At 47.4% G+C, this 72089-nt stretch overlaps 1 protein-coding gene across 1 annotated transcript; it reads left to right on the forward strand.

Annotated features, from left to right (window-relative positions):
* The first annotated feature begins 2572 nt into the window (after window positions 1-2572).
* On the forward strand, window positions 2573-40369 carry LOC125642520 (BTB/POZ domain-containing protein KCTD8). Its single transcript, XM_075132377.1, has 5 exons — window positions 2573-2629; window positions 3472-3528; window positions 18275-18400; window positions 35194-35295; window positions 39211-40369. The coding sequence occupies exons 3-5, from the start codon at window positions 18292-18294 to the stop codon at window positions 39726-39728; spliced, it is 729 nt and encodes a 242-aa protein (XP_074988478.1). The 5' UTR covers window positions 2573-2629; window positions 3472-3528; window positions 18275-18291; the 3' UTR covers window positions 39729-40369.
* Window positions 40370-72089: the final 31720 nt, after the last annotated feature.

Here is a 72089-nt window from a genome sequence, read left to right on the forward strand (position 1 = left end):
TTTGTGGCACCGATACTAGTTCACTAGACAAGGTGCGGGAAACACGCTGCAGACTCGGTGCGGTCTCATTTGGGTGGAGGGACACACCTGTAATTGGTCAATTCAGTCTGGAATTCAGGAGTGCTCCTAAATTCGTTGTTGATGCTGAGTGCTCTCATAGCCTTACACACAGAGGTGGCTATCTACCGTCTCTGGTTGGCTAGGAGAGTCTCCTCCTTGTGAATGATGGTCTAGCCTTGGTTACACACATCTCTTGAGTGGATTACAGCAATGTGCTCTACCTGGGCATGAAGCCACCATTTATGGACCTTCATCTAGTTGAGAATGCTGCAGCACACCTCAGCCACACTGGCTACTGCAGGCCCATCAGCCCTGTCCTCTGTGCTCTACGCTGGCTTCCCAGAGAATGCTGAGTCAAGGCCTCGATCCTTATCTTTAAGGCACTTTGTGGCCTGGGCCTAGGGTACCTAGAAGATTGCTTGCAGCTCTGGGATGGGGATTGCGGTCGATGGCTCCCCACCTCAGGTGCAATAAAACTCTACCACAAGGGTAAATTCACCTGTGCCGAAGACGGAGCTTTCCCAAGGCTTGTCTGACACCTTGGAATGAACTCCTCCAGGAACTAAGAGCCACCACCTTCAGTTCCAAGGGCAAGGTATAAGTCTTTGACCTGCCTTGGCTAACAAACACAGAGCAAAGTGCATATTTAAAACACAAATCAAGAAAAACACCTTTCAAAACAAACCACTCCACTGCACACACAATTCTTCCCCCTGGGGCAAGGATGTGAGAGAGTGAACCATTCATGAGTGGGGTTAGCAACATCACTTAATGCTTGACCAGAAGGCACTGAGATACAGCAGTGATGGTGGCAGGATAAGAACTTCTATAGAATAGAAATGTTCTGAGTCCCCACAGCCTTTTCTGTGAGCCACCATATGGCAGGGGCACTGGAAAAATTTGTATAGTGGGGGTGCTGCGAGCCATTGAACCAAACTGTTAATCCTGTATAGAATGGAAACCACTGGAGCACCCCTAGTTCCAGCCCCTATGTCAGATGGTGACTTCAGACACCACCAACCCAAGCCAGATCTAAACAGGTGAAAGGCCCCTACTTTCCTCACCAGTCTCCGAAGGTATCTAGTCCCCCTGTTCACCAAGGGCACTTTGTGGATGAATTCTCCTGGTGATACGTGGTGCTACTGCTGGCAAAGTTACTCTTCAACTGTCATTATATCATGACAGATATAATTGGTTGGAGATTTTTCAGTGAGTCCCCCACCCATCATAGATTGGAGTCACCTGTCAGGTCTCATTGCCACTTGTGAGTGTTGAGCTTGGAATGAGAGAGAACTGGGGTCTGCAGGGGAGGTTAGAGATCATTCTGGTTCTGTCTGGTTTCTGAGTGAGATGAGCCCAAGCAAAACCCCACAGACAAACATTCGAAGCTGGACTCAAACAGTGTGGTCTAGTTCTGTCTCCACAGCTAAACAAATTCCACCCCCTCCTGGACCATACCAAAGCATCTCAGCTATGAAGTTACAGACATGACATCATGGGAACAAACTCTAATTGGCTGATCATACAGCCAACTGTATTTGTTATAAACAATTCCGCCAGCTCTGACTCACAGATAACATGTTTACAGTAACAGCAGGTACCTGGAGCTTGGCATGTTTCTCCATCCCTAACCATGGAAAAAAATCCTCTCCTAATGTTCTTAGAACTACAGGAGATTAAGACTGCTGTTCAAAGGGCCATTCATGTGGATACACTGAAACAGTGGCACTTTCTCTGGGTTCTCCCTGTTAGAAGTGCTGCTTGTGAAGGAGGTAACTGCAGGAGGAGGTGAGTCAGAAGAAAATCGCATTGTGCCATGAGTCACGTGGTAGGCTATGTAATTTAGATACCCAAGCTACTCACAAATATGTCCTCAGTGGGCTTACTGGGCCTCAAGGTGTCCCTGAGTCTAGTTGGTCCTGGTGATGTATTTAAGCTATGGAACCATTGCTTTTGTTTTCTCTGTACTGCACCATTACATTTCTAAGACCTTTGCTTGTGTGCATGGACTGTAGCCATTTTGTCTTGGGATTGGCTGCAGACGGTTAGAGGGGAGACGCAGACAGTATGTGTGTGTGTGCTCTCTCTGTCATGGAGACTTTGCTTTTGTTCTTTCTTATTGTCCTCTTCCTTAACCTATAATGAAAGCCATTTCAGATGGGAAGTGAAGGGTTGCTCTGGGTGTATGGGAAGAACATAACAGGGTTGGTGAAGTTGTAGCACAAGGGGACAGTCAAGGGCACCCATGTGACACTACTTTCCCAGGAGAATTGAGCCTTGCAGAAGAACTTGCCTTTGGCTCGTGCATGAAGGCATTTCCCTGTAGGGCAATAACACTTTTAGTTGATACAAGCTATAACCTTCCTCGTTACTGTCCTCCTCCTCAGTTCATTTGCGTACTGTGTTCCTATTGGTTACAATTAAGTCAGCTACAAATTAAGTTAGATCTGTGGCACACAGTCAAGCAAAGCCATTATTTAAAGCCACCGAATAAAAGTCCATTAACTCAAGCCTTGAAAATCAGTGTTTGGAAGGTGTCCATGGACATCACTTTAACTACAGTGCTGAGGTGAGTCTGAGCTGCAGAATTCTGACCTGGATCCATGTTGGTCCTTGGTTTGTGCTTCCCTACTGAAATGGTATGAATACTCCTGGAAGTGAGCATATTCCAGAGAGATTATTAGAGATGTTTCAAAAGAAGGCTGTGGATAAATTGGAAGAGTCCAGCGAAGGGCAACAAAAATGATTAGGGGTCTGGAACACATGAGTTATGAGGAGAGGCTGAGGGAGCTGGGATTGTTTAGCCTGCAGAAGAGAAGAATGAGGGGGTATTTGATAGCTGCTTTCAACTACCTGAAAGGGGGTTCCAAAGAGGATGGCTCTAGACTGTTCTCAATGGTAGCAGATGACAGAACGAGGAGTAATGGTCTCAAGTTGCAGTGGGGGAGGTTTAGATTGGATATTAGGAAAAACTTTTTCACTAAGAGGGTGGTGAAACACTGGAATGCGTTACCTAGGGAGGTGGTAGAATCTCCTTCCTTAGAGGTTTTTAAGGTCAGGCTTGACAAAGCCCTGGCTGGGATGATTTAACTGGGAATTGGTCCTGCTTCGAGCAGGGGGTTGGACTAGATGACCTTCTGGGGTCCCTTCCAACCCTGATATTCTATGATTCTATGATTCTAAGGCCATGGCTCTTGAAACATAAAACATGGCTGACTCTGCTGCAAGTTCATAGGGAAATATTGTTCCTGAAAATGATTTTTAATGGGAGGGGATCATTGTGGAATTGTTGGGGTTTTACCTAATCCTGGCCAAATTTGGGAGCCTATACAAAGAGATGTTACAACCAGAGCTGTAGAGTGATGCTGGTGGCAACTCAGAGCAACACATTCTTTTTGCTTCTTACTCTAGGTTCCGGAGCCCGAGGGCAAGGCTCAAGGCAGGTTTCTGGACACTTCAGCTTCCCAGGTAAGGTGCAACATAAAGGAGTGGTATTGTTCTGGGGGGAAGCTATTGGAGGGGGGTGAAGGGTCAGTTATGGTATGGAGAGGGCTTGGGCTGTAGGTTTGGGTTTTTTGTTGTGAATTTCATGTAGATGAAAGGCCATGGCTGGAGACCAAGTTCCTCTGGGTCTCTACTTGGCAGGTACAGCGTGAGTGGCAGCAGTGTAAGCTTTCCTAGCCATATTCCTCATTGTCATACTCTGATGAGGGGGCTGGAAAAAGCGGGTCAGGTTTCAAGCAGGACCTAGTTTGGTGTGACACCTGGACCTGGAGCCCAGGAGTGCAACCTGGTGACTGGTTGCTCCTGGACAAACACAGTTCTCTGAGCATGTAACCCTGGCCTCTTAGCATGAGGAATAAAGATCTCTCTCCTGCAACTCCACCTGCGACATCCCTTATTGCTAACTAAGCAAACCTGGACTGCATTTGGCAAGACCTTCTCTGGGAGTATAAGAGGGTTTCTCTGTCTCACTCACTGAGGCTCATTCATTCCTTGGCCTCTTTGCTTAGACTGTCAACAAGACAGTAACTTGGTGGCTGTTGTGCTGATGGTGTCTGTCCAGCTGTCCTCTGTGGTGTGGGTGTGGGTGTGGGTGTAATCCTGGTTCCACTGAAGTCAAGGGGAGTCTTACCATGGGCTCCAGAGAGGCCAGAATTTCACCCAGAGAGTTTGTGAGCATGCAGGGGGGTGTGGACGTGAGGGCAGGGATTTCTGATGCTTCTGTCATCTGCTAGCCAGTCTGAGGTGTGTCCTCCAGTAGGGACAAGTGGGGTTTGTAGTTTTGAGGTGTAGAAACATAAGCCATGGGCTAGACCAGGAGTGGGTAAACTACGGCCCGTGGGCCGAATCTGGACTGCGAGCCAGTTTAAGCCGGCCTGCAAGCCTCATGATGTGGCTCGGCCCTGGTTCAGCGCTCCCGCCAGGGCTCTAGGTTGTGGGCCGCACCAGCAGCTTGGCCCTGCTCCGGCACACCAGCATGACGCGGATTGCCCCGATCCAGTGCTCCAACACTCAGCTCGGCCCTGCAACGGCCAGGGCCCGGACCAAGCAGCTCGGCCCCGCTCCAGCTGGGGTGCTGGGTCGGGGGCTGCACCAGCGGCTTGAGGCTCCGCTCCCGCGCTCCACCACTCGGCTCGGCCCCACTCCGGTGCTCCAGCCGGGGTGCAGGGTCCAGGCCGCACCACACTTGAGGTAAGCGCTGCTCAGAGCCTGTATCCCTGAGCCTCTCCCCATGCCCCTGCCACAGCCCTGATCCCCCTCCTGTTCACCAAAACCCTCGATCCCAGCCCAGAGCACCCTCCTGCACCCCAAACCTCTCATACCCTGCACCATCCCAGAGCTTGCACCCGCAGCCAGAACCTGCCCCCCTTCCCACACCCCTGCCCCAGCCCTGATTCCTCCTCCCGCCATCCGAACCTCTCGGTCCCAGCCCAGAGCACCCTCCTACACCCCAAACTCCTCATCCCCAGCCCCATCCCAGAGCTCACACCCCCTCCCACACCCCAACCCCAATTTTATGAGCATTCATGGCCCGCCATACAATTTCTATTCCCCACTGTGGCCCTCGGGTCAAAAAGTTTGCTCACCCCTGCACTAGACTGAGACATCTCACTTTTTCTACCTGTAAAACAGGCTGGGTGTGAGCTCCACTCTCCAGATGGGAAGGTTGAAAGATTTAACCAGAGATGGGCTGAGCTGCAAAACTGCCATTTGTCTCCAGCCTTTGAACCTGCCCTCACTTCCCAACTAAAGTTTGGAAGTTGGGTTTTGACTCAGCCCTGAAGCTTGTCTGAGGGGGACTGAGGATACAGGCAGGTGGCACTGGAGGGACAGGTTGACATGGTACACTGGAGACTGTTTTGATTGCTTCTTGATTAGCGTGGTTAGGAAAGGGAGGTTAGCTACTGTATGGTAGCATGCAAGATCTCTTGCCTCTCAGATGGATCCTAGTGGTGGTCAGAGTGCTGCCTTTTATGGATGGGTGGTAGATTTCCCCAGCTGGAATTTCCAACATCTCTGCTAAGGAGGGTCCCAGGTGCTCTGTGATGTCCAGGAAGGGTGGGGATCTCAGTCACATGGGGGTGCCCGGATTAGTCTAATTTCAGCACTCCCAGATGAACACAGCCAAAGGATTTTGATCGTAGTGAGTTTTACTTGCATTTGAGCCTGAAAGAGAATGCAAAGCAGATTTGTCCCGTCTGGGTTTGTGGTGAACACAGCATCCTGGAGCCATGAGGATGATGACTGTGTCATGGCACCAGGGGTCTCGGTCAGACCAGATACTGTGCTGCAGATGTCTTGAAAAAATTCCATGACTCCAAAACTTAGGTGGGGTTTGCTGGCTGCTAGCCAGGCCGGCTAGAGAATTAGAGACAGCTCAAGAGCAGCATTCTTGCTTGGTCTTTAAAAGATGAGAGGGGAACACAAAGAGCATATGCATGATTATATCTATGACTGGAAGCACTGGCTAATGGCCTGGAATCTGTTTTGAATTAGCTTGTCTCCCACTTGGCAGCATCCCAGTGCACTGGCATGACTCGCCCCCCGGGGCTGGGCTCAGACAGTGCTCGGCTCCCATTACAAAGAGCTATCTGTGTCAAGCCCTTCACAGCAAGATCTCTGCCACTTCAGGAGTGTCTAACCCCAAGTTCCCAGGCGCTCACAGCAGGTGCTGGGTTCCAAAACTGAAACAATGCAAAGAGGAGATAGAAAAAAGATACATCCATTGTCTGGAAGGGAGGTTGTCCGGCCCTGGACCTGACTTGGTCAGGCTTTACCTGGTCCAAGATCTACTGTCAATCTGCAGTCCAGGTCTCAGACTCTGAATAAGAATGGGGGAAAGACAGAGAAAATGAGAGGAAGGATGGTCTGATGGTGAAGGTTGTGCCCTGGTACGCAGGATGTCTGCATTCAGTTCTTGGCTCTGCTACAGCCATTCCATGTGACCTTGGGCAAGTGCTTTTGTCTCTCAGAACCCAGTGCCCAAATGGGATAATAATGCTTCCTTTGTCTATTTAGGTTGAGCTAGGGCCTGTCTCCTCCTCTGTACAGTGCTAGCACAGTGGGGCCCTGATCTCGATTCGGGGCCTCGAGGCACTGCTGAAATAAAAATGAAGTGTTCTATTTGTCCAGATGGACTCTTTAATGAAGAAGAGGCCAGCTGAAAACGTGGCTCATTGTAATAGAACATCTGAAGAGAGGGATGGCCTGTACTAAACAATACCCGAGCACAAGGGAGAGCTAGCTATAAAGTGTCAGCCATGGACCGTCCAGGCCCTGCAGCAGAAGGTACATTTTTCTAACCTCCCCTTTGAAAATGAGGCAAGAAGCACCAGTCAACTCAGATGGGGTGCCGAGGAGACAACTAGAGAAGCACAGTTCAGTGGATGGGGAATGAGATTACAAATAAGAAAAGCTGGGCTCTGTCCCTGACTCTGGCCTGCTGTATGATAATGGTCCCTCCTTGCCTCAGTTTCCCCTTCTGCAAAGTGGGGATCATATTACTGACCTGCCTTTGTTGAGTGCTGTAAGATATATGTAGGAAAGGGCCGTTATGAGAGCTAAGTATAATTAACTTGCTTACACTGCTTTAGTGGACTCACTCCTCATTTACACCAGTACTGGTCAGACCAGAATTGGGTTCATTGAATTTTTAAGTAAGCACGATCATTTGGTACCCAGGGACACAGCATCTGGGAATCCTACCTAAACACAAACCGATTGGGTACAGATTGCCGAGCAACACTTGTTTGTTAGCATCCTTGTTTCCCATTACAGAACCCCGGTCAAACCCAGACACTGAGCCCTGGATCTCATCAAACCCACTGGCGTTTGATGGGCCCTCCACTGAAAATGCTGTCAGGAAAGTCTAATTCCCATAGCTAGCAGCAGGAGCCACCCGGCAGCTCTTAACATCCTGAGCATAGAAGGCAAAAGGGCAGCCCATGAATTATGAAGACACTAACTAGCATTTTACGGTTCCAAGACCATCACTCCCAGTCAAGGAGTAAATTGGATTTGATCTACAGCCCACATGTAGGTTGCACACAAGGCATTGATTAAAGAGGGAAAGCTGGGCTGCAGAGCCTCTGTGAGGCTCCCTAATGGTGCTGAAATCACTGTCATTAATGCACAAAATCGCTTATGTATCTATAGCGTCTTTCATCCCAAGACACAAGCGAGCAGGGGTGGTCTTGTGGTTGAGGTCCCTTGCCTGGGACACAGGAGATGTGGCTTGAATTTCTGACTTTACCATGACTCACTCTGTGACCTTGGGCAAGCTGCAGGGGCCCAGATCCTCAAACCAATGGGAGTCAGGTGCGTGAATACCACTGAGGACCTGAGCCTGGGAGCTGGATTTTCCAGAAGATCTCCATATCCAGAAAGTCCCCTTTAGCACAATGAGTAAATCAGCACAGCTGCATTAACAGAGGTGTCCTCTGTGCACTGGTGAGTTTCGCTCCACTGTGTATGTTAGAATTGTGCTCAGGTGTAAATTACAGTGACTGCAGATTTGCACACACAGCCACAGTAACTCTGAGCAAGCTAAGGTGAAGGGAGTAGCACTGAAAGTGCAGCATATCCTGGGTGGCAAGAGAAACACGCAGAGAGCCCTGGGACTTCAGTGTAGCAAAGGGAGGGCAGTTCCAACAAAGCCAGGCAGATGGTATGCCAGTCTCCTCCATAGGCGTGAGAACTAGGGCTGTGGGGGTGCTGCAGCACTCCCAGTTTTTGTGCGGGGTCCCAGCCCCACGCCCTGGGGTCCACTACGGGCCCCACATGCGGGGTCCCGGCTCCCACCGGACCCACGCCAAAGGCTCCACTCCCGGACCTGCACTGTCAGAGTGCCTCCATTCCCTACCACTATACTATCAAGGAACCTGTGAAAGTTACAACATGGGTCACAGTTCAGCCTCTTGCATATTTTGTTTCCCCTCAGAGTTAGCAAGATATGCTTGCATTGGGGTATTGGAAATGCTTGTGGGAAGCTGTGCTATTCTGGTCAGGTAAGAAATACTATGAGAATAGTAGCTTCTCTTGGAAGGGAAATCTGAACAAACCTGGTCAGTGATCTCCCAACTATCAAACTTTCTTCTACCGCCCTGCAATGCAGGCTGGGGCATTCAGGCTGACTAATTGTATGGCACAAAGAATGTGCTGCCCTGTGCAGTGTGGTGGTAGGGAACTTGGGGGGGGGGCACTAGTGCATAGAGGTTTCCTGTTAAATTTGGAGATAGTGGAACCTACTTATGCAGGGTTTAGACGAGAGGCCTTCACTGTCCTTTCTCTATTTGTTGTGCTTTAAGAGCCTTCTTTTCAACGTATATGGAAAGTGGAAGTGTCTTACAGCTATAAACCTGCTTCCCCTAACATGCAAGTTGGCTGGTGATTTTGGAAAGAGGACTTTTCCTCTCAAAAGCTGAAGTGGCAGCTCAAGCCGGGACCTGCATGTGGGGACCTGGTTGCCACCGGAACAGCACTCAGGGCTCTGTTCCTGGCCCTGCACGTGGGGTTCCGGCTGCAAGACCCGCATCTGGGGCTCTGCTCCCGCCCTCAGCTGTGGTCTCAGCCTCAGCCCCCTTACCCATGTCCACATCCCCCCCGCTCCCGGAGCTAGCTCTGGGGAGAGAGGGCACGGGCAGGGGTTAAGGAGGGGGTGAGGTAAAAAGTTTGGGGACCACTGACTTTCAGCACCCCCACTGTAAAAATTGTTCCAGTACCACTGATCTCCTCTGAACCTGGGCCTTGCAAAGGGAGGAACATTTTCCAAAGGTGAAACCTGTATGAGGAGCCAGTTTGGAGTTGCTCATCAAGCCATTTCCTCCAGGTTGATATCTAATGGCAATTAAGCCCAACTTTCTCTCTCTCTCTCCGTTTATATGGCCCTTCGTCGTCCAAATATCTGATTACCTCCCAGCCATTAGCGACTTTACCCACACAGTCCCCTCAGGGAAGTGGACAAGCATGAGCCTCATTTTACAGATAGGAAACTAAGGCAGGGATCTATTAAGTAGAGCTGATCAAAGAAAGTTCAGCAAAGCAGTATTCTGAGGGAATTCTGACAATACTGCAATAGCTCATTAAGATTATTATATATCATGTACTACAAAATAAGACACCAACCCAAAAAGGAAATTTGGAGGGAATTTTCAGAGAATTAGGAAGTGTTTGGTTTTTGTTCCAATCTGTATCCAAATCTCAGAATCCTCTGACAATCAGAATTTCCACCGTCCACTCAGCTCTGATATGAAGAGAATTCCGTGAAGTCACACAGGGAATCTGGAGCACAGCAAGAAATTGAACTCAGATTTCCTGCCTCTCATTCCAGTGTCTTAGCTATAAGACCACCCATCTCACAGCCATGGTAGCCTCTCCCATGAATGCATTTGGTCAGAGAAGCAAGTTCAGCCAGCTGGATTTGGGAGGAGGCTCACTGCATTTCATCCTCTTCCGTGTTGGTCAAGATCCAGTATCACAATGTGACACCGGAATCACGGTGGACTTGTGCTATCGCAATGTTCCATCATTGTCACATTAGGACGGCATGTCCCCGCTTCAGTCATTTGGCAGGATCATCTAAACATCCCCTGGGATGGCTGAGATGGCAGGATGCAGTCAACTAACCTTATCGACTTAATTCTGCTGTGGCTTTCAGACAGAGCTGCCTCTCCATCCCAGTTACCTGCAGCAGGCACTGAATTATTAACCTGACATCTCTGCTGAGATGGGGTGGAGGGAGGAGAGGGAGCTGTAGGAAAGATCTCCTGTAAGGCCATGTCTCCTCCCTCTTCCCCAAAGTGTGCAAAGCCTCTATTACAGATTCATTAATAGCAAGGCCCCTGCCTAGCACTCAGTAGGTCAGTGCAGCCTTGGCAGGGACCTCTCCTTTCCTTCCGCTCCAATCCTATTAGTATTAGAGAGTGGATAGCGCTATAACAGGAAAAAAGTCCATCTTGGAGCAGCACGGCTGACGGCTTGACTTTTAAATCTTTAATAAGCATTAGCTTTAGCAGCAGCTCCGATGTGCTGGGGAATGGCATAGGAATGGAAGCCTAACCGGTGTGCCTCGCTGTTTAGCTGCTGAGAATGGGTCAGGGCCAGGTAGCTGGATGTGTGAACAGTGGACAGGAAAGCTCATTTACTCTCACAGGTGTTTAGGGGGGCTGAGCACAGTATTTCTGCATGGCCGGCCTCTACAATTCCATTTAAACCCTTCCTTTCACGTATCGGCCATGACCTGAATTCGGGGCCGCGTTTTCCTTCCAGAATGACATCACTGCAGCTGCTTTCCGCTGCGCCCCTTGCACGCCTTCTGAGGTCATTGCCATCCACCCAGGAAACATAACGACATGACCTCAGGGCAATAAAAAGAGGAACCAATTTGCAAAGCTGTTGTTTGGAGATTCATTTTCTCCACCCCCGTTCAATTCCCGTAAGAGTTACCTGGGGTGCAGTGATATTACCTAGCCCTTTAGTGTTTCATTCTGTTCTGGATTTGGGACCTCAGTTTAGTTTGCATTCTTGAAATTTATAATGACCCTTTTCATTTGAAACAGAGATTGAGGGACAGATGGTGGCTATGCAAACTTTACCAGCCTGCATGGGTGATCAGTGACGTGGGAGGCATAAGGGCCATGTTTATGGCTTAGGGAGGAGTTCCTAGATGGAGCAAATGAGATTAATTAAAATAGACTCTAGAAGCGCTGTTCTTTGCACCTGGTGTCACTGGCAGTAGGTGCTGAGCAAACTTGTACTCTGCTGCCCTCTAATGGATGGATTATTTTATTCCTGCCCATATCTATACTGGCTCTTACAGGTTGAGCTGGTTGAGGGGCACGGCTTAGTTGTCTGCACATCGTACTCATGATATCCATGCTTCTTACATCTAGAAGTCCTAATTGACTCAGCCCTTTGCTTTCTGGAGATAGAGGCATTCAGTCCCATCCCATCCTTTCCGTTCACATTTGTGTCTAGCTGGTGCAGATGGGCGTGGAGGATTCCTTGACATGTCTCCTAAGAGATTTCTGATGTTCTTGACCAAACCCATCCCTCCCTCCCCTAGAGCAGGGCTGGCTGCAGTTCAAGGCATGTTCTTAAAACGCATTTCCATAAAAGGGGGAAGATTCTAATATAGGGCCGTTTCCCGAGAACATGCAACTCCCATTGACTTCCATTAGAGAGGGTAACTCAGGACTGCGCATAGCTGCTAATTAGCTGCTATGTTACCTCACCAAGTAGAGGCCTGTTGGATTGGAACTCAAGATCATCATGAGTCCTATTCTCGATGGACCACATACAGGTGGCATTAAGTGACAGTGAAGTCTATGAGTGGATGTGGCCATAGGTCATTACAGGGTGAGGGTCAGCAGCTGGACTGAACTCTTGTGTGCCCCAGGTATTTGTACTGAAGATGAGCAGTGTGTGTGTGTGTGTGTGTGTGTGTGTGTGTGTGTGCACGCACGCTAGAGCCCTCGGCTGGCTGGAATATTTCAGGATCACTCATGTGAGCAAGAGTTCCCTCCATTGACTGAGTTAAAGGGACCACTTAATCCCTTCGAGATCTGTTTTGGAGCCAAAGATCATGACCATAGTCCTCTCACTGAGGCTGCATGTGTACGGGTCAGCTGATGACTTTGGGAATCTGTATATAGGCAGCCATGGATTGCTTACACAGCACATCTCTCTGGGGAGGAAACGGGTCAGACTGGGGAGAGTGTGGTGGTTCGGTTCCAAGCTCCGCCCACAAAATTAGCTCTGCCCAAAGTGTGTGTCACCAAAGTGAGACATCACTCACAGTAGATTGTGCAGATGTTCAAAACACGATTGTGCTGCTCCCTGAGCTCCAGTTCTTGAGCTTGGCTCCCCCCTTAGGGTTTGAATATGCCCATGGGCTTGGCTAGGCGCTTGTGGGGGGGGGGGGGGGAATAAGTGGCAGCATCCTCCAGTCATCACCAAAATGAGCCGTCACTTGCATTCATTGTGCTGATCGGTGACCTCCATCTCATGAGCAGTGAAACAGTTAACAGATCTGACATCTGCGCTGTCGTCACTGGGCACACAGGTTAACACTAGAGCGGATTGGAAATCAGAATTTTTCAACCATCTCTAATCACAGCTCAAGTGACTCCTTTAGTCCAAAGAGCAATGTAATGTTTTTGGTGCTGAATAGCCCAGGTTCCATCCCTGCTGATGCCCAGGATGTCCCTTATTCCTTACCTTTAGCCCTTGCTTGGGCAAATCTTCTGTTTAAAGCAGATCAGAGGTTTGTTGTCAAGACCTTTCATATGATGGAAAATGGCTTTTTGTTCAAAAGGAAATTTTTCTGTGGAAATTTTCATTTTGGTCAGAATTTTCTATTTTACATTTTTAAAAAATGGAAACCAAAACTGAGAAATGTTTAGTTCAAATTTTCATTTTGGTGTAAAATTTGTCATTTTTCACCCTTGATTTTCAGTACTGTGTTCCACTGTGTACTGCATTAACTTGAGTCGGAATAGAGAGGTTATTTTAGCTCTGTTTTCAGCACTTGTGACTTGTGTGTCCAGTTCTGATGTCCACAAGTCAAGGGGGATGTTGATAAATTAGAGAGGGGTCAGAAAAGAGCCACAAGTATGATTAAAGCATTAGAAAACATGTCTTACAGTGATAGACTCAAGGAGCTCCATCTATTTAGCTTAACAAAGAGAAGGTTAAGGGGGGATTTGATCATAGTCTAGACTCTATAGGTACCAATTTGGGGAGCAAATATTTAATAATGGGCTCTTCTGTCTTGCAGAGAAAGGTATAACATGATCCAAAGGCTGGAAGTTGAAGCTAGACAAATTCAGGCTGGAAATAAGGCGTACATTTTTAACAGAGAGAGTAGTTAATCATTGGACCAATTCACCAAGGGTCGTGGTGGATTCTCCATCACTGACAATTTTTACATCAAGATTGGATGTTTTTCTAAAAGCTCTGCCCTAGGAATTACTGTGGGGCAGCTCTCTGGCCTGTGTTATACAGGAGGTCAGACTAGATGATCACAATGCTCCTTCTGGCCTTAGAATCTGTGAAACATGCAGTAGGGAAATTCTAGTGTGCAGCACATTGGTACACTTTAGAATTCACACGCCTCCAATGTGCGTTGCTGCACCGTGTAAACCAGCCCTTAGTGACCTGTCCAATGTCTTCTCTGGCAAAGCCAACAACTCCGCTCTCCTGAGTTACAGTCTGACTTTTTAACCACCAGATCATTTTTCCATCTGTCTGCCCATTAACTCACTGGGCTACTGACTCTGAATGGGGAAGTGGGGAGCGCTTTGGGAGAAAGAGAGATGTTATGGAAAACTAGATCCCATTCTGTCCTATAGTGCGTACGCAGCACAAATCACTTCTCCCCATGGCAACTTACTGAGTACTGCCCTGGCTGCACAGAATGCTCTCTTCAACACCACTTCACCTCATCAGCAAACAGCCAGAGCCTGAGACTCCAGATTTCTTCAGTAATTGAGTCTTAATTTGCTGTTTAGAGAAGGGAAAGGTGGAGAACAGGACTATAGAGCGTTGCCCCCAAAATTCAGGAGAAATGTGACAGACGCAACTCATGCTCCATCAGCAGATCAGTAGCATCATGGGAGGGGAGTGGATTCCACAGGGAAGCTCAGGCAGGAAGCGGGAGGAACTCCAGCCAGGAGAGCTCAAAGGGGTGGAATGGTCCAGTGGCTCCCAAAGACCTCACATCTGCGCTCTGGAGGCAGCGGGCACCAGTGGCCTCGAGAGAGTCCCCTTCCCCCAGGGGAGTTAGTTTGTGGAGTTATAAGAAGGTGCTGCTTAACGTTATTCAGGCCACTAGTAATCTTCTGAGTGCTCCATAGCTGACAGCGGCATCAATTGTCTCTCCAGTTCTGCTAGCCCCCTTGACGACAGGCTGCCTAGAGCCTGACAGTGACATATCATCCCTGCAATGACTCTGACAACTGCAGCGGTGACCCCGGGGAATGTGTCAGCGGGGGTGCACTGGCAGTGAAGGGGGATATCCTGCTGCCCAATCCACTCCAGCATGTCTTTGTGCTCCGAGCACTTTTCCCTCAGATGTCAGCTTTATCATATTCATGTCCCCTTGTTTTTCTGGAGGGCTCTTTCCTGCTGCAGGGCAGCCCTCCCTAAAGCATCCTCGCTCATCCTCCCCAGTGCATTTTGGGTAGTCTCTCTGCCAGCTTTGAAGTTCTAGATAGCGGTATTTGGTATTTATCACTCTCTGTTAAGGTTCCCCTGACCTCCCCGTGAACCAGCCAGTCGGGGCAATGGGACATTCATGGGCTCTACTTTGATGTGGGGAAAGAAGCCTCTCTAAAATGTAACTTTTCCAGAGGAAATAATATTCTCTTCTGCTCATGGCATAGTTCTGATACGGCCAAGAATGACACCCTTTATGCTGTCTATGGGCTCTGGCTGTGGTCAGTGATTTCATAAACAGAACAATCTCTGGCTGTGCTCTAATCCAGGGGCTCTCAGCCTTATTTGATAGGGCCCCCCTTCTTTGTGTCTGTAGTTATTTATGCCCCCCCTCCCCAGTACATATACCGCCACCCAGCTCTGAAGGCAGAGCAGAGAGCAGCAGCTGCTAGCCTGGCACTCAGCTCTGAAGGCGATGCCGCCACCAGCAGCAGCACAGAAGTAAGGGTGGCAATGTGAAAAGTGATATTCATCAATATTACTTTTCACAGCAGACTTAGCACCCCATTGCCACCCTTACTTCTGCACTGCTGCTGCCTCTGTGGGGTAACTGCCAGGGCCCAACCGCCTCCAGGTGAAGGATTGGAGGTGTGGGGGGAGGAGAGCCTGAGTCTGGGCTACCTCCCAGTGAGGGAATGAGGGTGTCGGGGGAAGGAAAGCCCAGGTGGCGGGGCTCCGGCTGTCCCCTTCTTCATTCCCACCTCCTAGGTGTGCACAGCCATGCTGTTCGAGCCCCAGCCACCCTGGGCTCAGCCAGAGTTCTTAAAAATAAAAGAAAAAAACACAAAGCTTACACCTCCCTTGACACATTCCCGTGCCTCCCTTGGGAGGCCCGCCCCATCATTTGAGAACCACTGCTCTAGTTGGAAAGGCCCAGTTTGTGCCACCTTCACTCACATGGGACCAGATCCTGACCTCAGTTAAACTGGTGTAAATCAAGAGCAACTTCACTGCATTTGTTCTTGATTGTCCCCAGTGTAACTGGTCAGGATCTGGGCCATGGACTAGTACCTTATTGCTCAAGTAGTCACATTGGGCCTGATTCTCCTTTGTTTTTACACTGCCAATGATTCCAGTAGAGTTATTCATGATTTAACCCCATGTGAGAAGATAATCAGGGCTACAGATGTCAATGGGATACCTAAGGTGTGAGGCGCTGCTCATGGCAAATAAGGGTGCTGCTCGCTGGCCCCAAAGGAAAAGGCTATAGGACCCAGTTCCCCACTGCCTTGCCCTTTGCTGTGCAAAGTGAGTGCATTTGTGGGAACATTTTACACTCTCTCCTAGCACAAATGGCCTGACATTGGACGTTGGTCTCACGTGGCTGGAAAATCAAAAAGCCACATTTTAAATATATATAAAGATTAAAGTGCTTTTCTTCGCTAGATGTTAGCCAGAGAGGAAAAGAATTCTCTCTTGGCCACCAAACTTAACACCACGGCTGTTGAAAGTGAGAGACAGGAGACATTAGCAATCTTTGTTGTACAAAATTGTAAATAGTCGTGTTGGTCTGTTGTTCGGGCCCAATATTGTAAAACTTGACCCTTGGGGTCATGTGTGTAACTTGTTTAACCTGGAAATGGAGGGGGAAGGAGAAAAGGGAAAGATAAGGAGCAAAATGGTATTTGCAGTGCATTGCCTCACTTGTTTAGCACACTGAGCAATAATGTAAGAGAGCTGACAAAGAGCTCAAACCTAAAACAAGATCAAAATGGGAAATTAAAACAGCAAGTGAGTAACTGGAATAGCCCTCTTGCCTACAGTATACAAGAAACTGAGGGAAGACTAGGAGATTGTCAGGCAAGATGCAGCCAGCAAGAGGGAGGAGAATTAGGCTAGCAAAGACAGGCTAAATCGCTTAGAAAATGAGTTGCCCAAAACCAGTGCAGTCAAAAAAAATAATTGCTGAGTAATTTGCTTGTGTGTGTGTGTGTGTGTGTGTGTGAGAGAGAGAGAGAGAGAGAGAGAGAGAGAGAATATGCAGAGATGAGAATGTAGGAGAGAAAATGTGCACAAAAGTCTGTCTGTCTGTCCATCACCCCTCTTAACTGACGCCAAGCCTCACCCTCCACACCACACCCCTGCATCCATACCAGAATAGCCCAGAGGTGGAAAGCCGTAGCATGTTCTCCAGTGAGAGTGTATCAGTGTCACACCCCTGGGAGCACACGCTGCTGGGGAGCAGCCCTCAAAGGGTGAAACAATCTCACATAAAGCACAATGCGATCAATGGAAATGAAACAGCCTGGACTTGGTTCAGCCCAAAGATCCAAAGGGGGCATTTACAGTTACTGTTGGTTTAAGTATCTTGTTACAAATACCATAGTGTGGAAATGCATCCGATGAAGTGAGCTGTAGCTCACGAAAGCTTATGCTCAAATAAATTTGTTAGTCTCTAAGGCGCCACAAGTCCTCCTTTTCTTTTTATAGTGTGGAAAATGCACTGTCTGAATGGTTCTACTGGCCCTGTATGGGTAGGGGAGTGGTTATGTTATATCAATCCTATTAAAAAGGAAATATCTATTTAGCTACCTCTTTACAGTATGCAAGGTAGTTTCTAGAAGGGAGGGAAGTGGGTGGAGTGGAGAAAGACTGGTTTGCTAGTTGTATTCTATGATACACAATTGTACAGAGCTTCTCTGCTCCTGCCAGTATATTTTGGGGCCAGACCAAGTCTTAAGAGCTGGAGATAGGAAGGGAGTGAGAACAGACAAATAGGGCTGTTTGGAAAATTTTTGTCAAAAGAGTTTTCTGTCAGAAAACGTCCATTTCAACAAAACTGAAATGTTGTGTGAAACTGCATCAATTCTGATGAAATTTCATTAAAAAAATCAGAAAATAGTTTGAACATGTTGTCCCATTTTGAAATTTTCTGATGGAAAAATTTAGATTTTTCATTTTGAAATGACTTTTCATTTGGACATTTACTTTATTTGATGTGTTTTAGGGGTTTGGAATCAAAACAGTGTTTTGAATTCATTGAAATGAAATGTTTGGATTGACTCAAAGTGACTTTTTTTTTCATTACTTCATTTTCTGAAAAATTTCAAAATGTTGGCTCTTTGTCCCAAATTGGGACAAAAGGATTTTGAAATCTTGACATTTTTCACTGGATGGGAGAGTCCGTTTCCGAACCAGTTCTATGGACAAAGGAAGAGCAGGAAACAGATAGAAAGAACCAGATCTCTTTAAACTGAAAGAGTATTGTCATGCTCTCCCTGACTGTAGAGTGTATGCTGTGAAATCCTGTGGTGTGACCTTTACATACTGCCCAGGGGAAGGTACCTTCATGTGGGGATTAATAGGCTTGGAATGTATTAGAGGAGAAGCAGCATCTGATGTTGTCTGTATCCAGGAGGGCAACAAGACCCTTAGAACGGGAGAGATTTCATAAGACAGTCCCTGCACTCCTGCTACATATGGCCCTTGCCTTCTCTTCAAGTTTTCTGGTCAGGAATCTCACCTTAATCACTCTCTTTGGGTCGGGGCTTTTTAGGTAGCTCCTGCCTCAGCATGGCTGCTCCCCCTCCTGCAGAACCCGAGCAGAGCCTTAAAGAGCATCTCTCCTCTTCTTCTGAGCCCACGCTGGACCTCAAGGCAGATGAAGCTGCATTACTTCCAGGTGAGAACGTTTGCCAGTTGGGTCCCACATGCCATGGGCGGTGGGCACATGGGGCCAAATGCAGGCTCTTCGCAGAATCTCAGGGTCTTGTTGCCACAAGCAGAACAATTAATTCACTTGGCGTCACATTGGCAGCCTTGCTTAGCAGCACCTCTAACACGGACCTGGGTTTTATAAATCATCCAGTTAGCAGGTAGGAATATGATTATTCCTGTTGTGACGGGACTTAAAAGCCTTAACCAGAATCAGAGCCCTGCTGTACTAGGTGCTGTACAAACCCATAGCTCTTGCCTCTGAGCTCAAAGCCTATTGAGCTGAGGTGGAGAGAGGAAGTAGAACTCTTCCCATTTTATAGGTGAGGAACTGCAACACAGAGCGATTAAAGGCCAAGTTTTTAAAGGGATGTAAGTGCCTAAATACCCAGCCCTAAGTCACAGGGGGTCTTGAACCCAGCTGTTGTAAATTCCAGTCCAACCCCTTAACCAAGAGATCATCCTTCTGCCCCATGATGGTCTAAGTTTCCAGAGGACTCTTACTTGGCTATGAGTGTCACTTCATCGGGTCCAAATTCCAAAGTCGTTACTCAGCAAAACTCCCACGGACCTTCAAGTGAGAGCTTTATTCAAATAAAGGATGAATAAGAAGTGAGTCAGTCAGACTCTTCGGTCTTTTTCCTCTATCACCCCACAGGCGGTAACAGCGAGAAAGCCACAAAGCTCAGCCCTTCTGGCTCCAGCACTCCAATGAGAGGAAACCTTTTACCATAAGAGGTTCCCTTTCCCGCTGCCGACAGCATGGATTCATGTACAATACCCTCTGTTAAGCCTTTCACTAGTGCTGTCTGCTGCACCCTTTGAGTGATGGTGGATTTTAGCTGTGGTATATGAAGCATTTATGTTGCACTTCAGGGCTGACCAAGGTTCAGCCTGAGAGTTGTAGTTTCCCAGTCCATGTCTGACGTGTGTTGTACAGCACTCAAGTGATTAATAGAACATCTTTGAAGTCCCTTGGCTCCAGAGTTTTCCAAACAGCATAAAACATTTTTAGGGAGGCTCTGGCCATATCAACAACTGAGGAGTTGTCTACACAGGGGAGTTAGTGAGGAGTAAGCTAGGCTGTGAATTTAAAGCGCACTAGCTACTCTGCACTAACTCCCTGTGTGGACACTCCTGCTGCTCACTAAAAGCACCCTCCTGTGGTTTAGCTTAATGCACAAGTGTCCACCTGGGGAGGTAATGAAGAGTAACTAGAGCATACTAGCTACTCTGGGCTATTTCCCCATGTAGACAAACCCTGAAAGAATCCTGATCCAGATTCTCAGCTGGTGTAAATTGGCATAAAATCTGTTGACTTCAATGGAGCTACCCCAATTTATACCACTTGAAGTCCGACCCCTGTGCCCAGTAGGTCAGGTCAGTTACGTGACCTAGTTTGGTTGCCAACAGATATCATACGGTGACCACACTTACTTCCTGTTCTATGTGTAGGGGAGATATGAGGACTCTCACATGGTCATTACATATTAACTAATGCTAAATACTGATCTTGTAATGGCAACCACTGTATTTTAAAATAGATAACTGTAGATGGAGAATAACAACTGGATTCTAAGTGTGAAAGCCTGACTCCGTTGGAGTCAGTGGAAGAACTTCTGTGTACTACATATGGACCAGGATTTCACCCTAAATATCTAATTCTGTATCTAATATCTGTATGTATATAATGATTGTAATATAGCTCTGTCTAGAATATATCTAGATCTCTTTCTAGATTCTCTCTCTCTAATCTCCTTCTCTCTATCTGAAATATAGCTATATCTATTCTTAGATATTTAAAATATATCAATACCTATCTATATGTTTAAATTTAATCATACTATTCCTGATTTAAAATGGCAAATCTGAAACCAAACTTAGATTTTTGTAGAAACCAAGCATTTAAAAACTCTAAGAACAACCCAAATATTTGTATTTTACCTCATTCCAATGTAAGCAGTTTATCTTTTTAAAAAACAAACATTGCCTTCTACGGTTTGCACTCTCCATTTTGCAGCATTGTGCTAGCAGGAGCGCTTGAAAGTAAAATTGACTGGAAACTGGCTATACTAAAACATGAAACTGACCAGTCTTATTTTCAGTACTCAGACTGAAAGGGAAAGGGGATGGGGAGAAGAGGCAGGCAGCAAAACTGGATAAAGGTAAATGAGTTTTAAAAAAAATCATTTTAAATAATCAAAGGCATTATTTGTAACAGAGAGAAGTATTTTTTAGAAAAATGTATGATTTTTAACCTGTCAGTTAAAATAGACAATATTTATACAGAACCTACACCGAACCAAAATGTGTTTCTGTTAAGTAGTACCATCCTTGGCAGCCTCCAGTGTAATTTTCTGTATTAGAAACTGAATCTTTTCTTTATGATTGTGATTCAGGCCCTATTCAGTTTCCTCTGAGTGTGATGATGTGTGATCTTCTCTCTTCATACTTATGGACACATCTGATACCATCTGGCCAGAAACAACAATCCCACTAAAATCGGTGGTCCTCTTTCTAGGACTCCTTGTGTCCATCGTTGCTCAGGGTGAGGTGATTCCCCTGTCCTGATGACTTGCTACCACTATAGCATTTTTGTTGCTATTGTTTTGTTTCATGGAAGGATTCTGGGCCAGTTATAATGGGGATATGAGGGAGAAACAGAGACATGGCCCAAATACGATCAGCAGAAGTGAGATATGAACTCACAAGAGACATATGGAAAAACTGGAGACAAAGGGGTCTAGCTTATGTCTCACGTGTTTCTTCTGGGGACTGAGCAATAAAATGGAGCTAAATGAAGAATTCCCTATTTCCTACAGTTGCGGATGCATGTACACACACCTACACTGCATCATAGACAATTTCTGGCTGCCAACCCACACATCCTATTTGTTAGGCAATAGCTGACTATGCTTGCAAATGTACACACAATGGGTTAGGCTATCTCTGCCTGTACCTGCACACACACCAAATGGTTTTGGTAGCTTCTGTCTGTACCCACACACACACACACTCTCAGTGCATTAATCTCTCTCTCTCGTTCACTCTTATATATATTCAGATTTATAGACCCACTAAAAAGAATGCTTATTACACTTAGGTGCCCTTGACATGACTTAGAAAATACAGCTAAATGAATACCCATACATAACTAATCTGTTGTATACACATGGTATATTTATGTATGTCATTGATACACACGATACATTGGATTTGGCCGCTGCAGGCTCTCCACATGCACAATGAATTGGCCACGCTCAGGTATATCAAGAAATCAGTTTGCCAGGATGCATGTCATTGGCAATGACCCGAGCAGACTAAGATGAAATGGTGCATGTAGACATGGTTGGGTTTCTTCTCTCTGATTGGATGGCAAACCTCTTAGAAAGGAAAATAGAAAATGATAAAAAATCATCTTGGTCATACACCAACAACCTTTACCTCCTGAAGAATTAACAGCTATTCGCCTAACTTTTGTGTGAACAAAACCCATTTGCTGGAAGCTTCAAAAGGGGGGATGAACATGGACCCTATGCAAACCTGCTAGAAATCTGAATGAATATTTGTGGACAGTGTTTAGCAGGATTCACCCAGCTCTTCTAAGCTCCTTTGAGGGGAAACAGAAGTCCAGTTGGTAAGAATTCGTCCCCAGAGCTTGTAACCCTAGAAGGTATGATGTCCTTACACCGTATTGCATCCAGCACTCAAGAGAGACTGTGAATCCCCCTTTTCCAAAATCAATTCCAAACCATTTCCTGATTAATTTTTGAATTTGCAAAGTCTGTTTTCCAGTAATCTTGCTACACCTGATCAGTGAGGCTACCATGAGGATTGGGCTGTCCTTTCACTCACTCACTGGCGCACACACACACAAATAACTCTAGATGCGCTGGGCCAAATTCTGCCTGAATGGCAGGATGAGGGGATTATTGAGGAGGAGAAAGGCAGAGAGACCTAAAATAATCACCCCTTAAAATCTGCCAGTGGCTTCAGCTAGCTAAACAGCATTTCCTCAGTATTTGCATCATTCTTTACCCATTCCCAGAGCGAGATTAGGAAATAGTGCAAATATTGATAGGTTTCAGAGTAACAGCCGTGTTAGTCTGTATTCGCAAAAAGAAAAGGAGTACTTGTGGCACCTTAGAGACTAACCAATTTATTTGAGCATGAGCTTTCGTGAGCTACAGCTCACTTCATCAGATGCATACCGTGGAAACTGCAGCAGACTTTATATACACACAGAGAACATGAAACAATACCTCCTCCCACCCCACTGTCCTGCTGGTAATAGCTTATCTAAAGTGATCATCAAGTTGGGCCATTTCCAGCACAAATCCAGGTTTTCTCACCCTCCACCCCCACACACACAAACTCACTCTCCTGCTGGTAATAGCCCATCCAAAGTGACAACTCTCTACACAATGTGCATGATAATCAAGTTGGGCCATTTCCTGCACAAATCCAGGTTCTCTCACCCCCATACACACACAAACTCACTCTCCTGCTGGTAATAGCTCATCCAAAGTGACCACTCTCCAAGTTTAAATCCAAGTTTAACCAGAACGTCGGGGGGGGGGTAGGAAAAAACAAGGGGAAATAGGTTACCTTGCATAATGACTTAGCCACTCCCAGTCTCTATTTAAGTCATTATGCAAGGTAGCCTATTTTCCCTTGTTTTTTCCTACCCCCCGCCCCCAGACGTTCTGGTTAAACTTGGATTTAAACTTGGAGAGTGGTCAGTTTGGATGAGCTATTGCCAGCAGGAGAGTGAGTTTATGTGTGTGTGTGTGTCCCCGGGAAAAAAAAAGGGGTGGGGGGGTGAGAAAGCCTGGATTTGTGCTGGACATGGCCCACCTTGATTACCATGCACATTGTAGGGAGAGTGGTCACTTTGGATGAGCTATTACCAGCAGGATAGTGAGTTTATGTGTGTGTGTTTTTGGAGGGGAGTGAGGGGGTGAGAGAACCTGGATTTGTGCAGGAAATGGCCCAACTTGATTATCATGCACATTGTGTAGAGAGTTGTCACTTTGGATGGGCTATTACCAGCAGGAGAGAGAGTTTGTGTGTGGGGGGGTGGAGGGTGAGAAAACCTGGATTTGTGCTGGAAATGGCCCAACTTGATGATCACTTTAGATAAGCTATTACCAGCAGGACAGTGGGGTGGGAGGAGGTATTGTTTCATGTTCTCTGTGTGTATATAAAGTCTGCTGCAGTTTCCACGGTATGCATCCGATGAAGTGAGCTGTAGCTCACGAAAGCTCATGCTCAAATAAATTGGTTAGTCTCTAAGGTGCCACAAGTACTCCTTTTCTTTTTGCAAATATTGATGTAACCTTTATCTAAGGAAGAACTGGCAATGCTTTAAGGGCAACAACAGCTGTGAAGTTATTGACATTATTAGACTGCAATATGCATTTCTAAGGCATCCATCCCATCCATGAACTAGGTGCATTTACATCCATGTATAAGCGTGCCAGAGGCCCTTCAGAGAGTTAACCACTTCTCATCATCTCCTCTGAACTTCTGAGTAGTCAGGTACAAATGGCTTCCTCCAGGGATATGTTTTTCCAGGGTCATGCCACAGCCTAGAGAAACCCACACACAAAGGGAGGAGTCTTATGAAGCACACCAATGACTTGATTGCTGCTGTGTCCAACCTGTGTCTAAGCAGCACTATGCTTGATCTAGCGTACACTGTAGATTCTGACCCAGGGAAGAAACTAAGTGGTTATAGAGGTGGGTTGACTTTGAAATTTGTCATGCTGGCAGGACTCCTTTTCCTGGAAAATATTTGCCATGTGCTACCCTGCCACCTTTTAGACTAACAGCCGTGTTAGTCTGTATTCACAAAAAGAAAGGAAGACTTGTGGCACCTTAGAGACTAACCAATTTATTTGAGGATAAGCTTTCGTGAGCTACAGCTCACTTCATCGGATGCAAGTGATGAATCCAATGAAGTGAGCTGTAGCTCACAAAAGCTTATGCTCAAATAAATTGGTTAGTCTCTAAGGTGTCACAAGTCTTCCTTCCACCTTGTGCCTGATGTCCCATAAGGGAGCTGAGTAAAGATTTCTGCCTCAGAGACCTCTCTGGGCTGTCACTGTAGTCGTGCCATTTGCACTCCAGTGTCGAAGACAGAGACACATACACACTGTGGGCCAGATCCTCTGTTGGTGTAAATCAGCACAGCTCCACTGACTTCTGTGGAGTTACACCGATTTATGCCAGCTGAGGATAGGGCCCTGTGATGTCAGTGGATACATAAGGGCTGTGTTCAAGTCCTGAAAAAAGAAATGCTGGGACACACTCCTGGTATTTGCGGGACTATCCACCAGAAATGCTGGAGCGCTGTTACAGCTCCCCCAAAACTGTGCTGGATCGGCATGCTGGAAAGCCGGGCATTCACAATGGTTTTGACCCATATCTTCAATGAAACTGAACAACTAGAGCAATGACCAAACTTCTCCTTCAACACCCCAGCCACATCATCCCATCCTTGTCATTTGACTCCGACATTGTGATCTGATTGTTAAAGTTCTTGATTAAGCAAAGTACTGGGGACTCCTGCTGCCATCCTGTTGGAAATTTACCTCCCCTAGGCTGGACATGTTGTTTGACGCACCCTGAGAGTTCCTCCAAAGAAAATTTTCTTTAGCTGATTGTGTGCACACCATTTCTACTCCCTGAAAACAGATGCTAGCGCTCAGATCAATCCTGGTAAATCCCAGCCTCTTGGGAAATCAAAGCACCTGGAGAACAGCAATCATTAAAACTGGTCGCCCTTGAGGGAACTTCAAAGTGGGTTGGCTGCTTGTTCTGGATCTGACTGCACTGGTTCCCCTTTCCATCTGCTTGATGTTATGATAACAAGGGATGATGCGGATACTGCTAATCCTAATTACTGGATTTATCGTGCTGGGTAGAATCTGCCATCCACCAGTAGGAACCATCTGAGATAGGACAAAACTTGTGAACTGTACAGAATGGTACTGAACAAGGAGAGTGTTCTTGAATGGGGAAATGGTAAATAGAAGTGAACAGAATAGGGACCATCCTTCCTGAGCAGAGATGGTTTGTATGCGTGAGTGATTACACAGGAGCAGGTCTGTGGCAATAATGGGCTGTGTTACTATGGTGAAGAAGGACCATAAGACCTTCCTCCAACCAACCAACTCATGCATTAGTCTCTTCCCTAGCCTAGATAGTTGCCAATGACTGACTCAACTTGCCCCACTAAAACTAAATGTCAGAGACACTAAAAGTGCAGCACAGGTGCCTCCAATCAGGATGCATACAGATGAAGTGAGCTGTAGCTCACAAAAGCTTATGCTCAAATAAATTGGTTAGTCTCTAAGGTGCCACAAGTACTCCTTTTCTTTTTACTAGAAGTCTGTACCAGAGGAGGAGCCTGAATCCTAATCCCCACAGTCCCATGATGTATTCTAACCACTGGCCCATCCTTCCTCTCTTGGTAGGTCTTTGAAGGTTTCTGTCTCAGTCAATGGCATTCTTCATTGAGCCACAAACATGGTGTTGAGTGGCACTGAGTGTCTGGAGAGGTCTTTCAGATGACACTTACAACAAACATCATAACCACTTGGAACTCAGTAAAAGTAGAGGTGTTAGATTTGATGGCCTGGACAAATCCTAGATTGGGTACTCATGGTGTTCCTACCTATGCTTCCTCTGTAGATTCATCAGGAAAAGAGTCTTTTCTGTTTCCTCTTCAAACGCCTCTTTGCTGCTGCTGCTCACTTTTACAGAGTTGTTGTGGCTAGACACTAGTTGCTGAAGTTATCACTGGCTAGACTCTACCAATCTCCGCAGCAGTGGTTTCACTAAGCCCCATGCATAGTTCATATACCAGTTCTCACAATGTTGTGTAATCCTTTGGGCTATTGTGGAGATCTGACCTATGGAGTATGGGTTGTTTGCATATTCAGTTATGACAGTTGCATGCATGATCACCTGTGACAGGTGCAGGGACTATTTTATAGGCATATCTTAATAATTCTAAACATGTAGGGACAGATCCAATTCCCACTAAAGTCAATTGGGAGTCCCTTTGGCTGATTTTCTTATGCACCAGATTGGGCTCCGACATAGAACATTGCAAGTATAAGGGCCACCATCGTGCACAAAGCTAGGGCTGGTACTGCAGATCTCTAGAGCTAAGACCGTGAGTGTCCATAGCTTGCTCCAGGCTCTGTAACAGAATCACACCCTCTTTGAATTAAACACACAGACCATGAGTTACATATTGAAGAAGCTTGTCCCAAGCATCTGAGGCCTGCAGGAATTTGAATCCAGACAAGCCGCCACCGGCTGTAACCCAAGAACCCACAGGCCTCAAGCCTGTGACACAGTTAGCTTAGCATAACTAAGGCCGAGCTTGACACGAATAGCTTGGAATAAGGAACTAACTGATAAAAAGACCCTAAGTCACAACCTTAGTATGACAGTAACCAAAACTATTACATGTTGGGAAAAGGTTACATATGGAACCATGAGAATACACTTTTGGAAATGTAGGGCAAATTTAAAGGATGTTGAGCTTATCCGAAACTTACATGTACTAGTCGCAGATATACCATGGCAACTAATTGACATAAATGCTAATGAATATGTCATAAATGACCAAGTGACCTATTGAAGTTAGGGCCCCCATGTTACTGAGGGATGGAATTATGTATCAGTAAAGGAGGTTGAACCCATCATTAAATATGTATAAGGCCTGGTGGGTGTCAGCCTAACCCTGTGGGAAAGGTGATACCCAGCCTGTGGGCAGTGAGACCCATCAGAACACATTGGCCTGATGATCGCATTGGGATCACTGCATCTACTTCAGGGTTCCCGCAAGGGATGATGTGAGTAACACAGCGCAAGTGTCGGACGTGCTGTATTGGCGGTCTCCTTTGCTGTATTCCGGTGTTTGTAATTCTGTTTTGCTAATAAAGTTGACAACATTACTATTAGAGACCACGTAGAGGACTGCTTCTCGTGTGCTCCTCAAGGGCCTCATGCTAATGACAACCTCACCACTGCAGCCGATTTGAAGGCAGAATCCTCTCAGACTCATGCATGGTAGATGAGGTTAATCCTCCTTTTATAATTAGGGCTACACCAGGGACTTCTAGAGCTGAAAGCATGACCTCTCTACAGGTTGAACTACAGAGACATGTCCATAGCTGGGACACCTGTGCCGGACTGATATCCTCTGTGGATCAGTGTGACCGGGGTCCCAGTGGGGCCCAGCTGTGGTCACTCAATTAGGGTGAACTGCAAAGAATGGGGAAGACAAACCCCAAAAGCTGGTGGATATTCCAATACTTAGATTTACCAAGCCAGCATAAAACAGCTTCTTGATTACCTTACTGGTTATTCAGAAACCCAAACAACACAGTTCCCTTAAAGTGATCCAGCCTCAGGCCTCCATCCAGGTACCCATGTCAAATGTGATGAAAATTTCTGTAAATCCTATTTCATCATATAAAGAAATAGGTTATATCAGTCCCAAAGGATCGGACACATCACCTCCCTGGTTATTGAATATTCCAGCTCTTACCCAAATACACGCTACAGCCAATTCTTATTAACCAAACTAAACTTTATTTAAAAACGAAAGAGAGAGTATGGTTAAAAGATCAATATACATACAGACATGAGTTCAATTCATTTAGGTGCAGATTCATAGCAGAGATGGTGAGCTTTGTAGTTACAAAGAGTTCTTTTAGAAATAGTTCATAGGTTATAGCCCAATGTCCAAATTCCATATTCAGGGCATACCAACATAACTGGGACCTCAGTCTTGCGACTCAAACTTCCCCTGATGAAGCCTAAGCAAATCTGAGATGACAGAATCAGGACCCAAGGATCTTTTATACAATTTCATGTCTTTTGACAAGTTGGAGTTCAACAGGTAATTAGCGTGACTTTGGAGGAGGTCCATCACTGGTACTTAGCTGCAGAAGTAACATAAGGCAATTTGCTTGTTCCTCCACCATTCACAGATTATTTGCTGTACATTTCAAAGAGAGATGAATACAGAGATATCCGGTGTTTACAATTAATTTACATAATAGGATGTTCTTTTGACCTCTGAATTATCAGAATACAGCATAGACAGGGACTGTTGATTACATTGTCCACCCTACTCACACATATGTAAATACACAAAAACACAAATATTATCTCCCCACACGTCTTTTGAGAGTTATTTATTTTGCGAGATGTTTAACCCTTTCTGGCCATGAGTCACAATCAAGCACAGAGGGACTGTATAACACACTGACCAGAGAATTACACAAGCATTATGAATAGTTTCAATCAATGGCACCATCGCTCTTTACAGAGCATGGCCAATTGATGGCCGCTGAGTCTGATGCATGAGTGACAGTCCCATTCACAGGAGGGCACACCCATGTGCTAGCAATGCTATTAATCCAAGCAGCAGATTCTTTCCTCCTCTGATGCCAGTCATCAGAAAGCTTGATCCAGTCCACCTCGCTCCATCTACAAGCTGGCTCCGCCAGCCACAGCGGCATTCCGCGCTCCTTTAATCATCCACAGAGATTCCAAAGAATACTAAGAGGTTTCAGAGTAACACCCGTGTTACTCTGAAACCTGTCATTATGCAAGGCACTGCATTTAGCCGTATGGAGTGGAAATCTATCAACTGCTGTACTTTCCACAGTATCCGATGAAGTGAGCTGTAGCTCGCGAAAGCTTATGCTCAAATAAATTGGTTAGTCTCTAAGGTGCCACAAGTACTCCTTTTCTTTTTGCAAAGAATACTAAGTCCTCTTTACAAGCATCCTGAAATCCGCGCAGTGTCCTGCCTCTCTTTCTAGGTCCTTTGCAAGCTTCAGAGTACAGCACACTCTTCGGGATCCTGTAATCCAGCATTCGTGTGACATGTCCAAGCTGCCTGAGTCTTTTACTAACGTTCCCTTGAATGACATGCCAGCATGATTTAACACTTCTGTATTTGTCACCCTATCTGGCCCTCTTATTCGAAGAATTTTATGCAAGCATCTGATATGAAAGATCTTTAGTCATTTGGCATAAATCGTCCATGTTTGTGAGCCATATAGAAGAGTGGGCAAAACACATGTCTCATAAATATGGCTTTTCACTTTAATTGACAATTTGTTATTGTTCCAGGCTCTGTCTTGCAATTCAACTAGTGAGCTCAGGATCAAGATCTCTATTGCTGGTAACAGTAGAATGAACGTAGCAAAACTGTTCAACAACATCCATCTAAGGTGCGGTTTGGAGCTGGTTCTGAACAGCCTTGGTGCATTAACAGACTATGCAAAGACTAAACCAGGAACAGAGAGGCCTCATTAGCCAGGATGTTTCCATCTAATTCTTCCCCCACTATAATTCCTCCCCTTCCCCATCCCAGGTATTTTGAAGGTGTTTGGACCTAACCATGGAAGCAACCATTGATCCACGTGTCCTCCCTCCACATCTAGAGCTCAAAGTCCTGAGGGGTGAGTCCAGCAGCCCAGGTTCCAGATAGCTAATTAAAATGCGCCTGCTCTCCCCCTAAGCTGACAGCAGCTCCTCTTTGATTTTCATTTCACCTGACGCTGCGCGGCCCCAACCTCTTGCTTTGCCATTCCCGAGCGCTGAGCCCACGTTGCATCCCTGACAGCGAAGGACAAGCTGAGTGGCAGAGGGAAATCAGAATTATAATTTAAACTCAGCAAGGTTAGTTCTTTCAAAGGCTCAGGCTTCTTTCTCCACCTCCCACACCCCACTTTGGTGCAGCAGCTGCAGGAGTTGATCATGAAAAGCTGCATTAGGAAAAAGGGGACTCAGAGCAGTCAGGGAGTTCCTGACTTTCAGTTCTGGAGGCCTGTTTGCAGCCTGTCTTGGGTCACAGGTGAAATGAGTTTTGTCTGAAGCTGGTCTCTGTGAACATCACAAACACCCACATGGTGTAGCACCTTATCTCAAGATTAGCAGTGTTTGCTCCTCAGGATATGTCTGCACTGCATGCAAAACCTGGGTTCTGACCCAGGTTTGAGCCCAAGCCCTCCTGACCACAGTCTGATTCAGGTCAGCAAGCACTCAGGACCTGGATCCTAGGACCCTGCTAGGGGGATGGGTCAGAGGCTGAGTCCTGCTGGACTCGGGTCCAAGCCCTGTCATTTTGGAGTGTGGATGCCACAGTCCTGAGTCAGAAGGTTTGGGTAGCGTAGCATGGATGCATTAGCACAGCTGTGAGCCCTGGGTCCAGCAACTGAAAGCCTGGATTTACCATGCAGCATGGATTTTCAAGCATAGGGTTAGAAACACCAAGTCCATAAGCCCAGGTCCCACAAACTTGGGTTTACAATGCGGTAAATACGTACCATGTGAGGGTAGGTCTACACTGTGATAAAAATCATGCTGCACTGAGTCTCAGATCCAGGGTCAACTGACTTGGGCTCGGACTGCGGGGCTATAAAATTGCAGTATGGAGGTGTGGAGCCCGGTTTCTGATCCTCCCCCCTTCCGGGGTCTCAAAACCCGGCTCCAGCCCTAGTCCAAACATCTACGCTGCAATTTTATAGCCCCGTGATCCTGAGTCAGCTGACCCAGGCCAGCCACAGCCATGCCGCAGGTCTTTCATTTGCAATGTAGACCCAACCTGAGGGACCCAGGACTGGACTAGCAAGGGCTGTTGCAGGTCAGGACTCATTGGCATTGGCAGAACTCTTGGGGAGGAACAAGATACTGGAATAGCAAGGGGACTGTGAGTCAGGAGGGAGGCACATTGGCAGAGCTGTGTGAGTGCCTGGGATCGGAACTGCACTGGGTGCTGCAGGTCAGGAGTGAGGTGCATTGGCACAGCAGCAAACTTGAGTAGTAATTGCTAGCCGTAAACTGGTTCAAAACTACAGGCTCTCTGTTTGATTAACCTGGTGCAGGCACTCTGGTGGCACAGATGGGTTGCCATGGCAGTTAATCCAGCTGCAGTGTTGATTACGTTGCAGATTTAACAAACAGCCTTTGCTGGCACAGCCAGCCTTAGCGAGCAGGGAGATGCTCTGAGGCTGTGGGTCGGAGATGCACATTTACAGAAAGTTTTGCTCGCCCCTGATGGTGTATCAGGGACCAAAGCCATGCAGAAACAGCAGCACAGGTTGACTTTCCCGTCTGCAGTCTGGACAAGTGCAGGAGTTGAGATTCATATGTTCCAGGAGCTGCCCAGGTGACACAACCATTCTGCATCGGCCCCATTTGTCACCTGGAATAAACATTTGGGGTGTGACCAGAGTAGCCTCTCGGATCACGTTAACTACCTTGAGTTCACTGGCAGTCAGCTCACGTGAGGTAAAACCTGTTTGTTGATGTAGCCTGAGTGATCCTGGTGGAAAGCTTTGCCAGTGACACGCAGTGGTGGTAACCATCACAAGGTCAATGCACAGCATCGTCCATCACAGCACACCTACTGCTGCTTTCGTTCTCCATTCAGGCTCCCTCCCGACTGTGGGCACGGGAGTCCCTCTAGCCAGGAGCCTGTGACTAGAGCCGTGGCCTGGGCCGTCTTCAGAGAAAGGTTTTGGTTGAGATGAAGGAGAGGACACCCTTGGAGATCATGGTTGAGATGGAGAGCCCTGGCCTGGTGCCCTTTGGCTGAGATGAAGTAGAAAACATCTTGGCCCCCAATTTGTGGGAAGCTTTGCTCTCTCTGAGCTAAAAGAGGGAAAGGGGGCACCAATGTAAACAAACCATGCTTGGAGGCTGGCAGAGTCCCTGAGCCTACCAAAGCGTAAAAGTACCCAGGCTGGTTATGAAGGTGGAACCTGAATTAGCTGCTTCTCCTGGGTCTCTTTATGGTCGTTTCTTGGGAAGCCGCATTGTTGCTCCTGCTAACACAGTGCTGGGTTCAGCGTCCTCTTTGCTTTTCTCACATCCCTGAAGGCCTTGCTCCGGCACAACCAACCCACTGAGTTAGATCCGTGAGATGTGCCTGTCATGACATGGCATCACCACATGGTGGCAGCCCCCTTAGCGTTTCTGGACACTGCCAATGCCCTCTAAACACAGAAGAGTCAAACCCAGTCTTCTCACCTCTTGGCAATGAGCAGGGGTAACTGCCCACCAGGGCTGGGTCTCCACAAGGGGGCAATTAAAGCAGGATACTTCATTTTAGGCAGCTCTTGACTTGGAAAGGCTGTAGATGCATCAGGGAGTCAGAATCCTCATGGAAGCCCAGGGCTGATTTCAGCCAGCTGGGGTGGAATGGAGTTGGCTCAGCTGCCTCACTTGGAAGGGAGATCGTGGACTCTGGAGTGGAGGAAAGACAAAGATCCACCTGGGGGAGCTGCCTCGGCCTGCCATGGGGCTGGCTCCGCTACACCCTGCTCATTGCTGTGCATTGCTCAGCTTCATTCCTAGGTGCTGGGACCCTGCAGAGAGAGCGGCGAGGCCATTGCTGGCTTCCTCTCAATAGGAATGTTCCCCCGCCTTTCTCTTCTATTCCAAAATGTTTGTAGAGTGCACTGACAGTCCGAGGACGTGTTAGAGACTTTGAATTCCTTCCTGGATCTTGGATGCTGTGAAAGACCGTGGAGCTGGAGGCATCAGACAAAGGAGTGCGCTGAATATTCTAACAGTGCCGGGGGGCCCGGGGCTCCCAGCCCATGGTAAATTCATGTTGGGAGTAAATGCTGACCAAAGAGATCCAAGGGCCGGGATATGCATGCATGGCTCCCGCTCCAAACTCTGAACATAACTGAAGCAGGGATCACGTTAATAGCACCCAGCGGGATTCTGACAGACAGAATGGCGCAGAAGAACTACTTGGTAAATGTCACTTCCGCACTCTACCTTACTCACTGAAATGGACAGAAGAGCAAGGCAAGGAGCAAAGGCTTAAGAAAAGTGAGGGATGAAAAATTCAGGCGAAACACCTGGGATTTTTTCCTGACAGAGCAGCTGGCCCAGGAGGTGTGTCTAGGAGCAGGTTAGCTAGTGCTATTTATTGTTTGTACTGCGATAATGGCTTGAGCTCCCAGCTGAGATCAAGGCCCCATGGTGCTGCACAAACACATAGTAAGAGACAGCCCCTGCCCCAAAGAACTTACAGTCTACATAGCCAAGACAGACACAGAGCGCAAGGAGAAACTGAGGCGCAGAGCGAGGATGTGACTTGCTCAAGGTCACCCAGCAGGTCAGGGGCACAGATAGGTCATGGAAGGAATAAGAGCTGAGGTGGAATCTGTCCCAAAATCAGGACGGGGGGGTTGATCTCAGGTTTAATCCAGGCTAATCTCTGTGTTTCAGGACTTGCTGAAATGCAGAAGGGATCTGAACTCTCATCCTTCACAGCAAGCACCAAGCTCTAACTGATGGGGTTGATGAGTTGATTATCCCACAGTTGCCCGCTTCTGGGTTTCTAGCACCTTTCATGCAAGCATCTGGCCACTGATGGAGACAGAATACTGGGCTGGATGGGCCACGCATTCGCCTTCTATGGCAATTCCTACATTCTGTGATAGAGAGAGTCCGTAAAGCACAGAGACACCAGCCTGGATGGCTCAAATGATCTCCCCTGGTCGGCATAGCTAGGAGTTCATTTCCTTTGGGATCAGTTCTGGACAGAACAGCCTCTGTGCCCCATGGCCTTACTGGATGTTACACTCAGAGGACACACACGTGAACCTTGGGTAGGGTGTTTGCAGGGGAGGCGGGCATGCGGCCAGCAGTGGCTGAGGACAGCAAAGACCCCCTGAGATCTGCACTGCTAGCAAAGTGCAGATAATTACAGCCATTAGCATAAGGGCCCTGCTGGATGGGCTAAGCGAGGACATGCCCTCAGTAAAGGGATAAAAACAGGCTAAGCTGATATCTATGTGCTATTACTGAGCTAAGGCATTTCCAAGGGCCAGTGATTAGCATCTGCCTGCTTCTAAATGCAAAGCCACGCGGGCACCCGGAGATAGCGTCATTTTCCTCACGCTGAGGACATCCTTACATGCAGCCTGTGCTGTGCAAGCCAAGACGCGGCTCCTCCATGGAACGTAAATCACCCAAGTCAGTGGAGTGGTGTTGATTTACACCAGCTGAGGATCTAGCCCTGAGCATGCACGTGTATGTATGTGCATATACAGTTATGTAAGGGAGGCTTGTGCAGCAGGGCTGGGTACTGCACTGTGGCGTTTGCTGCAGTATGTTGCAGAGCGCCTTCCAAGCCATTTTAACACTGAGATGCACCCTCTGTTCAGGAAATATAGCTCTGGTGCAGGGTTTTCAAAAGCACCTCTGGGATTTAGGAACACAGGTCCTATTGAAAGTTAATGGGACTTGTTCTCCTAACTCCTTTAGGTGCTTTAGAAGATCTCCCCTTACCGCATAGCAAAGCAATGGCATTCACCAGGATCAGCGTATGCTCATCTCATTCCGAATGCACCCCTCCGGAGACCCGCTCCTAAATCCCCTAATTTCCCTCTGGGCTTTCTAGAAGTAGAGTTATTCTGCATCCAGTCCAATCCAAAAGGACAAAGCAAAGCCGGAGACAGAGAGAGCTACAGGAGCAATGGTCAGTATTGCAGAGAGTTCACAGTTTGTCCATACTGATGCCTCTGACTCAGGATTGAGGTGCGTTGGCAGAGCTGTGTGTGGGGCCCAGAGCTGGCCTGCATTATACCTTGCTTTGCTCAGGGATACCATGCCCTTTAATGACCCTCCCATCTTTTAAGTGCACCATCACCTGTCCTGATTGCTGATGTTCTATTTGTTATGGATTGTTCTCCCCAGGCTCTGGAGTCAGTGACATACCCACAGACAGGCATGGATGTGAGGAGGAGCTCGGCACAGGAGCTGGCGGTTCCAGACAGGATGGGGTTTGCAAGCCTGAAGGCTGGTATCTGATGTGCCTTTATTTGCAGCTCACCCACCCCACAACACACAGGCAGTGTTGTCTAGTGGATAGAGCATGGAAGTGGGACTCAGGGGTTCTAGCCCTGGCTTAGCCACTGCCCTGCTGGGTCACCTTGAGCAAGTCACAGCCTTGCTCCAAGCCTCAGTTTCCCCATCTGTAAAATGGGGATAATGATACTGACCTTTGTAAATTGCTTTGAGATCTGTCCGTGTTATTCAAAAAATTCCACTTTGGGGAACAAAAATTCCCTCCATGTGACTCAACTGATCTAAAATTGGCAATGCAAAACGACAGCAGAAATGGAAAAACAAACAAAAATATTTAACAGGCTTGTTTCCCCCCTCCCCTTAAAAGCTTCTCCTGAAAATATTTGAAATAAGGGATTTGAGAAAGAAAAAAAAGTTTTTGCAAAAAATTCTCATTTTGAGAAATGGTCAAATTTCCACCAAAAAAATAAAAATAAAATAAAAAATAAAGGTTTTGTTAGAAAGTTATAAACCAGCTGTAGTTGTTTGCACTTCAGCTATAACTCAGAATCAGACTAGGGAACTGTGATCTTATATCAGTGGTTTTCAATCTTTTTTCATTTGCGGACCCCTCAAAAATTTTGAATGGAGATGCGGACCCCTTTGGAAATCTTAGACATAGTCTGCAGACCCCAGGTTGAAAAACACTGGTCTAGATGAAATTACTATATGTGGGTGTATAACTTGTTGAAAAAAAAACATACTCAAAGAGTAGTTATCAATGGTTTGATAGGAGGACATATCTAGTGGGGTCCCAAAGGGGTCACTCCTCGGTCAAGTACTAGTCCATAATTTCATTAATGACTTAGATAATGCGGTGGAAAGTACACTTATAAAATTTTGGGATGATACCAAGCTTGGAGGGTTGCAAGCGCTTTGGAGGACAGGATTAGAATTGACAACAAACTGGAGAATTGGTCTGAAATCAAGAAGATGAAATTCAGTAAAGACAAGTGTGAAGTACTACACTTAGGAAGGAAACTCAAATGCACAACTACAAAATGGGGAATAGCTGGGTAGGTGGTAGTATGGAAGAAAAGGATGTGGGGGTTATAGCGGATCACAAATTGAATATGAGTCCACAACATGATGCTGTTGCAAAAAAGGGCAATGTAATTCTAGCTTGTATTATCAGGAGTGTCGTATGTTGGACCTGGGAGGTAATTATCCCACTCTACTTGGCACTGGTGAGGCCTCAGCTGGAGCACTGTGTCCAGTGTTGGGCACCACACTTTAAGAAAGGTGTGGACAAATTGGAGAGAGTCCAGAGGAAAACAATAAAAATAACAAATGGTTAGAAAATGTGTCCTCTGAGGAAAGATTGAAAGACCTGGACATCTTTAGTCTAGAGAAGAAAAGAGAAGACTGATGGGGGACCTGATCACAGTCTTCAAATACGTTAAGGGCTGTTATAAAGATGACAGTGATCATTTGTTCTCTGTGCCTACTGATGGTAGGACAGGAAGTGATTGATTTAGTTTGAAGCAAGGGGGAGAGTTAGGTTAGATATTAGGAAAAAGTTTCTAACTCTAAGCATTGAAACAGGTGACACAAGGAGCTTGTGGAATCCTCATCACTGGAGGTTTTTAAGAACAGGGTAGACAAACACCTGTCAGGGATGGTCTAGGTAATACTTAATCCCACCGTAGAGTGAGGGGATGGGCTAGGTGATCTCTTGAGGTCCCTTCCAGCCCTATATTGCTATTATAACAATATGTGGCTAGAGAGAGACGTCGCCCTGCATACAATGCTCAGCTCACTGTTCTCAATAATCCCCTAACTGTTTTATCATTTGAGATGATCACATGGTAGCAGCTTCTTGTATCGGTGATATTCCATGCACGCCCCAGTATGCAGTTGGACTAGATACATGCATGCTGGGAAAATGTTTCCTTATGCAAAATGAGTTACCCACTGAGTTTTTTCTACCCAAGAGAACCTCAGGGAGGGCACTGTCATGATAACCTGCAGTCTGCAGCTATTAGATGCATTTAGGGAATTAGCCCTGTAATCTCTGTACATTGCTGGGCACAGGGATCAGTAAAAGACCCACTCCCTTGGGTTCTGCTGTGGCTGCATATGCTGCTTTTCACTAACTCAGGGCAAGGGGACAGGGCTGAACTTGCTAAATGGTTTAGTATCAGTTTCCATTAAAGTTCCTTATTGCATGATTTGTTCCTGTGGCTAGAAATTGAAACATAGTAGCTGTTTCCAATACAGAGTCACTGCTTGTTTCCCACCAATGCTAACATACAGAGATGCGCTGTGACTGTTTCAGACCAACTCAGAAGCTAGAGATGTAGGAAGCTGTGCAACTTATTCTTCACTTTCCAATTTCCATTCATCTTAGTTTCATGATTGAATCACCCCAAAGCTCAGCCTGAAATCCTCTGAAACCAGCGAGCTTTTCACAATTTCTACCCCAACCCACAGATCAGCCCCCATGCTTGGCCAAAGTTTAGCCCTAGGCTTGCTGAATGATTCACAAACACAGCCCAATGTGTAGCAAAAAGCCTGTTTCAAAGCAAGAGCTGAGCCAAGCTCTACGCATTATGCTGAATGTTGTTACCTCTTTTCGACCCAAGCAGCTAGTCTAAGTTTGGGGCCCTGGGGACATTCCAGTTGGAAATAGAAGTTGAGGGCATCTGGTATTTTCTTTGGTGCCATCTTGTTTATTTACAAAGAGTGTACAAAGTCCTGTGTCTCTGAATGCAGAAGGAACCAAGAACAAAGGAGCAGTTTCTTGGCTTACAGCCCCCAAGACTCGTTAGTCAACACCAAACCCAAATCTCTCTCTCTAGTTTCTTCCAGCGTCACACTGTGCTTACAGGGTCCTGCTTGGCTTTATTAACTCGCCTCAGTCCCTCTCTCTGTTCTTGCCTGATCTCAGTTTCTATGTGATCTCTCTTCCCCCGCACATCCCTACCCAAACAATACTCAGCCAAAATCTCCTGGGTGAGTTCACCCACACCTTTTGTCTTAGGTGGGGGTTTATGCTTACAGTTATGTTAATTGAAGGGTGAGTACTCCCCTATCAATCTCAAGGGCGTTTTAACTCAACCCATAACAATTTTCACTCAGCTCCTAACAACAGCAGTGTTCAGTGTCCCAAATCCTTTGAAACCAGTGAGCTTTATAAAATTTCCACCCAAACCCATAGATCAGCTTCCAGGTTTGCCCAGCATTTAGCCCCAGGCTTGCTGAATGATTCATGAACACGGCCCAACGGGTAACCAAATTCCTGTTTCAAAGCAAAAGCTGAGCCCAGCTCTACACACCATGCTGAATATGTCCCATCTTGTGGGGTTTGACCAGTGTCTGTAGAAAATGAAAAACAGCCAAGCACTTGTATGGGGCTCTATTACTGACTGAATCTCCTCTCCCAGCAAGGATTATGGGTGAAACCCTGTCCCAACTGAGGTAAATGTGAGTTTTGTCAGTTGGGTCTGGATTTCATGCTAGAGCCCCTATTTTGTTGTGTTTGGCCTACAGCAGTGGTTCCCTAGCTGTGATCCACAGAGCATGAGGGGCATGTGGATTGGTCTCTTCCTGTGCGCAGTTGAGAGAAATGGTGGAGGTGGGGTGAACTGAGAAGCCAAAGGAAATGGTTAAATAAAGGATAAAATGCTGTGCATTGAAAACAGCTAGCAATACATCAGCACTTTCCTTGCACTTCCTTCCCCTCAGAGCAGTAGCTGAAGAAATGGCAGCAAAACAGCTAAACTCTGCACTGGCTTCTGGAGCCTCCACTGAGCTCAGTGTGGTTGTGTGGCATGTCAGCGGGCACCAAATTTGGCCCATAATGTTGAATGTGCCCTTATGCGAGCCACCTATCCCTAACGTTGGTCTCTGATTTTTCCCCTCCAGTGCCAGCAGCAGACAGTGCCCCAGAGGTGACAGAAGAGCCAAACCCAATCCTGGAGACACACAAGGACTCGGCCGGCATGGACAGCAGCTATGACTTTTCAACCTCCAGCTTGGACAGCCATTGTGAACCTGACCTGACTCTGCCCCCTGGAGACAGTCTCCCTGACAAAGGTCCCCAGTTGGAGGCTGGTGACCTCAGCTCCACAGCCTCCTTGCCCTGGCCGGAGTTGCCGGAGGAATGTCCGCCTCAGCCTAACACCCTGGATTTCTCCAACTCCCTCAAATTCCTGGAGGAGGTGAAGCAGATGGGCCAGAGGAGGAATAGTGACCACTCGAACATCCAGGAGAACGGGGTGGAGAGATGCCCCGAGGCACCTTCCGTCAGTGAGGATAGGAGGGCACTGGAGTCGGAGCTGGGGAAGTGCATCGAAGACTTCAGGAAGATCAAGATCCCCGTCTCCTTCCCCAACAAGAAGCGGCAGTGGCAAAGCGAACTACTGAAAAAATACCATGTCTGAGGGGAGGGGCTGGGATTGAAGCCTCCCACCACCCAGGACTGACTGGCTTCCAAAGCCACAAGAGGCACCTTCCCCTGCATCCCGTCCATGATGGTAGGTACTGCCAGCCTGCCAGGTACTGGGTGTCCTCGGCCCCTATTGATGACCAGGAGCAGCTCAGCATCTTGAAGGATTGAGCCCTCCTTGAAGAGGGATTTAAGAGAGCCTCTTACTTTAAACCAGTTATTTGGTGACACTGGGACTAACTGATTTACCTCCTGTCTGATTTCACTGACTTTACCCAGGTCACTCAGGGGTCGTTGACAACAGGATTTGGTCCATGTATTCAAAACAAAGAGCAGTGGTTTCTTGGTCAATGGGTCATTCCAGGAATTGGTGCTCCACAGGCAGAGATTATAAACCTACAGCCTGCTTGTTCCCAGGGCAGTCAAGGGTGAAATGTGCATGAAAGGAGCTGTACAAATCCTAGAAGTGAAAATATTTGAAGGAGTCAGGATGGGAAGGAGGAAACTGAGACTGGTTTGCGTTGTGTCTGTAGGGACAAACCTACGCCCAAGCAGTATGGACATTCCTGCCTTTACGACAGCATGACTGTGATTGGAGCTCCCAGGGTTAATAAATGTAGCCGATGATTAACCTAATTCCAGTCCCTTCCCAGCTCTTTTTTTTGTTCTTTTCAAAATGATTGGGCTGAGCTATTCAAAGCTGCACAAGGGATTTAGACACATAGTTCTTGTTGACGTGAATGGCAACTGTGCATCTAAATCCCCTAGATTCAGCTGGAACTGTTCAAAAATTTTCCATCTAAAATGATTTTAACAGAAAATTGCATTATTGACTAAACAAATGTTTTTGAAAAAGCCTTTGCTTTCCATGGAGTTTATTTATGTTTTCGGTCAAAGAACTAAATGCTTGAAAACTGAAAAGTTTTTGCTTTTTTTGGCTAAAATCTGAAATTCTTTGATTTGGAAATTCCACCTGGGTGCTTCATGGGAGTTGTATTTGGGGTTGCCTCATGTTCTTGTTCTCTACTATGGGCTGGGCTCCCTTACTAGACTACTTCTCCCATGATGCACCATGTTCATAGAAATCCCACAATATACCGCTTCCTTTCACCAGGAGGGAAGACCATGGTGCATCATTGGAAGTGTAGTTCAACAAAGGTCCCAGCCTATAGAGGAGAAGAGGAGCATGAAGCACCTGGACTACAACTCCCATGAGACACCGTGGCAGCAATCCCAACTGAAATATTTCAGATTTGAACCTAAGTATTTTGGTTTTGAATTTTTTGATAAGTTTAAATTTTCAATGCCTAAAAAACCCAAAGTTCTGACCAGCTCTAGATTTAGCTTTGAGAACCTCAGCCCAGATCTATAAATAAGACCAGAGTGAATGGAAAACTAAAATTGGCCACCGAATGGTATGTGTATCTGATATAAATCAACAGCGCACAAAGAGCTCATCATATTACAGGGCATTTTCATTGGGTTGCACTGGAGCATTTCACACTGTGACATTGCCCAGGTAAATCACCACTTCCTATGTGGTTGAAGCTTTGGCTTACATCACTGTGACTTCCCAGCATGCCACAAACATGCAGATATCCAGTATAACCACATGGCCTTTCAGCAATGATCAAGTGCAGTACCACTGAAGTACCAGATACACCCTTGAGTGGTGAGAAGGGGGGCAGGCTATATCCTGCACTGATTGAGTTCCATTTCATCATAAGAACACCATACTGGGTCAGACCAAAGGTCCATCTACCCCACTATCCTGTCTTCCGACAGTTGCCAATGCCAGGCGCCCCAGAGGGAATGAACAGAACAGGTAATCATCAAGTGATCCATCCCTGTCGCCCATTCCCAGCTTCTGGCAAACAGAGATTAGGGACACCATTGCTGCCCATCCTGACTAATAGCCATTGGTGGACCTATCCTCCATGAATTTATCTAGTTCTTTTTTGAACCCTGTTATAGTCTTGGCCTTCACAACATCCTCTGACAAAGAGTTCCACTGGTTCACTGTGCGTTGTATGAAGAAATATTTCCTCTGGTTTGTTTTAAACCTGCTGCCTATTAATTTCATTTGGTGTCCCCTAGTTCTTGTGTTATGAGAAGGAGTAAATAACACATCCTTATTTATTTTGTTCACATCAGTCATGATTTTATAGACCTTAATCATATCCCCCCCTTAGTCGTCTCTTTTCCAAGCTGAAAAGTCCAAAAGTCTTATTAATAAATCTCTCCTCATATGGAAGCTGTTCCATGCCCTAATCATTTTTGTTGCCCTTTTCTGAACCGTTTCCAATTCCAATATACCTTTTTTTTAGATAGGGTGGCCAGATCTGCACGTAGTATTCAAGATGTGGGTGTACCATGGATTTATATAGAGGCAATATGATATTTTCTGTAAGATTCTCTATTCCTCTCCTAACGATTCCCAACATTCTGTTTGCTTTTTTGACTGCCGCTGCACATTGCGTGGATGATTTCACAGAACTATCCACAATGACTCCAGGATCTCTTTCTTGAGTGGTAACAGCTAATTTAGACCCCATCATATTATATGTATACTTGGGATTATGTTTTCCAATGTGCATTACTTTGCATTTATCAGCATTGAATTTCATCTGCCATTTTGTTGCCCAGTCACCCAGTTTTGTGAGATCCCTTTGTAGCTCTTCACAGTCTGCCTGGGACTTAACTATCTTGAGTAGTTTTGTATCATCTGCAAACTTAGTCACCTCCCTGTTTACCCCTTTTTCCAGATCATTTATGAACATGTTGAACAGCACTGGTCCAGTACAGACCCCTGGGGACACCCCTATTTATCTCTCTCCATTCTGAAAACTGTGTTTTCCCTGTGTTGCTATGTAGAGGTCCCATCTGGACCATGGGACTTGGGGATGATGTCACGCTGTCTGGAGTGGCTCACAGCTGTGAATGCCAATCTCTGGTCAGACTATCAGAAAACAGGCCCCCCAAACTGGTGGTATGTTCTATAATTAGATTTCACCAAGCCAGCAACACACATGAACTGGATCACTATACCAGTCTTACCATGGAGTCACAGACAGTCTCCTTTGACTTTCCAGCCTATCTTGCCACCCAGATAAACTGCATTTGATGACAAAAGGTTATATAAACCAAAAATTACACCACATCAGGTTCCTCCCCATCCCAAAGGATCAGTCACTTACCCCAGATCAATTTGGTACTCTGGATCTCACACCCAATCAATGCTGGCAGCCAATTCTTAGTAAACGAACTAAAGATTTTTTAGAAAAGAAATGAGGGTTATTGAGAGGTTAATGCAGGTAAAATACAATAACAGGTGAGTCAAAGTTTGTAAATCCAAAATGGTAGCAGAGATGTAGTAATTTGCTAGTTTCCGCAAAGTCTTTCAGGGTTACCCAGAATAACTCTGGGGATCTCTGTCTTCTTGTCCCGATATTCAAATCCAAACAGTCCTTTGGATCAGTATTTATAGTTTGTGCTCACAATCTGACAGTCTTCACTCACGTGGGCCAGTGAATTTCCATTGTCAAACACAATGGCCCTTGCTTTGAAGTTAGCACTCTTCTTCCTTTACGTTTCCAAGGCTCTAATCGCATTTGATGGGTAAGTTAATTACAGGGGTAGACACAATGTAAAAGGTAATGTAATAACAAACAACAATCCTCCATTAGTTTTCCTGAAGTTTACACATCACATAGATTCGCACTGTAACACTAGCAAACACTTTTGAACCAGGGTTAACTAGTTACAGGGATAGACATAATGTAATGTGACAGCAATCAACAGGTTATGGATGAGTGAAGATAATACCCTTAACATTTCCTTTCAACTAAACTGACACAGAATTGAATTGGCCAGACACTACACTATCTCTTGGGTCATACCCTGTTTGATTTCTATTAGCATGTGAGTGAATTAGCCTGCAGCCCTATCGTGAGCTGGCACCTGGGTACACAGCGTCACAGATGCTACTTCGGCTGAAGAAATTTTATAGTCAGAAATATACCCTCAGTAGATCATGAAAGTGAGACCCCTTTTTCCTCCAAGAATATGATGTGTCTGAGGAAACATGGTGTTCTCCACAGGATTTCAGACAGGGGTGGGTTGGGATTGGGAACTGGGGTGTTAGACAGTCTCTGGTTATAATCTGAGAAGAGCCAAGAATAACACCAGGTATAAACTATCAAACACATTCCAGCCTCTTGGCAGTGGACTTGAGAGCATTTCTCATTTTAATGTAAAAGTTTCAGCATTCCGCCTAGGAGAGCTTTATCATCTAATTTCCATGATGCACATCTAAATTCTTATAGGATCAAGAGAAAGCCTGTGTAGCATCTCCTGTCTGCTATACCAACAGGTTGACATTGTCCCCCTGTTGTGTCATACCCTTCAGTACAATGGTACTATCACAAAACATTGCATGGGGACCCAGGTGCAATCTAAGGAAAATGCTGATGAGAGACTGAAAGAAAGGAAGTGGATCGGAGGGGGGATTGTGGTAATGGGAGCAACTGCACTGGAACTCCATGCAGTTTTGTCTCTTGCCTTGTAACTCAGCAAGGTTGTTTGATGAACAGCTACAACCCAGTGCTGCCAGCTCTTGCAATAGTTATTGTTCAAGCCCCAGCTCCTGGAGTCATGTGATTAGTTGAGACTGTTTTCATTTACTTTATCAAAGTATGTTTCTAGGCCTGATGGTTACGGAGAAGAGCTTAGAAACCTGGTTAAGGTGCAGCCCAAAGACTTGGAAACCAGAAGGTAAATGGAAAAAAACAACATTTAATATTTTTTTTTTAAATCATGGTTTTGAAGCCAATCTCAGGATTTTTCATGGCCTGATTCAGGATTTACAAATTCTTGGGGCTGACAATACTGATGACCTTATACCTTGCCATGAATTTTATTGTTTACATATTTAAAATCCCTTTTAATCAAGTGAGGGTCATAGCATATATAAGGGAGGGTGGTGTATTTGCAGGGTCTATGTCATGTCTAATACTTTTTTGGAAGGGGGGTTATCTGACAAATAAAGTGGGGTGTGGGGGAGGTAGAAAATAAATACCCATTTCTCCCCATGGGAGAGGTCTCTGAAGTAACACACATCTCATCTGTGCCCCTTTGCAGTTATGCTGTGCCTTGCATGCTTCCCACATGGAAAGCACAGTTTTGCCCCCGCCCCCCTTAACAGCTTATGTTTGCAACTCCTTGTGGGGAAGCAGGGGGTGGGGAGATTGCAGCAAGCCAGAAAGCAATTGCCCCAAATTTTGCGGCAGTTCCAGCCTCATTCCAAACAATTTACCCAGGCTGCTCTCTTCAGTCTAAAAGATCAAGCATGTCCACCCCAGAGCTGCTCCCTGGCCTGGCTGAAATACACAGAGAAATAGTGGTTCCCTTTTTAAATTTAAAAAAAAAACAACCCAACTCTTGGCTTTTCTGAGGCACTGTTGGGAGTGAGGAATTTCTTGGCTTGTCAGGAAACTGGGCAGGGGGTGTTGTGTTTAGTTGCATTCTTCTTCCTTTTATAAGCAGCCCCCTAGGGTGGGAGGAGAGTGTTTACAAGAACCCAGGCGGTCAGAGGAATGCGGGATGAGCCTGTGGCTGTGGGCTCACTGTAGTGGAGCTGGAAGACAGCAAAAGCCTCAGTGCAGGGGAAATCAGCCACCCTGAATCCCAGTGCATGCTGTTTAGCTGCAGGGAGGAGCCAGATCCAGGCACAAGAGCATAGGAATTGCCAGAGGGGGCCAAACCACGTGCATCTAGTCCAGCCCCCTGCCTCCATAAATGGACAGCACTAGCTGCGACAGAGGAAGCTGCAAGAAACCCCCTTAGTGGATAACTATGCAATAACCTTCCTATGGGGTGAAGTGGCTTCCTTACCCCAGTTGGGTGATGTCCTGAAGCAGACAGGTTTAAATATCTTATAATTTCCTTCTGTCCCATTTATTGTAAAGGGATATTCTCATTATCCATGTACCTGCCTAAGCCTTTTAAAAGTCCTACTTAGCACTTTGACTCAATGATATCAAGTGGCAGGGAGTTCCCCAGGCCACTTATGCATGTGTAAAAAAAATTCCCTTGTCTCAATGTGTTGCCTTTCAGTGCTGTTGAACGCCCCTTTTTCTTGCATGCTGAATAAGGGTGGCTACACATGTCAGGCTGGGCACAACTACTTGCGAAACTTTCCCCAGTGATGTCCCCAGGTCTTAATCCTGAATGATTTCTGTTCATTTAGGTAAAAATCACAGAATGAGGGCAGTGTAGGACTGGAAGGGACCTCAACAGGTCATCAAGTCCAGCCCCCTGCGCTGAGGCAGGACCAAGTAAACCTAGACCATCCCTGACAGGTGTTTGTCCAACTTGTTCTTAAAAAGCTTCAGTGATGGGGTTTCCACAACCTCCCTTGGAAGCCTGTTCCAGAGCTTGACTGCCCTTAGGGCTAGAAAGTTTTTCTTAATATGTAAATCTCTTTTTCTGCAGATTAAGCCCATTTTTTCTTGTCCTACCTTCAGTGGACATGGAGAACAATTGATCACCATCCTCAACAGTCCTTAACAGGTTTGAAAACTATTATCAGCTCCCCCCCGCCCCCCAAGTCTCTTTTCTTGAGACTAAAACACGCCCAGTTTTTTCAACCTTTCCTCATAGGTCAGGTTTTCTAAACCTTTGATCATTTTTGTCGCTCTCCTCTGGACTCTCTTCACTTTGTCCACATCTTTCCTAAAGTGTGGCGTCCAGACCTGGCTGCAGTACTCCAGCTGAGGCCTCACTAGTGCCGAGTACAGCGGGACATTTACCTCCCGTGTCTTACACACGACATTCCTGTTAATACACCCCAGACTGTTATTCACCTTTTTTGCAGCTGCATCACACTGTTGACTCATTTTTCAGTCTGTGATCCACTATAATCCCAAGATCCTTTTCAGCAGACTACCACTTAGCCAATTATTTTGTAGTGGTGTATTTGGTTTTTCCTTCTTAAATGTATTACTTTGCAATTGTCTCTATTGAATTTTATTGTATTGATTTCAGACCAGTTCTCTAATTTGTCGAGATCTGTTTTTTAATAAGTGTTTCAGTTAGTGTAGATGATATTCTTTGGGTGTGGAGGCTCTGGAGCTGGGAGCATGGCATCCTGTTACAATGCACTAACTCATAGAATCATAGAATAACAGGGTTGGAAGTGACCTCAGGAGGTCATCTAGTCCAATCCCCTGCTCAAAACGGGACCAGCACCAACTAATCAACTGTTATCCTCCCATGCCGAGAGCTTAACTCCAACCTGAAATGCTCCAGAAGCAATAGAGGGCTCCCATGACCACTTTGCAACCTGTCCCCCCCAAAAGCATTACTCCCACCCCCACAGCACAGGGCTGCTTTCCCCCTGCAGGAGATCCCAAGTTACCAATGCACCAGACTGTAGCATTTGCAGCAAGGGAGATTTTACAAGGCCGCCTTTGAAAGTCAAAAGCAGCTTCTTTCATTGCAACTTTCCAACAGGAGGCCAAGCAGGGCAGAGGTGTGTCGGGCAGACTATTAGGGACCTTGTCCCCCCATCAGTGACTGTGTCCCCACACATAACAGCAAGACAAGATCCATCTGCCTTATCCTACTGTAGTGGAGCATGACAGCTGAGCAATAATTCAGAACATAGTTAAACACAACTTGCTTTTAGCCCCAGATCTTGCAAAGCACTTAAGTATGTAGGTAACATTGATCACATGAGTAGCCCTATTGAAATCAATGGAATTACACACAAGAGAAAGTATGGGACTACTCAAGCACATGCTAAAGTGCTCTGCAGGATCAGGGCCTTGCTGAGCAATGACATTGTGGAAAACATGAATGACGTGGAAATATTTTATATATTTAAAAGCTTATTGGCATATAAACGGTTAACAGAATCAATGCTTAGCCCGAAACTTTGTAGTGTAACGCTTCCTCCCTTTTCTTATATCCAGGAGTTTCCTTGCATCTTTTGTCCTGTTGCATAAGACCATTGAGAAAGAACTGAGGAAGCTGATGCATTATTAAACTCATCATTATTGCCTCTTCCCTGTGAAAACTGCCACTCACCGATCTGCATTTGGAAGGGATCTGACATTTTTCAAGACAACAAAATGAGACCAAAAGTCTAGCAAGGCAGGGCAGTTAACAGCTTTCTGCATTTTGCATTTCTTACAAATTCCAGCAAGGTAAAAGCTGAAGTGGGGGAGAAGGGGTTGGGAAAGAGGGAGGGTGATAGAGGAGAGGCTGAAAATAGCTAAAATGCAGTGTAATATATAAGCAAGAGTAAGAAACAATTAATTATTAATGGCATCATTAAACTCTTGGGCAAAACAATTAGAGCTAGCAAGCAATTCCTTCAGAGGAGGCACCAGACACCAAGCTACGAAAGGCCAATTTGCATATTTTCTCAATTGATTTACATTTTTCAACTGGGCACATCAATTTTGAGCAAAAATGGATTCACACTTTCTGGAAAAAATATGCAGCAAATTGCTATGAAAGCTAAACAAGCCACTGGTCACTTAGCCACAGCATTTAGAATGTGTACCCTGTCCTTTACCCTGTCCTTGGCCACCTGGTTTCTGAAGATCTGGGCCAAGAGTAAATTCATTCTGTTGTAGAGGGACAGCACAAAGCCTGGCATCTAGAAAGACTCCTTTAAACCCACTGTGGGTATGTCTACACTGCAATTTGAACCCCCTAGAACAACTGTAAAGTGAAAGTGGGGAGAGGGACGTGCTGAACCTGGGACATAGGAGGGTGACAGCTTGGAAGTGCTGTTTGACCCAGCCTGCTAAGCCCAGGGACATATAAGGGGTCAGCTTGGCCCTGGGGAACTAGGTCCTGCAGGACAGCTCCATTGGGAGGGGACTTGCAGAAGGGAGAAGTAGAGCTCTGTAGGAGAACACAAATGACACAAGCAATACATTGATAGAATTACAGAATCCCCCCCGGAAAAGTAACCCTAATAAATAAGCAGACCCCAAAGTAATGGGCAAATCTGGTAACAGTAACCCACACACCTCCTGGGTGTGGTATTCTGTCCCATCTAGTGGCACCGAGACCACTTAGAAAGCGAGAGATTAATGAGTTTGCTCTACAGCCTTAGCTAACAGCCAGTTGTTTTTTAGCTCATTCACTAAATTCGGGGTCTGTCGGTGTTACAAGAGCACATGAGTGGACGCAAGCAAAATCGAGAGTGAGACGAGTGAGCTACAGAGTGATGTACCCAAAGAGAGAGCACGTGCGTACATCTACTCAGCCTGATGGGCTCTTCCCCTCTAGCAGTGGCTGGGTGGCATACACAGACTCATAAGCCTGCTGCAGGTTGGCTCACAGAGGTGGGTGTTTAGCGCAGGCAGCAGTGGCTCAGAGGTTTGAAGCCAGAGGTGTTAAGTTCATTCCCATGGAAATTGACATGAATTAGGAGGCTACATGCCTGTGAGGATTGGGGCCTTAAGCAGGTGCTTTGCTTTCACCGCATTGAAGACCCTCGATGTGGAAGTGCTTGGCCGAATCGGGACAATCTTGAGGGCAAATAAACTCTGTGGAAGACGTGAGTTTTTAGGAGGGAGTGGAAGGAAGGGAGTGGAAGGAAGGCTCTCACGTGAGAGCCCCAGGCAGGTGTAGGAGATTCCGCTGAGAATGCAACACCTTCTCCTGCTTTTAGGCTCCTATTTTAATCCATGGCAAGACTCCCATCGCATCACTGGGGCAGGATCCATCCCTTCCAGAACAGAGTTTTCCAAAGTGCTCCGCCGGCTTCGTTCACGGGAGACACGGAGCCCTGGCCCGCTTGTGACTGTGCTGAGCCCATGTCAGTCTGGGTGGGCGCTTGTCAGAAAACCTGCCCCAAAAACCCCTCTTGCAGAGCTACGCAACCTCACTCCCAGAGGCCAGTCTGGAAATCACACCTGAGAAACCCCCTGGCTGATTGAGGCTGGCAGCCTTTTCTTTCCTCCTCCTCCTCTCAATGGCCCAAAAGACCAAATCAAGAGCTGTTTGCTGGGCTTGCGTGTGCTATGGGGAGCAGCGACAAGGACTACCGTGTGGGGGGGCTTTTTAATAAGCAGGTGCCATCTAGATCTCTCTGTCATGCCATGCTCCTTACCAAGTGTGCTGATGGTCTCCAGTCTGCAACCCAGCTCTCTTCCTGTTCCTCTGGCTGCTCACCAAACCGTTAACACCCCAAATCCCAGCAGCTGCTGAAGCAGAAGTAAAGGATTTAGCAGCTGTGGTGTTTTGCTGGTGCCTGCTAGGATGGGGGCACACCATCAGCACTGCATGGGTAGAGGAGCCCAGCACTGGAACAGCAGAGGGGCTGCAGGTCAGGAAGCATCAAGGTACATTGACAGAGCTCTGGGGGTGTGGCCCGCCAGCCTAGGACTGGAATAGCAGCAGGGCTGGGGATCAGCATTCAGGTTTGTTGGCAGAGTTGTGTGTTTGTGGGGGAAGCCTAGGACTGGAGTAGAGGGAGGGGAGGGGGGCAGGTCAGGATCAAGGTGCATTGATCAAGCTGGTTGTATAGGGAGCCTAAGACAAGCCTAGCAGGGGTGCTGTGGGCCGGGGCTGAGGCACATCAGCAGAATGGTGTGCTGGTGCCTTGATCAATCAGCAACTGCTTACCCCACTGCTGGCTCTAGCCAGCTCTACCCACCCCTTGCATTCGTTGAGCATCATCTTCACCCAGCCATGTGTTTAAAGAGTCCCTCTGGGCCAAACAATTTGTAGCTGGGCTGCTGAGCCCTTCTGAGAGGAACACAGTGAGCCCAGGGAAAGAATCCAAGCGCTTGCCACAGTGAAGGGAAACACAGCTGCTCCAAACCGCTCCTCTCTGACGACCTGCAAGGGCAGGAGGCATTTGTCTCTGGCCAGGAAGCTCCTCTTTGCAATGTTGATACCACCTCCTTAGATGGTATTTCTGGGGTGGGGTCAAGGAGGTGGGTCTCTACAAAGGCAGGCTGGGCACTGTGAGCTAGACACAAAAGGCTTTGTATCCTGTCATGAATTCCCAGAGCCATCCATTTCCCTGCAAGATTTAAGGCCTGATCCAAAGCCCAAAGAAGTCAACGGAAAGATTCCCATGGGCTTTGAACTAGCATCTCATTGCTTTATTCATAATTCATTGGGCCCCAGAGCCCATGGGAATTAAATGCCTAAATACCTTTGAGAACCTGGAAGTCCAGGAGCTTGGGCCCTGGATCTGACCTCTGGCAGCGTTCAGCGGTGCTCCGATCCAGAGCTTTGGGGCAGGCCCATCTCTAATTACAAGGCTTCTGTGTTTGCAGTGTCTGACTCATCCCTTTAAATAAGTCAAATTCCCTGGCTGTAAAAGGAGTGGTAAAGCCATGCTGCCCCCAGGGTGCTCAGCGGGATGGTGAGCATTCCTCCTGTTCCATCTGGTAGCATTTAAACAGTGGATTGGCAATTAAAAGCATATTCAAATATAGGCCATGGTGACTGCAGGGAAATATGATTTATTTATGTTGTGGGGGAGGGGACCCCTTCTGCATCTTTACAATCTGGTGCTCGGCCTCATGGGAGAGCTGCCCTTAAAGGGACGTCGATGCATGCACTGCTTTGATGCAGGGGTAGGCAGGAGACTTTGAAGCATGTCTGTTCTTGGGAGGTTTTTTGGATGCAGCTTTGGATAAGAGATCTGACAACCTACCCGGGAGCAGGGGGTCACATCCTCCACCCAACATCCCCTGGACCACTGGGGATGATCACTGATTTGCCCACTGGAGGCAAACCAGCTGTGTTCACCAGCTTCCTTCCGCTTGTCCTGAGCCGGAGACAGGGAGACGAGGACAGAGCACTCGTGTCATCCAAGGGGGATTCAGGCTTCCTGGAGGCAGGGACAGTGGTATTGAGTTTTTCTGTGGGTTGGAGCAGAGGATGTTTGGAGAAAGGCTGGCAGCCCAAGAGTTTTCTCCTATGGTGTCCCCTTCCCAGGTATGGATCCGGCCTCATTCAGGAGTCCAGGCAGGTCTGGCTTTAGATTTCCTAGGATGGAGCATAGGTGCTGCCAGGAGAAAACAAACTTCCCCATGGAAATTGCCCCCCATTAATTACCCCAGGCCAGGAAGTGGAATGACACGCCCAGAATGTGCCAGGCAGGATTCAGATTCCCTCTGGGGTTTGGATGCTGGATGTTGAAACAGGGATGTGTCCTGAGGGCTGGGGATGGCCAGGGTCTGCCAGAGGCCAGATACTCCAGGGGAACCAGCCTGGGGGCCCAGAGCGCTGTACGAGAGCAAGAAAAGACGCAAGGAATAGAGGCCAAGAGGGCAGGTTGAGGAGAAGCCCCCAAAGGGCTTTTTGTCTGCTGGGACTTGTTATCTGGGCTTTTGCTAAGTTTGTTTGAGACTTGGTCGGAGGGCCAAGCCACATCTCCAGCACCGAAGGCAGGCGGAGAGCTGAGGAGACCAACTACGGAGAAGGAAACTGAACAGAGAATGCTGGCATAACCCATGCCTGCTTGGAGTGGCACTCTGTTCCTCTCTAGTGAGCAGAAGAGGGTACTAGGGATGACCACAGCTGATGACAGGCACCTCTTTGTCTCTGGCATTGTGATCCTAACTCCTACTCCATCTCCCCTACTGATTTGTGACACCCATAGACAGGTCCATTTGTAAGGGCTATGCATGCTATTAGAAATGATGCCCCTACCACATGGTACATCAATCAATGACTATTTGATCTTGTAATATATGGCTTCTCACCACTCTTATCCTGAGTGTCATGATATTTGGCACTTTTCTCCAAGCCCCAACTGCTGGAGTCATGTTATTTATTGAGAATCTCAGGTTCCATTGTTTAAAAAAAGCTTCTAGTCTTTATAGTTGCACAAAAAAGCTAAAAAATATAAGCCTAGTGTGACCTAAAGGTTGAAAAATTGGCAGACAAAAGAACCCCTAAAGTATTATTTAAAAAAACCATCGCAATTTTTTGGCTAATCTTGTGATAGGGAGGAGTGGCTTATTCATGATTTTTGAGCATTTGGGGTTGGTGACCCTACGCATTGCTTGACTGTCGTGCCGTTGCAACCCTGCTGGAGAACACGAGGTGTGGAAAACCTCAGCACCCTTCCAGAGCTCAGCCGAGCTTCTCATTGCCCTCCATTGCGTCCTACTCAAGTGATGGCATCATCTCCCATTCCCTAGAGACAATACCTACCTCCACTCCAGTGTCTCTTCTTGCTGCCTGTTGGTTTTATAAGGGCATTTAACTTCCATTCCTCCTAGCAATAGTCCAGTTCCTAAATGAAGGAATGATGAGGCCAGAGGCTGGGTGGTAAGTTGCAAATTGTCTCTGACTCTGAGAGACTCAAAAGGCTCTTACCGCTATTAGCAGGCAAGTTAATTATTAGTAGTATTATGAGAGTGCCTAGGTATGGACCAGGCCCCCACTCTGCTAGGTAGTGTACACATAGAACAAAAAGATGGTTCCTTCCCCACAGATCTTACAAGATTAATTCCTATCAAGAAAGGAAATATTGCTCCTGGTTCTTCATTCATCATCATCATCATGGCAAATGCCAAAGGGACTTAGCGCCCACCCTCAGGTGGATCTCTAGCTAAGTCCCTACGGGGGGGGAGGGGGTCTGGCTGATTTTTTCGTTTTTGTCCATCACTGGTGATCTTACTGCATCACCAAAGCTTTTTGGAGAGTAGGTGATCGCCAGCCATGTAACAGCATTCCTTGGAAAACATGCTCCATAATTCATTGGTCTTCCATCCATGTCTGTACCAAGAAAGCCACCAAAACCAAACTAGTGTTGATGGAGGAGGTTGCTGGGTTCAGCTACGAATATCCGCATTGCTGATCTTGTCTTTTCACTAAATTCTAGGAACAGACAGACACTAAAATCTGAAATATGTATGCTCATTCCACATCCATTATACAGCTATAGGACAGCTAGACATGATTGGCCAAATTACTCGCTCTTTAGAAGCTGTGATTTGGGGAAACACTGTCAGGATTCGTTCTCCTCTCTGTAAAGTGATCGTTTGTTGTGGGTTTATTGGAGCAGACTCCCTCTTTTCGTGTCTTAGTATCCCAGGAATTCCTCTTGGGCCACGTGAAATGTCCCAGGTTTTCATTTTGTCAATCCAAATCTGGGGGTTTTGTTATGTATGTTCAAGGTCGCATAGATACACTGAGTAGAACTTGTTCTGCATTTTCCAGGAGCAAGCAGCCCAGCAGATCAAGGGTTCAGAGTCCTGAACAGGGAGTGCAGACTGTCAGTGTCGGGGTTTTTTTGCTCAGAGTGGATGTTAATGACAATGTTTCATGATAAACTCATTCAGACACTAAGTTCCAGGGGGAAAAAAATCCCCACAGCTGAGAGCCGCATACGTGTCTCTGCTGAGAAAGAATCTGGCAGTGGTGACAACAGGACTTTTTAAAAGTATGCCTGTATCTTTTGAATGAGTTTTCCATGTCCCTAAAAATATGTTGCCTAGTGGTTAAAGCACTGGACTCTGGAGACCTGGCCTCTGTCCCTGACTCTGCCAATGGCCTGTTGTGTGATCTTGGGCAAGTCTTCAGAAATCCTAACACTTTTGCCTGGCAGAAAGATAATGTATGGAAAACAGTAAATGTAAAGGAGTGTAGAAGAAATGAAGGTTTGGGCTATATCTGTGAAGACCAAGCATTAGGGGAACATGATCGTGCCTCAGTTTCCCTAGCTGTAAAACTGGGATGGTGAAAAGCACTTTGAGACCTACTGATGAAAAGAGCTGTGTGAGAGTTGGGTGTTACTGAAATGATCACAATCTCCCCTCTGCTTTCTGCCTAGAGTCTGGGCAAATGAGGCCCATCAGGATCCTTAAAAGGATGGTCTGAGATAAATTAAGCAGCCCTGGACATTCCCTGGACTGGATGAATGTTATAACCGCTGAGCTGAACAAACAATGCTTCCACCAATCAGACGCTAGCTGTTCCCTGAGTCGATCTGAATGCCACAGGGCAATAACGGTATAACTAGCAATGGTCCCGCTCCGGCACCAATGTCCAGCAGATACCACGACTACGTCAGTTGCGTGGGGCAAGAGGAATAGAGACCACTGGCCCAGAACAGTGTCCTGCTGTGGAAATAAACATCTGTCTCCCCTCAGTGTTTGTTTTCCATGAACACCTCCCTTTTGAGTGGGCACTTGCGTAGCAGCAGGAAACCATTAATTACCCTGCCACACTGACATGCCTTAATTGAATGCCATTATCCCTTAATTAATTAAATACCAATTAATTATCGAGACCATTGTATGACATGTAACAAATGCCATGAGCTACTTCAGACCGAATAATTGAACACCCAGTATACGAGTTCCTAATAACAATGCACAGCAATCGTCTGCCGAGTAGGTGAAATTCTCATCCTTGGAGAAGCGATACAAAATTGGGTGATGATGCATGTGGCCTGGGAAACGACAGGTACAGCTAATTGGCAGCCAAGCTCTCTTATCTCCCTTATGCTCTAGGTTTCTTACTTCCCATTGTTTCAGTCTCCAGAGTTCTCCTCTTTGATGGAGTTGCCCCCTGTATGAATTTGGCCCCATGTGTATAAAGAAATCACCTCTTCTGACAGCTCTTGAGAATGAGCGGGCCGGCACCACAGATGCTTCCCATATCTGCCACGTTGGCCCCACAGGGTATCTGATCATGGGCGATTCTGGTCTCTTCTTTCTGTGGTTGCCCTTTCTTCCCCCTCCCTCCTGGATGCAGTCAGGATAGCTAGGAGGTGCTGCGCCCTATACAGCATGTGCACTTACACCTATGGACCTGTGGAGGGCTCCAAAGAGCCGGGCAGCTACTCCCTTACCCCAGTTGGTGGGAAGAAGGCTCAAGATGACTAGAGGTAGAGTTGTTACCTCTGAGGCACAGAAAACCGTCACCAGCAGCCTGACCCCTCCCCTCCAGCCTGAGCCCCTACATCCACCCTCTCCTAGGAGCTTCAGCTGTCAAGGGAGCCCCCTGGTCCCATCCCAGGACCCTCTGCCTCCCACACCCTACCCTTAGCCTTACCCTCTCTGCCAGCGAGCCTGGTCTTCAGGCAGGGGTGAAAGTAATATTAATCTCTTACCGGTATGGGGGCCAGCTCTGGCCCCCAAGGCTCATGGCCTTGGGCGGAAGGGGTGGGGTTGGGGATCAGCTTCCCCCAGCCAGCCCATCTGTGCTGCCTGGCCCATGCCACCCGGGGCTCCAGTGGCCATTTAAAAGGGCCCGGGGCTCCGGCCGGGAGCCCTGAGCCCTTTTAAATCACCAGCTTCAGGGCAGCTTCCCCTTTTGCCCTCCCTGGTTGGGGCATTAAAGCTGCGGCAGCGCTTTAATGTCAGCTGCGTACGGGCCAGCACTGGCTTCTTCCCGGTACGCCCTGCCGGCCCATAGCAGCCCACTTTCACCCCTGCTTCAGGTGCCTGGGCCATCCTGCTTCCTAGCCAGCCCGAACAGAGGAGTTGCCACAGTTTTGGCAGCTGTCGGATGGGGGCCAGGCACGCTGCATGCATGCAGAGTGGGACCCGGAGGCTGGCTGGGCCGTGCGCACTCCGAGCTGTGATGCGAGCAGCCAGTAGTAAAGACTGCTGAGCGTACACGCAGCCAAAAAACCGGCAGGTCAGGTCTCTTGACTGGCAACCCGCCAGGCAGTGGAAATCTTCCCAAGCTGGCCAGAAACCAGCCCGGTGGCAACCCCAGCTATCAGACCTGACCACTGGAACCTACTCCGCCTGGCCCTTCTGCGGGCGCACAATGCCAGAGAGGCTGCAAGCAGCCTCCCCCCGCACACACCTTGGGCAGCCTACCAAAGAGCCAGGCTGATTCCCCATCCCTCTGCTCTGGGAAGCGCAGGGTCTGCTCTCTGCCTGTCCTTCTGGGGATGCACCAACCCAGAACAGGGGGTGGATGACACCCCCCTCCATAATCACCAGCCAGTGCAACTGATTGGCCAGCTGGGAACAGTAAGATGCACATCACAGGCATGCTGACTGTGTGCCCATGCTGCATCCCCAAAGTACCTCTCCCTGTGGCGATGCAGGCTCTCTCCATCCCAGTGGGGGCGGGGCTGGGGCGGGGGCTATGCCTAAACTGTTACAATCTAACTCTGTGAGTGATGGCACCACCTACTGTCGGGGATGCACTGGGCTCCCCGAAAGGAGCTCTTCATTGTCTGTGCATTGGCCGCTGAGGGAGCAGGGCTTTTGTTCCAGCTCTCTGTGTGTGCGTGAGATTTACAGTGATGCTTGGCTGTCTGCAGCCGGAGGCAGCTAGGGCTGCCTGGGGGCTTCTTGCAATGGTGCCCACGAGGTTGGGCTACTGCAACTGGGCCCAGATTGTGGTGCTGAGCCTCTCTGAGAAACATGGCCCTGCCTCTCTCCATTACATGCCCCCATCACATGCCCTCCCCAAAGCTAGAAACCCAAATTAGACCGGACACCTCTTTTCGGTGTGGGTACAGTGCCTAGCACTATGGCCCCTCGGTGCTAAGGTCATACAAGTCATTAATAATAATGATGAATATGTTATTTATTTGTATTGCGGTAGGACATGAGAACCCGCACCCCCCAGGTCCCGGACTAGGACCCCATCGTGCCAGGTGCTGCACAGACCCAATGTAACCTGCACACCCTGGTCGCCTGGGAGAGCAGGCTCTCTGCTGCTCGGTGCCCTCTTCTCCGCCCAGCCATGAAGGAGTTAAACCTTCTCACTCCTCTGAACAATCTACCAGCCAAGTGTGGATAATAGCCTTTCTCAAAGTAGCATTTAATGGTTGTAAGGGGGGATTTTAAATGGGTTATATTTTTATTTTGAACTAGCAGCACAACTAGAAGTGAATGCAAAAGGCAGGCGGGGGGGACAGGGACGGGGACGGATAGCTCAAGACCTATGTTAATGCAAAAGGAAGAGGTTGAAATAATTAGCCTTCCAGCCAGAGCCTCCTGTAGAAATATCTCTCTTTTTAAAGGGTATGGTGAGCTGCTCCTAGTCTTCCCCAGCTGCCTATGTTCTCCCCGTCCATCAGCCTCCCTCCCCCTCCTGCTCTATCTAGGAAGGATATCTCAGCTGCGGTATTGCTTATGAACTCCCTATCCGCCTCTTTCCCCAGGCATCCATAAGCTGTTTCAGTGAAAGATGTTGCAGGCAAGGAGATCTGCCCATCTTAATCAAGAGCTGGTTGGTGTGGAGAGCTATTTCTTGCTCTTAGCATTTTAACCTTCTCAGAGAGTTTTCCAGGGAGTTGAATCCAGCCTGCAGCAGCAAAGGGCTTGCAAAAGAGGGAAATGCAGCAGGCAGAGGCTAGTCTAGGTGGTACCTGCGCAGGGGCAATGAGGCCTGGACCATGCTGCCTTCTCCTCCAGCTTGTTCCCGTTTAAAAAATGTCTGAATGAACCTGATTGCTCTGGAAAAGGGAGTGTCCAAGGCTGAGGTTTTCCAAGGGTACCTAAGGGATTTAGGAACTAAACTCCCCCAGTTTCAGTGGGAGCTGTGTGTTTAAATCAGCCGGCCAGCTTTGTAAATCTCAACCAGAGAGAGCACAGATTGCAGCTGGGTCTGGTGCTCAAACGAGCTTCCCCCACGCAGTTCTGCTAACATCCTCCAGGTGTGACCTGCCACAGCACCTCATGCTCTTCATGGTCACAGCGCAGTCCTGACCTGCACCCTCAACCTTCCCTGCTCTTCCAGACCTGAGTTCCCCGCATGAGTCTATGATCTGCAGCCCCTCTCTTGTTCTCGTTCTGGGCTCCCCCCTGACCTCTTTGCCAGTGCCCCTCAGTCTTGACTTGCAATCCCCTCCCATGCCACTCCCTGGCTCTCCCCACAGAGTCCTGCCAATGCTCTTCAGTCCTGATCTGTACCTCCCCTCACTCCACTCATCATCCTATTTAAATAGGTGCTCATGTAACACCAACAGACCCAGGTCTTTGGCAGGCAGAATTGAACCTGGGACCTCTACTGCATGCGGGACAGGGATAGCTCAGTGGTTTGAGCATTGGCTTGCTAAACCCTGGGTTGTGAGTTCAATCCGTGAGGGGGCCATTTAGGGATATGGGGCAAAAATTGGGGATCAGTCCTGCTTTGAGCAGGGGGTTGAACTAGATGACCTCCTGAGGTCCCTTCCAACCCTGATATTCTATGAGCTAAAAGCCACATGGCCCTTAGCTAAGGCTGTAGCAGACTCATTAATCTCAAAGGGGTCTCAGTGCCACTAGAGGGGACAAAACGCCACACCCAGGAGGTGTGTGGGTTACACTCATGCTCTTTGCTTAATCTCTTCCAGTGTATTAAAGATTGAATAGTTATTTTTTCTGGTCTGGCCAACTGTCCACAAAGCCCCTCATGGGTTGGTAACATAGATTGAGCTCGTTCCTAGCAGAGGTGACAGTCATGGAGCAGGTCCTCAAAGAATCAATCCTGAAGCACTTACATGAGAGGAAAGTGATCAGGAACAGTCAGCATGGATTCACCAAGGGAAGGTCATGCCTGACTAATCTAATCGCCTTCTATGATGACATTACTGGTTCTGTGGATGAAGGGAAAGCAGTGGATGTATTGTTTCTTGACTTTAGCAAAGCTTTTGACACGGTCTCCCACAGTATTCTTGCCAGCAAGTTAAAGAAGTATGGGCTGGATGAATGCACTATAAGGTAGGTAGAAAGTTGGCTAGATTGTCGGGCTCAACGGGTAGTGATCAATGGCTCCATGTCTAGTTGGCAGCCGGTGTCAAGTGGAGTGCCCCAGGGGTCGGTCCTGGGGCCGGTTTTGTTCAATATCTTCATAAATGATCTGGAGGATGGTGTGGATTGCACTCTCAGCAAATTTGCAGATGATACTAAACTGGGAGGAGTGGTAGATACGCTGGAGGGCAGGGATAGGATACAGAGGGACCTAGACAAATTGGAGGATTGGGCCAAAAGAAATCTGATGAGGTTCAATAAGGATAAGTGCAGGGTCCTGCACTTAGGACGGAAGAACCCAATGCACAGCTACAGACTAGGGACCGAATGGCTAGGCAGCAGTTCTGCGGAAAAGGACCTAGGGGTGACAGTGGACGAGAAGCTGGATATGAGTCAGCAGTGTGCCCTTGTTGCCAAGAAAGCCAATGGCATTTTGGGATGTATAAGTAGGGGCATAGCGAGCAGATCGAGGGATGTGATCGTCCCCCTCTATTCGACATTGGTGAGGCCTCATCTGGAGTACTGTGTCCAGTTTTGGGCCCCACACTACAAGAAGGATGTGGAGAAATTGGAGAGAGTCCAGCGAAGGGCAACAAAAATGATTAGGGGTCTGGAATACATGACTTATGAGGAGAGGCTGAGGGAACTGGGATTGTTTAGTCTGCAGAAGAGAAGAATGAGGGGGGATTTGATAGCTGCTTTCAACTACCTGAGAGGTGGTTCCAGAGAGGATGGTTCTAGACTATTCTCAGTGGTGGAAGAGGACAGGACAAGGAGTAATGGTCTCAAGTTGCAGTGGGGGAGGTTTAGGTTGGATATTAGGAAAAACTTTTTCACTAGGAGGGTGGTGAAACACTGGAATGCGTTACCTAGGGAGGTGGTAGAATCTCCTTCCTTAGAAGTTTTTAAGGTCAGGCTTGACAAAGCCCTGGCTGGGATGATTTAATTGGGGATTGGTCCTGCTTTGAGCAGGGGGTTGGACTAGATGACCTCCTGAGGTCCCTTCCAACCCTGATATTCTATGATTCATTACCAGAAACATGAGGGCTTTCTACAGAAAGATGTTGCTATCTCACTACTGTCAGCCACTATGGTATGGTGTATTCCTGTAGAATACTGCAGTACGGTTTTTAGAAGTGGGAGCAGAGACAGTAGATCCACTATGGCACCAGTATCGCAAAGGCCATTTATTTAAAGTTAAGAATGTGCTTAAGTGTTCTGCTGAATATGGACAGATTTAAGCAAATTAAGTATGTGCTTTAAGTGCTTTGTTGAGTCATAGACTAAATCAGCAAGCCACTCTGCTTTATCGCCCCTCCCAACTACCACATCAAACTCACAAATTATACATTATCCACCTGCAATGCATGACACAGGTCACTCACTTCTAGGCAGACATATTTCAGGGAGGTGCATGAAATGTTTAGGAACAGTTCATATAATTGCAAAAATGGAGCATCTGATCAAAATAGCTCATTGTACAGCATGCAAAGAAAAGGGAAAGCCGCACTCCCTGCTTGGCTGAATGGCAGACACTGATTTAATTGATATAATGATCTGTTAAAGGAACACTGCAGCCAGATTTATTTCAGAGAAATGTATTGTTCGACCCATGCAATTAAAATGGATCTAGCTGTATTTTAAGCCCCAGGAGAAGTAAAACTGGGAAGGGGGGAACTTCATATGAACTTTAAATGAGTCTGAAAGCTAGGAAGATCCTCAGGTTAAGAGAAGAAACAGATTTCTCCCAGCGAGGAGTAGAAAATGGGCAGTTTGAGAGGAAGCACTGACTGGCAAAGATATCTCCTGGTCTGATATAACCAGGATTCTGCTGCTTGTGCAAACCTACCTGAACAGCTAGAATAAACTTAAGGCCCTTCGTTTTCAGTTTTTAACTGATGTTTACCAAAACATTCCTGGGTTTTGCAAAAGCTATTGGGTTTTTAGTGATTTTTTTTTTCACCCAAATTTTGGACCACTCAAGTACATGAAAATACTGATGATATCAAGAAAATCCAATCCATTACATTAGGTAGCTATTCTTTTGTTAATCATGCTACGTGTAAATGCAAGGCTGTCTGGGAAGGTAGAAAGGCAACGCAGTGGAAGAGACACACACATATATGTGCATATGCGTATGGCCTGTTCAGGTGCTGTTTGTGAAACAAACTGCCTTTACTTTCAATACTCTTATTTTTCTCTATTTGCTCCTTTTTATCTGTCCTTCCATCCCCCAATATTGACCCCGAGATTTACCTGGAACATTAATGTTGTTTGCACCGATTTTTACCCCTTTTTTTTTAATTGTTGTACTAAACATACTGATGAACTCCTGGGAAATTTTAAACAAAATCAAAACTGAAAATGAAAGCACTCAAATACAATTTACAAAGAGTAGGGGAGAGGAGTGTCATCATAGTGTTAAAGCATGTGTGCTGGGCTGAGAAAGCTGTCTAGGGGACTCAGGTACCCCATTCCCATCCATTTTAAAGGTCAGTTTTAACTGAACTGGATGATGGGGCAATCGTGAGTCTGTTTCCTAAATCCCAGGCTCTTCATAAGTGTCAAGTTTGTCAGGGTCGTCTAAACAGGCTAGTTAGCTCTTAAACAAATTGGTGTCCCTTAACCATATCTTTTTCAAATATCCGGGGAGTACCAGAACCTCGGTGGGACAGGGCCAGATACATTTAGGGGACCCTGTATTTATTATCTGTAAATACTTTCAGGAAGTTTATGTGAACAAATAGTTTAGGATCTATTTACTTTGCCTGTGTGCTTGGTCACCTAAGCTACATGGTACTGTTACTGCTCCTTGGCTGGCTTGTTTAGCCTAGCCAAACAATGACTAAGAGGGGAGTAGAAATACAGCTTGGGGGTAATCACCAGCAAGGGAGATGAGCTATTGAAGCCAAGGGACAGAACAAATGGGGATAAACCAGCCATGAGTCAATTTAGGCTGGGACATTAGAAGGTTTCTAAACCATCGGAGGAGGGAAGTTCTGAAACAGTTTCCAATGGGAGCAGTGGGGGCAAGAAACGGAACTGATTTTACGATGGAGCTTGATAAATGTATGAAAGGGATTACATGTAACCCTTCTGCCAGGTGGAGCCAGAAACAACAAGGGCCTGGTTCAGTATCTAGGAGTTCCTTTTCAAAAATACAACACAAAACACAAAACTGATGGTCCTGATGACATCTTGGCAAGTGGCCAGTGGGGCAGCTGGCAGAGAGGCGCGGCAAGCAGACAGCAGGGAGGTTGGTGGAGAGGGCCACAGAAGACCCACTCAGAGATGCAGCAATTGGCCGTTGGGGCGATAAGCGAGTGCCCGAGCAGTGGAGTGTGTAAGGTGCCTCCTTCCCCCCGCCCAGGGTGGGAGGTGATCTCTGCGGATGAATCTCTGAACTCTGGGGCTGCACTAGCCAAGGAGAGAAACTGTGAGTGGGGTGCAGAGAGGGGACGGGCACGTTAAAGGGACTTTGGGGTTCCTGGGCTTAAGAATGTGAGGGGAAAAGGACGCTGCCCAACTTACGTGGGGGTGGGTCTTTTGCTCATGGTTTATGTTTATGAACCCTGTTTGCGGTGTTTTCCCAAATTAATGCTGACTTACTTCTCTCCTTCTATTAAAAGTTTTTGCTACACTCAGACTCTGTGCTTGCGAGAGGGGATGTATTGCCTCTTAGAGGCACCCAGGGGGTGATGTGTAATTGTCCCAGGTCACTGGGTGGGGGCTCAAGCTGGTTTTGTGTTGTATTGGTGAAAAGGAACCCCTAGATAGTGAACCCAGCCCTTGTTGCTGCTGGCTTCACCTGGCAAAATGGTTACATTTTTGAAAGCCCACTGGCTGTTAGCTAAGGCTGTAGAGCAAACTCATTAATCTCTCTGGATGGGACAGAACACCACACCCAGTAGGTGTGCAGGTTACATACACGATGGGGTTGCCTGAACCAGCAGGGTGATCATGTGGGGGATCACTGGTCCCAAACCCAGCTATGTGGGTCCCCAAGCAGTCCTCAGCTGGCAGCTTGCTGGTAGTGGTAGGGAGTGTGGGCTGGTGGAACCTAGCTCACCATAGGCATCAATCACCGAGCTTCCAATTGGAGGAGACATCCAGCCTCTTTCATTGGTTCAGACTCACTATTTAAGCCAGAAAGAGGCTCAGGAAGTTGTCTGAGTCTCTGGGTGCCTACTGTATTGGACCCTGTCTTCTCATAGAATCATAGAATCATAGAATATCAGGGTTGGAAGGGACCCCTGAAGGTCATCTAGTCCAACCCCCTGCTCGAAGCAGGACCAATTCCCAGTTAAATCATCCCAGCCAGGGCTTTGTCAAGCCTGACCTTAAAAACCTCTAAGGAAGGAGATTCTACCACCTCCCTAGGTAACGCATTCCAGTGTTTCACCACCCTCTTAGTGAAAAAGTTTTTCCTAATGTCCAATCTAAACCTCCCCCACTGCAACTTGAGACCATTACTCCTCGTTCTGTCATCTGCTACCATTGAGAACAGTCTAGAGCCATCCTCTTTGGAACCCCCTTTCAGGTAGTTGAAAGCAGCTATCAAATCCCCCCTCATTCTTCTCTTCTGCAGGCTAAACAATCCCAGCTCCCTCAGCCTCTCCTCATAAGTCATGTGTTCTAGACCCCTAATCATTTTTGTTGCCCTTCGCTGGACTCTTTCCAATTTCCAAGGACTCACCTGACTTCTGAGCCCTGCCTTGTTCCAGATCCCTGCTTCTATGACAAACCACCGGCTACTGACTTCAGCTCTGACCCTTGGCTTGACTCCTGGCTCTGACTTCTACTCTGGCCCCTAGGCATGACCACCACTGTGTCTGAGTGCCTATATCTCAGTCTATGACAGCTGGGCTTGATGAACCAGGAAGTCCCTTCCATTTCCATAGCATATTGATGAGTGAAACTTGAAAACAGAATAGCAAAGGGCAACAAGTAACTGGGGGGCAGCATGAGCTTGTGGCTGGGGTGCTGCCCTGGGACTCTGGAGACCTGCATTCTAGTCCCTGCTCTGCTACTGATCTTCTTGGCAAATTGCTTTTCTTCTGTTTGTGCCATGGAAGGTCTCAGAGTGTTTGTAAGTGTCAAGCACAGTGGGGCCCTGAATCTCGCTTTGGGGCTTCTAGGCATTAGCCTAATGCTGGTCACCAATAACACAGGAGGTGCTACCGGTATGACAAATAATCAGCTGGGCTAAAATTCATGATTATCCCAAATAAAAACCGGTGGGCCAATGAATCAATTGATCCCGGAGGTAACAGTGGTCCAAACTCACCGAGTCTATTGCCAAATGTATTTGTGAATCCCTTTTGGTAGTGTTGGGCTGGTTCTAGTTTTGACCTAAGCCCTATGCTGGATGTCCGGGACTTCACACAAACCTATTGCTATTCTAGGATGTAATTACAGTCACCACCCGTCTCAACACTTCTAGGATCATCCCAGTCTCTGTACTGCAGTACTGCATTCGTGGACCTGGATACTGGCACGGGGTCCTTCCCACAAACAGGCAGTGTCATGATGTTACCTCATGCCAGTGAACATCATGCTACAGGGCAAACGTAGTTTGGTCTGACACAAAGCTTTGATTCAACAGCTGTAGCAAGGGGAAGGCAGCAGCATGGTCTAGTGCAGAGGTGGGCAAACTACAGCTCCCGGCCCCCACCCCCTATCTGACCCCCCCTGCTTCTTGCCCCCTGATGGCCCCCTTGGGACCCCTGCCCCATCCAACCACCTCTTCTCCCTGACCGCCAACGGAACCCCTGCCCCTAACTGCCCTCCGCCACCTCATCCACCCCCCCTTCCTGACTGCACCCCTGGGACTCCTGCCCCCATTCAACCCCCCTGTTCCCTGGCCTCTGACCGCCCCAACCCCTATCCACATCCGCACCCCCTGACCTCCACCCCAAACTCCCCTGCCCTCTATCCAACCCCCCGGTCCCCTTACCGCGCTGCCTGGAGCACCGGTGGCTGGCGGCATTACAGCCGTGCCGCCCAGAGCACCAGGACAGGCAGCCCTGCCGCTGGGCTGGAGCCAGCCACACCACCGCGCAGCACAGAGCACTGGGTCAGGCCGGGCTCTGCAGCTGTGCTGCCCGGCAAGAGCTCGCAGCCCCGCCGCCCAGAGCACTGCGCTGGGGGCGGAGTGAGCCGAGGCTGCGGGGGAGGGGGAACAGCAGAGCAGGGGCCAGGGGCTAGCCTCCCAAGCCAGGAGCTCAGGGGCTGGGCAGGAGGGTCCCGCGGGCCAGATGTGGCCCATGGGCTGTAGTTTGCCCACCTCTGCTCCAACAGAATCATTGATCCAAGCTCTAGTCTGCACGTCTACGCATCCACAGGTATGTCTGCAATGTAGCTGGGTCCATGCTTTCTGGCTTGGGAACACACCAACTCCACTTGAGCTAGCAGCTGCAGTGTAGACGCAGCTGACCAGGTGGAGCCCACAGAGCCCACATCTCAAACAAAAATAAGCAATAACTCCCCAGTCCTGGCCAGCGTCCCCTCTCTCAATCCAAAGGCCTGATCCAAAGCCTTTTGGAATCGACGGCAGTTCATGCACTATCTTCAGCAGGCTCTGGGTCTGCCCCGAAAGCAGCCAGTGACCTCCCAGACAGTGTGTGAGCTAGTGGTGACCCCATGCTCATTTGCCCGAGTGGCTGCTGGGAGCTAACTCCCTTGCCTCGTAAAAGGATTTGTTGCTTGCTATAAAACGGGATTTGAACATTTGGGTGGATTAGCCATGATCCCCCATGAATGAACCAGTCTGGTTTAGATGAGAATTCCCACCACAACGCAGTACCTATTTCTGTCAGGAGAAAAAAGTCAAGGGAGAAAATGTGTGGACTGCAAATGATAACCTCTTTTCTTCCCGTCAGCTGATGATAAATCTGTTTCAACTGGCTTTATGCGAAAAACCAGACATTTGGCCCTGGCTGGTCTGCTCAAGGAATATCAAACATCAGGTGCTCGATGTGCCATTCGGCTCCATCTGGGTATTGGGAAGTTGCCAATTGTATCACGACCACGGGATTCACTTACGTTCAGAAGATGCCACCTTGCTTTGCATGCACAGGCTGAGTTAGCTCCCCAAAACTGGGGACTCAGTGCCACATTAGCAGTGGCCACCAAGTCAGCCAGCCAGGCAGCCAAGCCATGGAGTTAACCAAGAGGCCTCAAAAAGGCTTAAGAAGGAGGCATGATGGTTCCATCAGCACATCGGATGCCAGGTTTAGCTTGTCCTCCTTGGGAAACCCAGCCATAGGCTTCTTTCCGCCTCTCCGGTCATGATATCTGATCCAGTTCCATGGAAATCAGACCAATTTTGGAGCTGGAGCTGGTCCCTATGCCATGCTCCCCACCCCGGTGCCTGAGTCCCCCTACGTGTATTGTATGCTTGTGTGGTCTCTGTATCTTCATCTCTGATGGTAACTCCTCCATCACTGCAATCCTGCCTTGGCATTCAGCCCTGCAGAGCCATCAAATGTGACAGTGACCCCACTCCCTAATCCTGCAAGGTGCTGAATGCCTCTCTGAGAAAATACCCAGCTACAAGGGGCAAACCCATGCTCCTCGGTGCTGGCGAGATCCACCAGGGGGTAGGAAATCCTTCAGCCCTAACATTCCCCTCCTTGGGGAGAAGGAGTGCCCGGTCCAGCCCCACCTTGGCCTTCCACTCCTTTTGCCTGCTGGGTTTGGGCAGCACCCTGCCCCACTTCTGCATCCACCAGCTCTGTGCCACCCAGTAACCTTCTGCAAACCAGCGCTGTTCCCCAGTAGCCAGCAAATTAGCTTTGCAGACCCCTGGACACAGAGCTAATGTCCCTGGCATGCTGCAGAGGCCAGAACCTGGGCCCTAGTGTTTTGGGCCATGGCCATAAAGCACTGTAGGGCTGTGCAGTGGAGGAGCTCTTAGAAAAGGTCGAGTCAGTGGAAGTTGGGGGTGGAAGCACCTTGAAGGATCGGGCCCCAAACAGGGGGGGCACATTAAAAGCCAGCAGAGGAAAAGGGGTGAGCACAGAATGGAGCATTCATTCCTTTCCTAGGTACAAAGCTTCCTGTCTTTTGTTTCTGCAGGCAACCTTTCCGATGTCAGTAGCTCATGGTAATAAACAGAGAGGCCCCAGCAGGTGCAGGGGGGTGTGAGGACAGAGGTAAATACGGCTTCTAGAATGATGGATGCACCTCATAAGAGGGAGCATCAAGAGGTATGTTCATCTACATCTCCCACCTCCTGCTTGGCAAGAACTAAACAATTTAGCTCCCATTATATTAACACCCAGAGGGAATTTGTCTACTTAAGGAAAATGTATTACGGCCTGAAACTAACCCGCCGTTACTTACGGGCAGAGCTGATCTTAACACTGCAGAAAAATTAAGCTTCACTTCTGTTTGTTTAATGCTCTTTCCATACTCACTTGTTATGAATAAACAGCTTTGATCTCTCAGGAGCCCACCTCAGCAGCACGGTGTTTTTATCTGCTTCCCCAGCAGGTTTTAGTCCAATTTCTCTTTATATATTATCTGTATATACCTATACCTTGCATGACATACAGCGGGTGCTCACTGTGGCTTTCAAGCACAACATCAGTGCATCATCCCAAATGTTGCCCACAGGAGGGCTAAAATGCCAACTTCCCAGTTTGCCAGGAGCCTGAGGGCCACAGCTAATGTGCATAAAACGGACAATTGCAACCACTATCAAGCGTAATATGGAAAGGCTGCCTGCAGATGTCATGCTGCTAGGTCATCATGCTATTGCATTAAAGCCCAAGTTCCTGGAGACAAGTGATTACATAAAAATTTCAGCGTTCATGTTTTTTAAAGGAACTTTCTAGCTCTTTTGGTTGCAGTGAAAAGCTTGAAATGTGACCTGAGGGTGACCTAAAGGCTCAGAAAGGAGAAGGAAAATCTTGTGGTTTTGGAGCTTTGACTCGTGATTTTTAATGTTTCGGGCTGGCAATAATGTAGCTAGTAAAGGATTCTGGACATGATCCTTTGTAACTCCTTTATGCTGCTGGAGGTGCACAACAGCGGCAAACAGTGCAAATCTGGTGTAAATTAGAGCAGCCTAGACACCTGTCTAATCTATGCTGGGGGCTAGCCCCAGCCTGGACTGCAATTATGGGGAATGCCCAAGTGGGTTAAAACCACCTTTGACCCACTCCATTCTCCTTTCCCATGTCAATCATAGAGCAGCCAGAAGAGACAATCAAGCCCTGTGTTCTTTGATTAGCACATTTTAACTACTGGAAAGTTCCATGTGCTATGATAAGTCACTATTAATAATAATACTAATTAAATGTATTAGGGTTGGAAGGAGAAGAACACATATGTCAGGGAAAGAGCAGTTAAGGTTGCCCACATAACCTTAATTCTGCCATTACTGTGTATGCATAATATGAATTCATTCGTTTCTTACATGATCATATACTATTTTTTTCCCCTTTTTGCGTGCCCTGGATAGATGCTACTCAGGGAATTAAGCAAATGGCCAATTTTTCTTTTCATCCTCAGTATTTACTGAGTGATCACGACTTAGGGCTTGTCCCCACTTACCGGGGGATCGATGTGCAGCAATCGATCCACCAGGTATTGATTTAGCGGGTCTTGGACCCGCTGAATCGACCGCAGATCGCTCTTCCATCAGCTCCGGTACTCCACCAGAATGAAAAGCATAAGGAAGTCGATGGGAGAGTTTCTCGCATCAACCCAGCACGGTGTAGACACTGCAATAAGTCGACCTAAGGTACATCGACTCCAGCTATGTTATTCATGTTATCATCCAATCTTGGCAGAATCCAGATCTCTGTACTGTGCCAGACATGATCAATGAGGCAGGAGCCCTGGCCTCATTCCACTAACACCTTTCTATGTCATATGGAAGAAGGCAGGACTCACTGCGACTTATCATAGAAAAAGCATTACCTGTGGACATTCCAACACGCCAAAAACTACACTCTGCATTCCCTGGAGAGCCAGCAAGCAGAACACAGAGCACTGGGTGATATGTTCATGACGACCAGTGTTATTGTTGAGCAGATGGGCTGCTGTGCTTTGTACGCTTTGGAACTTTTTTAGGCTGTTTGGCTTCATTCCCAGATATAATAAATGGTAACAGCTGTGCCTGGAGGACTCAAATAGGTAGACCCCTGTGGCCAGATCTTTATGTGATAGATTGGGCTTCAGGCTTCTGGTTGGGCTCAGGAGGAAGTGGGTGTTTTCACAGCTGTGGTGTGGTGATTTGGGGACTCTATGGACAATTTATGAATTCTGTGTCAGCTGATGAATTCTCTATGTATTGTTATCAAGCTGCAAGCTCCATTTTGAACATGCCACTGGTTTGCCTTCTCTGGTGCCTTGCACAGCCTTCCATGTTGAACTGAAATTCCAAGGGGTGGTGACACAGAGCTGACAACAGGGTTGTTAATCTGAATGAGCGCCCATTCAAATGGAGCAGCCTTGGGCCATGAGTCGGCTGCTGCCCAGGGCACATCAGCTTTTCAAGTCTGAACTCCAGGGGGAGGTAAAGTAACTAAGCAATAGATCACCTGATGAGGCTGATCAGAGAGTCATCTGACAAAGGGGAAATGTTATAAAAGAGATGGTCTCACTGGCCATTTTGGAGAGAAAGAGAAGAAGAGGAGACCAGAGATTCCATGTTCTGGATAAGAAGCCAAGTGCAGGAGAGCAGGGGAAAGAGGAAGGATCCAGGGCACCCCAGAGGGCTTTGTCCAAGCCCAAAGAACTCTCCAGTGAGGAAACTGAGGCAGGGGAATGTGTGCAGGTTCATTTATTATTTTGCCTAGGTCTGTGCATCTCTCATGCTATCTAAGTAAAGAGTAATTGTATTTAGAATACTGCATGGTCTGCCTCTGCACTAATTTCTTCACTATTATGTGCCTCTGGAGCAGTGATTGGCAACCTGCTGCCCGTGGGCTGCATGTGGCCCATCACAGTAAGCTGATCGCAGGCCGCGAGACATTTTGCTGATGTTGACCATTCGCAAGCACAGCCCCCAGACAAAGGAATGTGCTGGCTGCCATTTCCCGCAGCTCCCATTGGCTGGGAACAGCGAATCACAGCCACTGGGAGCTTGGGAGGGCCATGCCTGCAGATGGTCAACATCAGCAAAATGTCTCACAGCCCGCAATCAGCTTACTCTGATGAGCCGCATGCAGCCCATGGGCCGCAAGTTGCCCACCACTGCTCTGGAGAGTTAAACTGTTAACCCGAAACATCCACAAGGTTGGAGCTCTAGGAAAGGGTGTGCTTAAGCTATGGGGACGTCTGAGGGTTTAGCACTGATCATGGGGGCCGAGAGCAGCCCGTGCCCAGGAAACATGTCAGAGAGGCCAAGGGGAGAGATAGTGCTGGAGCCTACTCACAGCAAAGGAAGCTTAAATCACATGGCTCTGATGGCTTCGGACCCAACACAGCAGCCTGGGAAGCATCCAGCTGAGGGAGTTTATCAAGAGCTGTGTTTTTCACACAGGTGTCTCAGAGTCTGTCTACACTGCAACGTAAGCCCAGGGTTAATAGAACTCGAGTAGGAGACCCTGGGTTTGTTAACCTAGAGTTTGAGTGTCTACACTCATTTGTAACTCCAGGTTAAGAATTGTTGAAACCTGGGTCCTCCCAAACTGGGACTCCAGTGTCTACACTGCATTATGCAGGCCTCAATCCAACGACCCATATCACAGACTTCCTAGCATCCTCCCAAAATGTGGCTGCTCTAGCCCTTTGGTCGTGGTGCAGTGTGAGAAAACTGGACTCTCCACCAAACCAGACTGTCTAGAGAACAAAAAAAGTTGGCCTGTGGGATTGTGGGATATTTTTGGCAGACTCCCAGAGCATGAGTCCAGTTGGACTGCATCTACACTGCAAAGCCACAGGGCTCAACACCTAGATCCCAGCTTGACTCAAGCTCAGATCCTCTATCCTTATTGGGTCCTCAGACCCTGGGTCTGAGCCCTGGTTAGCACGATTTGTGTGTAGACGGAAGTGGGGTTAGGCTTGAACCTGAGTTTGAACCCTGGGCTTACATTGCACTGTAGACATACCTTAAAAGTACGGAGAGGTTTAAAAAGACTCTGTAGCTAATGAGGTTTCATGGATGTAACTGAGGGAAAATTTTGACCCCAGTCATGTTAGCTTTTATGGCTAATGCCATGTAATTTCACAGGAATTACATATTGCCAGTATACCACAGGCAAATTACAATGTGTAGGTGCAATGTAACTCACTTGCAGTTTAGAAGACAGGAATAGCTATGTACAGTAGCTGCTGTGTAATTAAAAAGATCTTACTGTGTAGATAACCTGCTGTAAGATGGTTTTTACCGTGTAATTAGATGGTCATCAGAAGAGCTGGCTGAAAAATTCCATGGGAAAAATGCAGTTTGGTCAAAATCAAAATATTTCATAAGGAGCTGATCTATTTAAGGAGCTGACTGAGGAGATATCTGAGCCACGAGGGATTATCTTTGAAAACTCATGGAAGACGGGAGAGATTCCAGAGGACTGGAAGAGGGCAAATGTAGTGCCAATCTATAAAAAGGGGAGTAAGAACAACCCGGGGAACTACAGACCGGTCAGCTTAATTTAATTCCCCAAAAGAGAAAGAAGCAAATAATCAAGCAATCAATTTTTAAACAC

The sequence above is a fragment of the Caretta caretta genome, chromosome 9, assembly GCF_965140235.1.
Source record: "Caretta caretta isolate rCarCar2 chromosome 9, rCarCar1.hap1, whole genome shotgun sequence".
Lineage (NCBI taxonomy): Eukaryota > Metazoa > Chordata > Testudines > Cheloniidae > Caretta > Caretta caretta.

Coding starts and splice junctions, on each gene's coding strand:
- LOC125642520 (XM_075132377.1), top strand. CDS start 18,292: ATGGCTGCTCCCCCTCCTGCAGAACCCGAGCAGAGCCTTAAAGAGCAT. Junction 18,401..35,193: donor TGAAGCTGCATTACTTCCAG/GTGAGAACGTTT, acceptor TGTTCTCCCCAG/GCTCTGGAGTCAGTGACATA. Junction 35,296..39,210: donor TGGGGTTTGCAAGCCTGAAG/GCTGGTATCTGA, acceptor TTTCCCCTCCAG/TGCCAGCAGCAGACAGTGCC.